Raw genomic sequence first — 72,089 nt, 5'->3', positions numbered from 1 at the left:
AATGTCAAAGTTTTATCCCCTACTGGTTTGTTGTTAGAGGATGTGATGGCTTTGTCTCAAAATTTTGATGAATTACTATACTCTCACACCATGAGAGGCGGTAATCAAGTAGCGCATAGTTTGGTTAGGTATGCATTAGGCATTCCAGATTTTTTAGTGTGGATGGAGGATGTTTCACCACCAATACTTTCTATTTTACAAGCCGATTTGATAGGCTTACATTAATAAAATTTTGAAAAGTATTGAGTTTTTCTTTTCTTTTCTTTTTTTTAAAAAAAAAACATAGTTGTTCTCTTGAAATATATATATATATATATACACACACATATGAATACACATACATATATATATATATATATATCTATGTATGTATATAAGTATACATACATACATACATACATACATATATATATATATATATATAAACGTATGTATATGTTAGTGAACACTCTATTTTCTTTCCTTCAAAACAGAAATAAATGTTTTTTTCTCAACAAAAAAAAAAAAAAAAAAAAAAACACAGCAGCTACAGCTAAAGGTGTCCTTTGCCATGAACAGTACAATATTTACACATGGACAGTCAAGAAGAAAAAGATAACAATGCACATATGTAGGTTTATATACATGCATAGAAGAATGGGAACTATTTGTTTTCTTTCAAAATCAATAAACATTTTTTTTTTCTTTGCCTTTGGCTCAAAAGTGGTTTTTGCACAAAAAAAAAAAAAAAAAAAAAAAAAAAGGAAAATAGTAGTTACGACTGGAGGTGTCTTTTGCCATGAAAAGTACAATATTTACACATGAATGGCTAAAAGAAAAGGGTAATAATGCGTATAAATATGTTCGTATACATGTGTATACATATACGTAGATGAATAAACACTATTTTATCACAAAACATTTTTTTTTCCCTTCCCTTTTGGCTCAAAAAATCATTCTTGCAGAAAAAAAAAAAAAAAAATATGGCACAGCAGCTACGGCTTGAGGTGTCCTCTACTATGAACAGTGCAATATCTTCACATGAACAGTTAGGAAAAACATGTGCACACATAAAAAAGTGACAATAGACAACCCCTTTTATGTAGAAAATTTCTTTTAGGCATGAACCTTTTACAAAACAATGTCCATAGTTAACTAGTCCTTCTTTCACATGTGATATTGGTACCTAAAATTGAATGACCTTTTGCACAAATAACAACGACACTTATAACTGAACAAATCACAACTAAATAAGTTTTTCTATAACTGAATAATTTCACATACATGAATAGTAACAGCACCTATCGCTAGAAGAGCTTTTTTCCTCCTATTACATGCAAAAAAAAAAAGTCTTTATAACTAGAGAGTCTCAAAACATGTAGTAACACGTTAGATACATATTACATCCCAACAAAGTTGCCCACTAGAAAAAATAAACTAAAGCATGAGTAGCCTAATCCAATAAGCCGCCAAGGGTTTCTGCGGAGGAGGAGCCACCGCTGGTGGGTAAGGACAGCATGATGGAATTCTTTTGACTTGTCAAAAGGGATAGTTCTGCTTACTTCGCTGCAATTTCTTTCAATAAATCTAAAATCTTCACCGCAAGCTCAACCAACTTTATCTCACCATCACGAATGATGCGTGAGACAGCAATAGTTTTAAGCCAATTAAGAATGAACCCAACATCAAACTTCATGGATTGTAACTCACTAAGTACATCCTTCCACTCAAGTACTTTATGCAAGTTGAAACTCTTGAGGGGTGTGCGTTCTATGTCAAGCAAAACCGCAACAAAGGATTGGAACATCACCTTCCTCACTGCATTACCATATGTGCACCTAGACATAAAATCTGGATGCTTTGACAATATTTTCTCCAGCAATGGCAGACCCTTAACGGGAACATCAAACCACTGAAATTTCACTGTGGTTCTCGAAAGTGTATAGAAGTCCTTGACAAATTTGTCGTTCTCCCTTTCTTGATTGAACATCTCTATGAAATCTTGAACATTAACCCCCTTAAACGCAGCACTTGATGGCTCTCCTTCTACAACTGTCAAACAAGATTGGCGGAGTTAATCTATTTGTCAAAGAAACAAAAAGGAAGTTTTTCTTTATAAGGCAAGCCAAACATAAATCTTTAGATATTATTGAAGCATGGGCAGTAGAAGCCGTACCTGTGGTTTTTCTGCTCTTGGGAGGATCAAGGTCAAATGTGGGCATGGTAGGTTCACTTATAATGCTTTCTCCAGCCGCACCAGCACAAGCAACTCCTTCAAGTGGCAGCAAGGGATCAGTAACACCCCTTCCAGTTGCGTCACCTTCAGCAACTTCCTCAAGGACCAACGAAGGTACACCGGTCTCTCTTTCAACTACACTAGCATCAACAACACCGCTAGGCGCTGGCAAAGGGTTAACAACAACCCTAATCTCACCAATTTCCACAATTTCCATGTGTACCATTGAGGAATCAGCAACATTACCTGTGATAGAAATGCTATTAGCAGCAGCAGAAACATAGGATGATAAGGAGGCGAGTAGCAGAAGGTTACCAGAACCCATGGTGGTGTCCATAAAGTCACCAACACGATCTTTAGATTAGGTTCTCTCACAGTCACTAGACTAATGTGGCAGCTGACAGCAAAAAAAAATGTCAGTATAAGAATAAAAATATATATAATAGTAACAATAATAATAATAAAAAAGGGGAAGAGAAGAAGAGGAGTTTAAAGGTTAAGAATTTACCTCTTCTTAGGAGCTCTCAACATCAGGTCTAATAGCTTTCACCCTATGAGCAGTGGTTTTTCTCCTATATATCCTTGCCTCAAAATCTGGGCTCAAGAAAGGAACAATCTCGATAGTCGGCACCAATGGAGGCCCGACAGCCTCTACCATTGGAGTTGTAAGGGCAAGACTTGTATCCCTAACCAGAGAATCATGCAGCACAATCACCAGAGACTTGGATTTATCTTTCTTACTGCTACCAACATCATGCTCTATCTTAGACCTTGTCCTCCTAGAAACACTTCCAGCTGGAGGAGTTTCATTTCAAGCCCTTTTACTTGGTGTCCTATGCTCCTCTATTTCGGGTTTAGGGGCTTCCACTATCTTATTCTACTTGCTCCATTCTTCTGGAACATCTTCACCATAGACGACCCAACCATCAAGGTCAGAATGCCATTCAGCGAAACTTATTTTCTGCCTAGCTGCCCACGAACAAACAGCCTGAGTATTCAAAACCAAGCACCGATTTGGAGGAATATCATTCCTTGGAGGGCCAATTGTCTCCCTTTCGTGCTTTCGGCTAGCAACAAAGTCAACAAAGGTGTTCATTACTTTTTGCCAGTAGGTACACATATTTCGGGTAACACGACCTTCCCTTCACCTACATGGGATCAACACATCCACCTCCCTCTCACACCAATATTCCATGGCCGAACCATGAAGTAAAGGCTCTCAAATATCATACTCCATATCATTAATTATAGGCACATCTTGGTCGAGCCCGAATTGGCGTGACACTCTATGAGGATTGTAATTCACGAGGCTAAAACCTGAACTTTTAAGGCAAGGGATTAACAATGGGGAAGTAATGAGCAGAAAATTCAAAATCTTGCTGCCATCCCCTAAGTTAAACATTTGAGAATCAGGCATCTGAGGATGAGGACGATGATGGTGATGATGCTGATGCTGATGCTGATGAGGATGATAATGCTAGCTCTTCCAGTGCTGACAAGATGTCTACTTGATACTCTTACCCTTTGTCACTCGTGACAAAAAAGGGGAGTAGTTTTGATATAAGAGTAGTCATACTCTTAGGGGGAGGGTTAGTATAGGAGATTTTTGTTAGGGGAAGTGTTCATATTTTGAGGGATGTAGTGAGGACTTTCTGTATCTTTTTCTTTTCTTTCTATTTTAGATACATTGTTCATGTACCATAGATCTTGTGATCATGTTGTGATAGCAAACCTTGTACTTGTTGATATATATATATATATATATATATTTGAGGTTGTTATTACAGTCCTTTCACCTATCTTTACATGCGTTGTTTCTTTTCTTTCTTAATACACATGTTTCTTATATATTGTATGCAATCTATTAGTTCTATTTCACACTAAGATGACGTGATAAGTTTTGTTTAAAATGTTTCAGAAATACAGGTTGTCAAAGTCTACTTGCCATAAACTCTCTTCTTGCAAAGTTTTTCAAGAGTTTGTGTTAAGATAGATTTTATTGTATTCAACAAGTGAGTATGAGTTGAGTGATTTATGACTTATCTCATATGTTCATTTTTTTGTTGTGGTTTTGTCACAGATTGCCAAAGGGAGAGATTATTAGGACATATAGGATTCAATGTTAGGAACATATGTTAACATTTTATGTAATTGGCTAATCCTTTGACAAAACGCACTTTACTTGTAATGGATAGATCTAGGATGTGTTTAATGCTTCAAGAAACAAGGTTTCAAGTTCAAGTGTTAAAACCATGCAAGTCTGTCCAAGAATCAAGTGAGAAAGTGCAGGATTTTAAAACTCTACAGCTAGCATCTATCGAGGTTTAAAAGCTGCTGAAGCCCGTGGCTTAGCAGCTAGCTCGATATCGAGGTTTATGAAGTTCAGTTTTTCAAGCTGATTTTCATCCAATCCGTGAATGTATATTAGGGCTTTCTTTTCTCATAACCCTAAAAATATATAAGGATTATTTTTAAGGCCGTAAAAGGTTATGAAAAGTTGCAATAAAGCAGAATTCCACAAGTGTGAAGAAAGGTTTGACCGAAAACCTAGTTTGCCCTAATTCTTCTTTCTCTTGAAAAAGCTGCTGTGTTTGTACACCGTAGGGTTTTGTGACCAAACAACTTCATGATCTTCATCATGTGATGAACAGAAGAACTTTGCACCTAACATCCTTCTCAAGTTGGTGATTAAGTCGCGTACTGGGATTCGTGCAATTGGTTAGTCATGTACTGGGAACCGTGCATTGAAAAAGAGAGATTGTCACAACAGAACAAGTCCAATTAGGTATTAGGGTAAGGGTTCAACTGTAGGTTGGTATAAGGTACTGGGATTCCTTTACTTGTAACCGTTTGTTTTGATAATAGTGGATTCATGGGAGTGGGGTTTTTACCGGGTAGGTTTTCCCCATTGGTAAACAAATCACCGTGTCAATTTAATTTTCACTGCATACTTAGTTATTTGGTGATTTGTTTGTGCTGCCACGTATATTGCATGTTAATTTGATTAATTAAATAACTTGGCTAATTAATCAATTAATTCATCACAATAGGTCAATACATTCTTGGCCTATCAGACATACCTTGGGAAAGCTTTATGGCAAGGCGAAAAGTGAAGGGTTTGATGAACTAAGCGGGGTCGCAACTAAAGATGCATTTACTCAACCACATTGCTAAGAGTGCAACCCTCCCAATTGCACAACTACCAAGCTTCTTAAATGCAAGAATCCACGAAGAAAACCTGGCCCTTTGACCACTGGGCGATGCCGCACGACCCCCAAATGCCTTATAAAGTCTCTCTTCAATTTTAGCCTCTTCTCTATCCAACTCCAAATCCGTTGGATTCAACCTCCCCATGCTTGGCAGTAAGAATAATCTCTCTACATTTTCAAGGGTGGCAGTGGTTTCACCCCAAGAAAAAAAGAAAGTATGGAATTCTGAGCTCCAACGACGAATCAAATACCGCAGTGCGATAATGTCCCTGAATACATGCCACCCTCGAGACATCAGTACCGCTTCAAAAATGTGGGCATCGCGAAGAGCCTGACAAAATCCATCATTCTCAATTTCCTTATCAAGCCAATCAGACCAACCATTGATCAATCTATTGGGACACAAAAATTGCACTGGTGAAGGCAGAAGCTCCTTCCGCTAGAGGCACAAATCCATAACCCCAGATGCTGCAGGTACCCATGCAATTTTGGGATTGGGGGCTTCACCCCTTATATTCCATTAAGAAGGAGCATCAGATGCACCAATGTCAGTCGGAACCATGGGAAACAAGGGAGAAGAGCAATACCATGAGTCTTGCAACGGTAGGAGCGATTTTCTAGCGATTTCGACATCAACGGCAATGGGTGCTTCCTCTTCTTCAGCCATGAACACAACTTGATGATGGAAGCCTCTCAAACACAAATAAAAGGGAGAAGAAAAGGAACAACAGAGGAGGAACAGAATGGTTCCTTCTTTCTTTGCTCATAACAGCCAAATATATATATATATATATATATATGAGGAGAAGTTTTTCCCTCTCCTCTCTGTTGCCGAAAATCAAGAAGGGAATATGTGAAGAAAGAAATTTTATCTCTTTTTCCCTTTTGGTGGTGCTGAAACAAGGAAGAAGAAGGTGAAACCCCTCTCTCTCTCTTTTATTTTTTCTTTTCTCCCTTTCTCTGTTTCTCGGCATTCACAAAAATTAATGGGGAAAGGGCAAAATTAACTCCTTACATTGCACTGAGAAACATGAAACCCAGTCTTGAAAAGACATGCTAAGGGGCTGCAGTTATAACAAGTAACAATAACCACCTTGGTATTTGATATGAGGTTTTACAAGGGTTCACACATAACACCACAAACGATCATTATTTTTCAAAAATATATGTATATATATATAAATAAAAAATAAATAATAAAAGATAAAAAAAAATAATAAAAATAACTAAATGACAAAATAATAACAACAACAATGTATACTCGTATATGTAAATATGAAACATATATGTATATGTATATATATATGTATACACAAATGTATATATATATATATATATATATATAAAAACAAACATATATGTATATAGCAATGATGACAACAACAACAACAACAATAATAATAATAGCAATAATAACAATAATAACAAAAGCACTCGCACGTGTGATCCAAATATTTTTCTTTTCAAAAAATATAGTAAGAATCTGATCGCACGTGACTCAGGGGGCCAAAAAAATGTTGAGGGAGAAATTGATGCCTCTGAATACAATGTCGGGAAGTCAAGCCGAAACTCGGCTATGAGCTCTTGAGATGGTACCCAAAGGCTTTCGGTGTGATGACAAGCCTATCCAAGCAAGAAACAAAGGCTGCACTTGACAAAACAGCAACAAAAGCCCAATGAAAATACTTTACAATACTTAATTAGTACGTTAGTGGTCCTGTTCAGATAGTACAAGGGAAATGAATTCTCCAACGGTAAGGGTGAAATTACACTTAAGTCCAAAAAGATAAATTCTCCAACGGTTAGGGTGAAATTACATAGTCCAGCAGCCAATGATTAAATAAATTTACGAAAGTGTTAACTCCTGGGTGTCCTTGTATGTCTCGGTCAGGGGAATTTACTGTACTTTCGGCCATCATTACATCAATGTGAGGGAAGAGCTCGATTGTTACAAATACATTATATCCTTCAGCAGTAAAACAAAAAGTAAAAATTAAAGGTTCCATGGGAAGAAGAAAAGGATTAATTGGCATGGTGTGAAGGGAGAGAGGGATCCCGGCTCAGTGCAGCAAGTATTAAATTAAGATTTTGGTGAGTGTGTGTTCATAAGGCATGAATGAGGTAATGTGGGCTGTTTTGAGTGAGTGGGATAGGATTAATACTGAGGTTAAGGCTTTAGTGAGTAGTGGGCTATTTCTGACTAATTGGGAGACATTTATGAGCTGTGATTGTGTAAAGGGGGGAAAAGAATATCTGAGGTTAGGTAAGTGTGGTCTAAGGGGAATGAGTGGTGAGCTTAAGGAGAGCTAAACCACAAGCAAAAATGGAAAACAAATCAAGAGTTTCAGAGGGAGTAGCTGTGTGTTTGTGGTCTGAGGTGCTTATGTTTTTATAATGGAGTTTTAGAAAAGTATTAATTAACAAGAATCCAAAAAACATAGGACCGATCAAAGGCAAGGAATCAAGGTTAATCTTCCTAGGATTTGGCCAGAAGTAGGAGATTTACTTTAGGGGTTGCCTTGCTTCTTTGGGTAATATATGACACATGATTGGATTTTGGAGTGTTTTGCATTAAATGCTAGGATTTCTGGGGCTGAGTTTAACCAATGGGATTAAGGCATGTATCAAGAACGAATCCTAATGCTACAACTGAGATTTGGACCCCAAGAAGTAGGATTCAACACCCCAAGCCAGGTGTCAAACACTAAGTCCACTTTAGGGGGTTTCGCTAGAGATCCCTTTATGCCCTCCAAACCACATGTTCCCAATTTTTCCCCTTTAGGATTCATAGGCTTGGCACATGAATCATGTTTTGAACGTTTTTGACATTTATAGCGTCAATTTGTTGAGGTTTGGATAACTTGGTTTCAGCTCTCTTTCCGTTGGAGGTATAATCTTGAGGAAGATGATGGAGTTCCATCACCCTTTAGACTTCAACTGATATCATAACCCTCGGGCACTATTCACGTCAGGTAAAGGGTGACAGAAAGCTAATAGGATAGCCCCTAGTTCATTCTCAAAGACTTGGTTCTCTTGTAAGGGCCTCTAGCTGTACTTTGGTCAGGGATGAACAAGGGCTGGTTGTCCACTTTCAATCCTCTGCCCTTGCTGGGGACTTTTGGATTGGGCTTGCTCACATGGGTTGGTTCCTTTGGGCTGGGTTGTGTGCATCCTACAAAATGGACATCAACAACACATGTTGCCATGGGTTTTCATTCCTCATGGTCTTTTATTAGTAAATATTTTTGGGTTTTTCATAGATACTTGCAATGGGCCTTTGGGCAATTATTTGTAATGTTTGAAATAATAGGATAAGTTTCAAAATACTTTTGTAAATAACATTTACTATGATAAATTCCATATTGTAAATAATGTTCATGGTTTCTAATAATCGCATCATAATTTAAATGATAAACTTGTGGGATTGAATATTTACCATGAGTGTTGAAGGTATATATTATGGATGTTGTGATGCAAATGATGACCATGTATTCCATGGGTTTATAATATGAGAACATAATCTTCAAGACAACTCCCTATGAGCTTTTATAAGACGATTGCCATGGTTTTTGCCATAGTAATATTTAAGCAATAATTATACCATGATATTTTTTCTTTGCCAAGCGTTAATAATCTTGGGCTTTTTGATAAAATAATGCCAACGTAAATTAGGCTTTCGATATTGCTAGCGAGAACTAGGCTTTTAATATTGCCAATGAAAATTGGGATTTTGATATTGCCAGTGGGAACTGGGCTTTTTGACAAATAATTTGCCACGGGTTTGAATCATGGGCTTTTATCATGGGGTTGAATCCCATTGGAAAAATAGTATTGCCATGAATTTGAATTGTGGGTTTTTTCGAATATTTGCTAAGCATAAAATTCTTGGGCTTTAGAAAGGATTAGATTTTATCTCGCTCAATAAATAATTCGGGCTTTATGAGAAAATATTAGGTCCCATAGGGTTTTGCATTTGTAGCCAAATTTTGTGATAGAAATGAGAAAGGTTGTGGGCTAGCATAGTGATAGTCAAAAAAAAATATTTAGGCATGCCCAATAATTTGTTTGTGACATTTGAAAAGAAATAAATAGGTGTTATTTAAATAATATTAGATGTAAAGAAATGCACCCCAACAGTAGGCTAAAAGCTAGACACCTGGCTTGGGGTGATAGCTCCTACTCCTTGAAGCTCAAATCTTAGTTGTAGCACCAAGATTCTACCTTAATACTTGCCTTAATCCTATTGGCTGAACACAACCTTAGAAATCTTAGCATTTAATGCAAGATTACCCAAATATTCACCCACGTGTGATATTGCCTAAAGAAGCAAGGCAGCCCAACAGCAAATCACATCATTTTTGGCCAAATCCTAGGTTAGATACTCTAAATTTCAACTCCATCTAACATTACCCAAAGGAGACAAGCACTCAAAAAGTTCATACCATTTTTGACCAAATCTCATGATGGATATTCTAAAAATTCTCTTGCTAATCAAACCCAACGTTTTTTACTTTTGCTAATTGCTCCCTAAACTTCACTATAAAAGAAAGCATTGATAGGCGAAAAACGTATTAACCCCCTATGATAAATTAATTGATTAATTAGCCAAGTTTATTAATTAATCAAATTAACATGCAATGTATATGGTAGCATAAAAAAATCACCAATTAAACTAAGTATGCAGCGGAAATTAAATTGACATGGTGATTTGTTTACGAATAGGGAAAATCTACACGGTAAAAACCCCACCGGGTGATTTTAAGGTCACCACTCCCGAGAATCCACTATTATCAAAACAAGCGGTTACAAGTAAAGGAATCACAATACCTTATACCAACCTATAGTTGAACCCTTACCCCAATACTCAATTGGACTTGTTCTGTAGTAATAATCTCTCCTTTCAATGCACGGCTAACAGTACGTGCCTAAACAATTGCGCATATTCTAGTACGCAACTTCAATCACTAACTAGAGAAGGTTGCTGGCTGCAAAGTTCTTCAGTTCATCACACTATGAAGATCATGAAGTTGCTTGGTCACAAAACCCTATAGTGTACAAACACAGCAACTTCTTCACAAGAAAGATGAACTAGGGAAAATTTTATCTCCGGTCACACTTCTTCACTCTAGTGAAATTTGCTCTTGTGCAATTGTGCGTAACCTTTTACGGCCCTTAAAGTAATCCTTATATATGTTTAGGGTTGTGAGAAAAGAAAGCTCAAACACATACTCACAGATTGGATGAAAAACAGTCCTGAAAAACTAAGTTTCATAAACCTCGATAGATACCTATCTGTTGAATAGCTGTCGAGCCACGGGATTCAAGCAGCTCTTTAAGCCTCGATTGATGCTAGCTGTCGAGCATTAATGAGGCACTTTCACACTTGATTCTTGGACAGACTTGCATGACTTTAACACTTGAACTTGAAACCTTATTTCTTGAAGCATTAAACACATCATAGATCTACCCAATTACAAGTAAAGTGCGTTTTGTCAAAAGATTAGCCAATTACATAAAATAGTAACATATGTTCCTAACATTGAATCACATATGTCCTAACAAGCATCATCTACTCACCAAGGGGGACGAAATCCTCTCAAAGTCTCCATCAATCTTGTTATTTTCAACCCTTAATTTAGAAATAAGTTCCTTTTTAGTTCATAAATGCCCATACCCATCAACTCACAAATATTCCTTCTCTTTTATAACAAAACCCAATACCATAAAGGTCTCATGATTAGCTACAATCAGTCTCTCTCCACCTTGACCAAAAATAGCCAAGCACATTTACCATTTTATTCCCACATCACCATATATATGCTCACCCACTCATATAAGAGTAGTTTCCATCATTTACCAAACATCCTTCCATATATTCCATCATGTGTATAAGAACCTTGGTTAATATTTGCTACACTAAGCTGGGGTCTTTCTCTTCCTTCATTCCATCCTAATTTTTTCTCTTTTCCTTGTAATTATGAAGCCTTTAATCCTTGTTTATTGTTATTGTAATGAAGGCCATAATGTCTTGGATACTATGAAAGTTTTCCCTCATGTTGACTTAATAATAAGGAGGAAATATATGATTTTTATCATGTAAACACATTTATTAGTTTATCAGACGTTACCACTAGAGGTATATTATATTCACTGTTGGACCATTTTTCCTCTTATGTACTTGTTATAATGGGTCAAATGGGTGGGTTTGAGGTGGGCATAATTGGGTTAGGTATATAAAACTCATTTATCCATTAAAATCCATTTAACTAATTTGCTTCCAACCTAAACCCAACCCAACTCAATTATTATGGGTAAACCCCAACCCACCCAATTACCCAATTATCAAAATTACAAAAATGCCCCTAAAGTAAAAAACTCAAATCTCACTGCTCCACCTAGCCTTATCCTTCTTTGGTTCAAAAAGTGAGGTTGGAAAATTTCATCAAATCTCAAAAGAAAAAAAAAGAAAAAATTCACAGTAATCCTAAACTCTAATTTTCATCAAATCTCAAATTCTAATTTTCTCAGCAACCAAACACTCCCCAAGAAATAGAAGTGAAAGTAGACTCTCAAACTCAACCTCCTACCAAAAACTCTCTACACTCCTCTCCCCATTCTGCACCAAAACCCTTCTCACAGTAATCCATGCGCTGACGCATGTTAGAGATCTCGATGATCTGTTCCTCATCCCTAGGGATCAGCTCATGCACGTTGATCCACACGTCGGTGTGCTGTCAAATCGATTTGATGATGCTCTCAGACTTCTCGATCACTCCTCCGGCCTTCATGTCGTGGCACAGAATCTAGAACGACGTCGTCACGGTCAACGACGAGTCCAACTAGGGCTTCACGGCTCGACCCGACCCGCCTCTGTGGCGGTGGTGAGGTGGGCCTGGCAGAGCTGGAGCCGCCACGTAGTGGTGGTTGTACCGATTTTTTTGCTTTGCTTTGTCCCTTTGTTCTCTATTTGTTTCTTGGGAAAATGAGATTTTTTTTTAAAACTTGGAAACCCTAGAAAATTGAAGAAGAGAAGAGAGGCTGAAAGAAAGGTAGGGCTGAGTTTTTTGTTTTTATTTTGGATGGCAAGGGCTGGGTTGGATTTGGGTTAATTGTTTTTGGGTTAAATGGGGCTCAACGGGTTTTTAGTTAAAACCCAATAATTACTGGGTCTAATTGGGTTGATGCCCATTTAATCCAAATAATAATTTGGTGGGTTTAAGTTCAATTAGAGTGGGTGGGTTTGGGAGGGCAAATGGGTTTGGACTTATTTTACCACCCCTAGCAGTGAGGCTGTGTGTGATTGTGACCAAATGAGAAGGCTGGGCTGTTTATTTTACATAAATAATTATCACATTCTGGGCCTCGGACAATTTTCGTTTAGGCTATTTCTGGCCTTAAAACTGTCCTTTTGGATCTACTTTCAGCCCAACATGGTAATATTAATATAATATCTCATATTCAGTTTTTATTTCCTAGGGTGCATTTGGCTTCAGATTAAAAAACCAGCTTATTTTACTATTTAGCTTAATTTTGCTACTATTTATGAACATCACTGCACTTTTTGGTACTATTTATGGATCCCACTGTACTATTTCAGCTAACTTTTACCTTTATCTACAGTACTTTTTGATAATACTCAGAAAATCAGTAGGCTGGATGGCACGAATTTAGATTATTTTGAGGGCTTGAAAAAGAAGAAACAAAAAATATCAGGGGAGACCGGGGTCGACCGGCCACAAACCCTCCGATGATAAAGTTAGTCTCTTTATTCCGAAATAGGAAATTCCAAACTTATGGGGATTGTGTCTGGAAAAAACTTACCTTTGTTTGTCGAAGATTCTTGTTTTTATAGGTTCAGGAAACGGTTATCTATTTAATAACTTCCCCCACCTTTACAGAGTCCAAAATGTTTAAAGTACACCTCCATAACTGTCATGGAGGTTATATTTTATGCTCCTTTTTTCTATAACCGTTGTTGAGCTCGTCATAAGCAATGGACGGAAGGTCGTCCAAAAGCTGTAGAGTTGGCGTGATGAACTCGTCTAAAAACCTCTATGGATGAGAGTGTCAAGGACAAGTATCTCGTCTTCTGCTATTCCTTCTCTGGACGACCACTATGGATAAGTATGGAGTTGGCTCATTTTTAGACATCACCAGTTGCCCCCTTGTCCATGGGTCGTCTCTAGGATATGTTTAATGTTGTTCTCAATGCGTATTTAATGCCAACAATTAGGTATGCCATGTGTCACAATTTCATTGGTAACTAGCCACGTCGAGTTATTTTATCGAGAAGCATGCCACATGTCACTTTTTGATTGGTTGCGTTGTTTCAGATACCTAAGCTTACAACCTATAAATAGTAGAATTCCTCCGATACCCTTCACATTTCTAAAATTTCCTTCCTTGAGCTTCCTCATCTTAGTGCCTTGTCTAGAAGTGTCCTCTTGTCCTTAGTTCCCTCGTCTAGATTCAGATACTTTTTCATTCTCGTCCTCATATTTTAAGTTTTCTTAAAAATGTCTGAGACCCTTCTTTCCTCGTCTAGCAATAGCATGGATAAGGCCATAGACGAATATCATGATCCTAGTAGTTTTAGTGGCTCTAGTGATAGTAGTAACGGCAATAGTAGTAGTGGAGGAAACACCACGAACGAGTACACGTCTGGTGTTCTTGGGGTTCCTTTAGAGGTTCTTCAGGAAGAACTTAGGACGAGGACCGAGTCCGGATCCAAGGCTGGTATGAATGCGCCCTCATCCATAGTTCAGAATGAGGTTGAGGTAGTGTATAGCTGTGCCATAGGAGTAGCTTCCAAGACGGATGATAGGAGATTGGATTTACTTAAGAAATGGTACCAAATCCCAAACAACCTTAAACCTAGGTTAGCAGTTCGTAGGGAGTGGTGCTGTCAGCCACATTTTGGGATAGGTATCTATGAAGCCAATCTTTTAGGTGGACTTAGGCTACCTTTAAATGCCTTTGCTAGAGAACTACTTACTAAGTTAGGTTTAGGTGTCTGTCAATTCAATCAAAATGCATGGAGGTTAATCGTCTCTATGCAAGTTTTGTGGAGGGAGGTGTTTGAGGGGGACCATCCTCTTACCGTGGACGAGTTCCTCTACTGTTATAAGCCCTCCGAAATTAGTCAATCCCTTGGCTTCCATCAATTTATAGCCAGAGGGAAAGATTATAGATTAATTAAGTCCTTAGTTACCTCAGATAGGAATTGGAAGACGGAGTTCTTCTTCGCCTCAGGTTTCTGGGCTGGACACCCCATTGAGGTTGACCAGGACCCATTTCCTCTCTACACAAGAGAGTTAGGGAACCTTCATCCTAAAGGTATGCTTATAGCTGTAACTTTGTTATTTATTATATTTATTCTTGTAGGTAGTTATCTAATATTTTTCCTTTTCTCTCCCCCTCTTTTTTTATAAGTGCTAGACGAACTCATTTAAGCAGGTTTTACATTGAGTGAATCCAGAAGGCTCGTCTATACACTGACAGGACTTTTCATTCTCTGGTAAGTCCCCAACGTCTTGCCATCTGGGGCTTAGGTCCTAAACCATCTGCTAAAGCCATCGCACACGAGCTCACCGTCCGTAGATGTAAGTTTTCTTGTCGTCCCTTTTTCTCTCTTTTTCGTTTTTTCTCTCTTTTTTTTTTTTTTTTTTTGACGTCTTTCTTTTTAGGAATGGCTACAATGAAGGAGAACAAGGGTAAGGAAGTGATGGACGAGGCAACTAGGCAGGAGGTACCGCCTCAACCTCATCCATTAACAGGTGACAAAAGAAAGAACTTGTCATTAGGGGTTGATTTGGGGAACCTCCCAAGCAGGCACAGGGAGAAAAAGGCTAAGCATAGGTCGTCCAAGTCTAAGAACATCCAGTCCACTCCGTCCATCTCTATCCATGAGCCTGAGGATGTTCAGATCCTTGATGATCTAGAGCTTAAGGATCCTCCTACATAGGTCTCGTCCACAACCAAGGCGCCTTCCTCGTCTCAGCCTTCCCAACAGGTACCTCAAAACCTTATTGGGAATGAGGATCTAGCTTGGGAAAGGTTTGGGACGGTTGTGACAGATGCGGAAGTGACGGCTTGCTATAACATGTCTTTGAAGGACTTTGAGCATTCTAGCGTCCATAACCTTTTCAAGGTATGCAAGCTTTTTATTTTCCCTTTTATTTTTGTTTTTTAAGTCTTGTCTTGTTAGCAAGGTAGACATGTATTTTTGCTCTAACAAAACTTTGACTCAGGCAATGTCCAAGTTCATCGCCGCGTTTAGGCAAGCAACTGATTTGGACAAGACGAGGGTCTTGCTGGAGAGGAGGATGAAGGAGGTGAAAGACAAGAGTAAACGGTGGGCTGAGATAGCTGCTAATGCCAAGGAAAAGGCAAAGGAGCTACGGAATCAAATTGAAAAGCTGAAGACTGATGTCATAGAGAAGGACACTCGTCTTGACCACTTTCAGAAGAGGAATGATGAGCTGAGTGCTCTTCTTAAGAAAGCCAAGGAAGACGCAGTTGCGGAGTTTAAGGTGTCCAAGCAGTTCACGGACTTACTGGATACCAACTATGCAGCTGGGTTTAAGGACTTTAGGATGGACGCCGTGGAGAACTTCCCTGACATTGACTTCAGTTCTATCAAAATCAATCTTAATGGTGCTTCTACAAGCTCCCTCCTCCAGACAAGTTCAGAAGATGTCAATATAGAGGACGACGCTACTACTCAGCCACATCAGGACGACCAAAACACCAACGCCCCTCCTGCTTGAAGACGAGATTTTAATATTTTGGTTATGTATTTTTCTTGAGTTTTGTTTGGTCCTTGGTCTTGGGACCTTTTAATGTAACCCAAGTACACTAAGCTCATCCATAATTTTAGGACGAGCTATCAACAATTGGCTTTACTTTCGTAAAGGTGTTTAGACATTGGTTGTCCACCCTTAAACAATTGCTTGATTTTCTTTTCTATTATTGTATGGACGAGAGTTCTTTTTAATGTTATATTGTTTCAAATTTTTACTCATCCGTAGAAGTAATTCCTTCTTGTTTAAGTATATACATATGCATTTTCTTGTCATACTTTGAATTTCACTAGTATATCTCGTCTTTGTTGGTGATTATCAACATTACTCGTCCTTAAACTTAGCTAGTTTTCGCCTTTAATGAAGATAAGACACAACTTTTCACTCATCCATAGATTGAATTGTTTTAGTAGGCATCTTAATCAATAAGTTAAACACTTGCTTATGCATTTCCTCGCCAATGGGTTGGACATGCATTACGCTTCACCTCATCCGTTATACGGACGAACATCCTCTAAACTTGCTGTGTTTTGCTCAGGGAAGCCAAGGCTTTACCTCATCTTGGGCTTTTCAGCCTTCTTGTGAACTCATTTGAACGAAAAATAGCATAGAAACTAAGATTCACACAACATTATGTACATGTTATAAATATTGTTCACGAACAAGGCATATGCAGGGAATATCGAGGATGATATGAGTAACAGCGGGGATCTACCACTCGCAGCCATCTCAGCACTTCAAAGGAGCCCAGCCTTTCGTGCCCTATTCAACCAGCTTGGATTCAATGAAGAAGCAAGGAAGGTAGCAACTGAAGCACTAGTATTCATTGCCTCTGACTCCATTACATACTGCCTTACTGCTGAAGCTCATGCCAGCAGAGCTTTTGTAGAAACTACTACTGTCATCACCTTTACTGACGAAGACATGGAAATGCAGCACCCTGATCATAGTAGACCCTTATATGTCGCTGCTCAAATCAACAATGTCCACATACAGAAGGCATTAGTTGATACTGGTGCATCCTTGAATCTCATCCCAACCAGTACACTTAAAGCAGCTTAACATTTAATGCAAGATTACCCAAATATTTACCCACGTGTGATATTGCCTAAAGAAGCAAGGCAACCCAAAAGCAAATCACATCATTTTTGGCCAAATCCTAGGTTAGATACTCTAAATTTCAACTCTATCTGACATTACCCAAAGGAGAAAAGCACTCAAAAAGTTCATACCATTTTTGGCCAAATCTCATGATGGATATTCTGAAAATTCTCTTGCTAATCAAACCCAACGTTTTTTACTTTTGCTAATTGCTCCCTAAACTTCACTATAAAAGGAAAGCATTGATAGGCGAAAAACGTATTGACCCTCTGTGATAAATTAATTGATTAATTAGCCAAGTTTATTGATTAATCAAATCAACATGCAATGTATGTGGTGGCACAAACAAATCACCAATTAAACTAAGTATGCAACGGAAATTAAATTGACATGGTGATTTGTTTACGAATGGGGAAAACCTACACGGCAAAAACCCCCCACCGGGTGATTTTAAGGTCACCACTCCTGAAAATTCACTATTATCAAAACAAGCGGTTACAAGTAAAAGAATCCCAATACCTTATACCAACCTACAGTTGAACCCTTACCCCAATACCCAATTGAACTTGTTCTGTAGTGATAATCTCTTCTTTCAATGGACGACTAACAGTACGTGACTAAACAATTGCGCGTATTCTAGTACGCAACTTCAATCACCAACTAGAGAAGGTTGTTGGCTGTAAAGTTCTTCAGTTCATCACACGATGAAGATCATGAAGTTGCTTGGTCACAAAACCCTACGGTGTACAAACACAACAACTTCTTTACAAGAAAGATGAACTAGGGCAAATTCTATCTCAGGTCACACTTCTTCACTCTAGTGAAATTTGCTCTTGTGCAATTATGCGTAACCTTTTACGGCCCTTAAAATAATCCTTATATATGTTTAGGGTTGTGAGAAAAGAAAGCTCAAACACATACTCACGGATAGGATGAAAAACAGTCCTGAAAAACTAAGTTTCATAAACCTCAATAGATACTTATCTGTCGAACAGCTGTCGAGCCACGAGATTCAAACAGCTCTCTAAGCCTCGATTGATGCTAGCTGTCGAGCTTTAATGAGCAGCACTTTCACACTTGATTCTTGGACAGACTTGCATGACTTTAACACTTGAACTTGAAACCTTATTTCTTGAAGCATTAAACACAACATAGATCTACCCAATTACAAATAAAGTGTTTTTGTCAAAAGATTAGCCAATTACATAAAATAGTAACATATGTTCCTAACATTGAATCACATATGTCCTAACAAGCATCATCTACTCACCAAGGGGGACGAAATCCTCTCAAAGTCTCCATCAATCTTGTTATTTTCAACCCTTAATTTAGAAATAAGTTCCTTTTTAGTTCATAAATGCCCATACCCATCAACTCACAAATATTCCTTCTCTTTTATAACAAAACCCAATACCATAAAGGTCTCATGATTAGCTACAATCAGTCTCTCTCCACCTTGACCAAAAATAGCCAAGCACCTTTACCATTTTATTCCCACATCACCATATATATGCTCACCCACTCATATAAGAGTAGTTTCCATCATTTACCAAACATCCTTCCATATATTCCATCATGGGTATAAGAACCTTGGTTAATATTTGCTACACTAAGCTGGGGTCTTTCTCTTCCTTCATTCCATCCTAATTTTTTCTCTTTTACTTGTAATTATGAAGCTTTTAATCCTTGTTTATTGTTATTGTAATGAAGGACATAATGTCTTGGATACTATGAAAGTTTTCCCTCATGTTGACTTAATAATAAGGAGGAAATATATGATTTTTATCATGTAAACACATTTATTAGCTTATCAGACGTTACCACTGAAGGTCTATTATATTCACTGTTGGACCATTTTTCCTCTTATGTACTTGTTATAATGGGTCTACTTTTATATTAACCGACTATGGAGGAATGCATAATTTTTTTATGCAAATACATTTATCAATTTTTCAAGCATCTACCACTAGACGTTTTTCCTATTTACCACTGGACTATTATTTAAGCACTTATTATTGTTTACCGCTAGATTATTATTTAAGCACTTGTTGTGGTGAGCCATCTTTTGTGCTAGCTTTTCTTTACGATGGATATTTTTTGAAACTTTATTATAATCTTTGTTAAATGCAACTTAGACCTTGAGCAAAATGAGCTTTTCACATTCACCAATAACCTTTGGGCTATATTCCAAGCCCAAAGTCAAGTCCCAATCTTGACTTTCCAAATATCATATTGGTGAAGAAAAAAAGGCCCCAACAGTGACTACCCTAAAAAATAAATAAAAATCTTACGGCCGCCTCTGTCATTCGCACTCCACCCACCCCCAAAAAAAAATGAAACTCATGGCGTAGGGACAGAACACACCAAATGGGCCTAAAATCTTGTCTACCCTTTATGCTTCATAACATGGCTCATGTGGGCCATTGGCATGTCGCCTCTATAATCTCTATTGGGTTAGCTTTCTTTTTTTGAGATAAAAGATAGAGGTTTGTTCTTGATTCAATCCCCTCTACTTACATTTGGCTGAGAAAAAAACAACCATGTGTGTATAGCACTAGCAGTACTATCATCCATCAGAATCATCACCCAATTAGAAATGATGTGGCACCGATTTTTTTTTTTTTTCATGAGTGTTGTGCTTTGGAAGGTTATATTGATGTTAATGGCCCCTCGAGTTGTCATAATGATTTAGAAAAAGGTTTTTTGGTTCTGTATTGTGCTTTGAGTTAACATGAGTTTGCTGGTTTTAGCTAAAAAATCAAGCCAAGAATGAAACATATAATGCAAATTTATTTCATTTGACAGGGCTTACACAATCAACAGTACAACACGTATTTATTTGAAGTCTTCTAGCTAGCTAGATCCCTTCAAATATTAGACAAAATTCATGAAGAACTGAACAAGCTTTCTACATAATTTCTGTGTCTCAAAGAGCATAATTAGAAAAATTCTCACATGACCAAACTAAAATGCATTACTTGCAAACATACCCAACACGTAGAACTAAACTGTAAATGAAAATCACCCCTGCTGGACAGCCGACAAGGTTTTGCTACGCCAAAGCTCATGAAAATAAACAAGCATTCTGTCCCTAGGTGGTAAATTGTGTTTGATCAGTCCGTGATTCAGAAAATTCTTCATCCATGCAATGATGGCAGGAAATTTTGCAGGATCCACAATCTGCGTGGACCCAACTTCCTCCCAAATAGGCAGCCAGTAAGCGATCCATCCCAGTGCAATGTCCAAATACCCAATGCTTTCCCCTCCAAAAAACTTTTTCCCTTTTATCACTTCCTCTATCTTTTCCACAGCCTCTATGGCTAATTTTCGTGAATTCTCCTTTTTCTCTCCTAGGGACCACATAGCAGTCCATGCCGCATCCATAAGCTGTCCCAAGAAACAGAAAATTTTGGATGATTAAAATTATGTGATGAAAGGATGAGTGAGTTGTTATGCATCAGCATATGTGTGTGAAGTGTGATATCCATAAAATTTTGCGTTTCCTATGCACTAATTTGGGAACATGATAATCTCTCTTAGTAAAGAAGAATGCTCATAAAAGTGTAGGACCTGTAGGTTATATGAAGAAAAGATGAAATCGATTGAGTATTTTTAGACATACTTTTAATTTCCCATACTCTATCCATGTGTGATGATAATTGGGTTTGTCCAATGTAAGCCATAGAAAAAAAAAAAAAAAAAAAAAGGGGGTTTGTCCATTAATTGTTTGTCATTTTCTGTTCTGGTTGAAACTTAAAAGGTTAAAACACTACTCTCAAATCTCATTCAATTTCCAATTTTGTTTTTGATCTGCAAAACGTCAACAATGAATCAAAGCCACTTTTAAATTAAAACCAAAAAAAAAAAAAAAAAGAGACTGGTATAGTTAAATATCGTAATATTAGAAAGAAAATTAAAGAGCGCACAATTTCTCAAAGAAGCTATATATAAAGCCAACAGGAATTACCTTCTCTTCTGCGAATTTAGCCCAAAATCGTGCTTGGGCTATTTCATAAGGATGTTGAGGCAGCAGTGGATTTTGTTTCCAGGTCTCATCGATGTATTCAAGAATGATGAATGATTCAAGGATGACTTTCCCGTCATGAATCAAGACTGGAACCATTTTATGAACTGGGTTCAGCTTCAAAAGAAGAGAGCTCTTGTTGAAGACATCTTCTTCAATGTACTCATAATCAACACCCTTCAGCTTTAGAGCCCATTCAACCCTCCAGGCAAATGGGCTAGGCCAAAATGACAAAAGTTTCACCTCCTGCTTCGCCATTTAAGATTTAGGTGCGGTTTTGTGCACTTGGTTTTTTTTTCGTTTTGATGAACAGGCTGAGGCTGCCTGTACTTGTACATGTGTGTCTTCCCAGATATTTTGAAAATTCAACATCGGAGCATGAGATAATGAGACGCCAAGTTTGACTAAATTAGAGGTCTGTCTAAATGTTGAATTTTCTTTTCATTGCTTTTTCCTATCATAATTTGTTTTACTCAATATTGTCAATTCCCTTTCGGAATGTGTAATGGAATAAAATATTTTGATATCAATCTTCTCAAAATCGAGGTAACGTGCCTTGTCTTTCAATTACATTTTGGAATACTTTAATGTTATATATATTCAAAAAATGATGATACTTAATATATTTATTTAAATATTAATGATAAGATAAATCCAATTCACTCATTTTTAACTGAATGGATAAGATTTTGATAACTAAAAATAAAATTACCTTACGAAAGTGAAAGATTTTAAACCCTTAAAACATATATACCATACAAATACAAAGCCGAATTATTTCGTGAAGTTTGGAAAGGACCACGCGAGGACAGTACATCAGATGATTGAATTTATTATTTATTTATTGGTAACCAAAACACTCCTTAAAAGGGAGATAAATTGGGAGTGTTTTGCTACTACGGCTTGGTGTATATGAAAGAACAGAAACTCCTTAAAATTTGAAGGGCGGGGCAAAGCAGTGAAGCTTATTGTCAAGGAGGCCGAGATGCTGGTGGATGAATTCAGTTCGGGAAAAATAAAGGAAAAGCTCCCTGTGTTGCCGAGAAATCAGGCTTGGAGTCCGCCTAGGGAGGGGTGGTACAAAGCTAACGTGGATGGGGCGGTGTTCAGGGAGACTAACAGCTGTGGTATTGGAGTTGTAATTAGAAATGACCAAGGCCAAATTATGGGAGCTATGAGTAAAAAGCTGAATCTTCCTTTAGGAGCTGTGGAAGTAGAAGCGAAAGCGTTTGAGGAAGGTTTACTGCTAGCAGGGGACCTTGGACTTAAGCAAATAATCTTGGAAGGTGATGCTCAGATTGTTACCAATGCTCTGTTGGGTAAGTGCTTGCCGCCAACCTCAATTCAAATGATTATTACTGGTGCTAGTCGTTGGAGGCAAACGGTCCAGGAGTGGAAAGCTAGCTATGTCTGTAGAACAGGAAATTGGGCTGCTCATGTAATGGCTCAGAATGCCAAGTTTATACCTGATTGTGTAGTGTGGGTAGAAGATACCCCACCAATTATTCAATGCCAAGTGCATAGAGACGTACTCATGATGAACCAGTGTTCAAATTAATGAAATCTATTTGTGTTTGACTATCAAAAAAAAAAAAAAAAAAAAACACTCTTTCCATCTTTGTTGTCTTTACCTTCCGGCACCAGGACTATTATTTTGTTTCAAATTCGAAGAAAATCTTATGTGAAAGCTTGAAAGAAGTGTCAAAGTGCACTTACGAATTACGTCACTGTCAGTCACAATGTTCAAAGTCCACATACATTCCAGAACATTACTGTTCAAAGCCCATAACCAGTATGCCAATTATCTACTCCTCGTGATAAATAACAGTTTCAAGAAATTCATATCAAAGACAAACGGAAATGTAAAATATTACTACTGAGGACAGGGGCATAGTCAAAAATTTTTACATGAGGGCTGATTCGAAGTATTGATATGAAAAAACATAAATTATAAGTCTATTGAATATGATATTTCAATTTTGATATATCTTTTTTTTTTTTTTTTTGGTAAACAAGGGAAAGACAAAAAACTAAACAGGAAGCAAAGCTTCAGGGCACAGCCTGTTCACAAATAGACCATGGCTATCAGCCTCAAAGAAAGGAATAACGTCCACAGGTGGACTAGAGAACACAGTAAAATCAACACCCATAGAAGTTCCTAATTTAGTTGTTGGGGACATATTTTTATGTAATTGACATATCCTTTGACAAAACGCACTTTACTTATATTCGGGTAAATCTAAGTAGGTTCAAGATGATCATTACAAGTGGTTAAATTGAAGACATGAAGACTACTGAAGAACTGTTCAAGAAAAGTTAAATCTGCAGGTCTCGATACCTGCTCGATAGAAGCTCGATTTGTCAAGATTTATTAAAGCTCGACAGATTCATTAAAGCTCGACAAATTCCTCGATCGATCGAGCTTATGGGTTTTCAGTTTATAGCTAAAAATGTTTTATTCTAAAAGGCTATTTGTTTATGGGTTTGTATAATCCTTATAGGACTAGGAAAGCCCAAAGTTTGTGTAAACCTATTTGGAATAGGAGAGCCCATTAAACTCCTATTTAAAGGAGGTGGAAAAAGAAAAACCTAACCCTAGAGAGCTTCATAAGGTTTTCTTTTTGAAACCCTAGCCTCCTTCTACAGAAGAAAGAGTTCTTGCTGCGTTTCTTGTACGCCTTTGGGTTCTGTAACCAAGCAAAGTCTCTTGCACCAACATTAAAGATCTTATTGGTGTTTCTATGTGAAGCTGCTGCAAATCAACTACAACAATCAAAGGGTTGTTATGGAGTTAGTCACGTATTTAGATTCGTGCAAAGGAGTAAGCCGCGTACTGGAATCCGCGCATCAAATTGGTTAGTCACGTACTTGGGAGCCGTGCATCAAAAGGGGGAACTGTTACTACAGAACAAGTCCAATTGAGTATTGGGGTAAGGCTTCAACTGTAGGTTGGTAAGGTACTTGGGATTCCTTTACTTGTAACCGCTTGTTGTGATAATAGTGGAGTTTCGAAAGTGGTGACCTAAAAATCATCCGGTGGGGTTTTTGCCGTTAGGTTTTCCCTATTCATAAACAAATCACCGTGTTATTTATTTTCTGCTGCATTATTAGTTTATTGGTGATTTGTTTGTGCTACCACGCGTTTGCATGATAAATTGATTAATTAATAACTTGACTAATTAATTAATTAAATTCTATCACAAGAGGTCATTCAGTTTGTGGCCTATCATTAGTCATATAGACTGCGCATCTATTGACTTCTCTATAGACATGTCTAAATCTTGACTGAGGAATCTGAGAAGCCAACTGCCTACAATCATCCATGAGGGAGGAAATAATAGAATTAGAGTTTTTCTGATGAGAGAATGCATCTACAATGGCTTTGGCATCCATTTCAATGATCACAGCTTGGATGTGAGCTTGTAAGCATAAGAAGAGGCCATCCCGAAGAGCCCAAAGCTTAGCAATAAAACTGTTTGCTGACCTAATCCTCCTAGCGTAGCCAATGACCCAATTCCCTTCCTCATCTCTAATTACACCTCTTCCTCCAACCAACCTGAGACTTCCACTTGATGCTCCGTCTGTATTAAGCTTCATCCATCCAGTATCAGGCTTCTCCCACCGGATACTTCTCAAAACCCATTATTTGGTAGCTATAAAGCTACACGCACAGTGCATATATTCCAATGCTTAGGCCTTTATTTCTTTAGCAAGATTAGGACATTGAGATCTTCCTTTGAAGACAAATTGATTTCTACTTTTCTAGATCAACCAAATAGCAAATAGGAACACTTAATGCCATTGGGGCTGCCCTTCATCAGACTTCGAATCAGCCTTACAATTGGAGGTGAGCCAATCTTCTAAGCTCTCTGTAAAAAAGGATGGATCAGCTGGCGATACACCAAGTTGTTGCCAAATATTTCTGACCAAGGGGCAATCACGCAAAGCATGTAAAATCGATTCAGAACCAACCTGACAGGTAGGACAAACAGTGTCCAAATTCAGCCCTCTTGCCAAGAGACATTCCCTCACACCAATGCTTTTGTGCATACACTTCCATACATTAAACATTATATCTTTGATATATCTTAAACATTAATGAACATACAAAAACTATCTAGTTCACTATAGACATATACAAAAATATCCACACAAAAAAAAAAACATTTCACATCAAAATCATGTTTGACGACAATTTTTCATAGAATAGAATTCATCCATAATCATTTCCATGGTGAAATTCCCAGCAATTTCCTTTTCTATATAAATTATCATATTATCTGCCAAAAGTTCATCCTCCATTCTATTGCGAAGTCTTGTTTTTAATAGTTTCATAGCTAAAAAAGCTCATTATGTAGTTACTATAGAAACTGGAAGAGTCAACACAAGACGAATCAGTCTATCAATTAAATGATAGAATTTAGACTTCCTTGAAATTTCTAATCCCCTACATAGCTCAGATATTGTACCCATATTCTGAAAATCTAGATGCTTTGTCACATCAAGCTCATAATATTGCAATTGATGCTTCAAAAGACAAATTTCCTACTCGGTGAAATCTTGAGGATAATAATTTTCAGCCAAATTGCAAATATCACCAATTTTGAATGATCTAAAAGCATCCTTGGGATTTAATGCTGAACTAAGAGTGAGAAGATCTGTTGTTAGATCACAAAATCTACTATTTAATTCTTGCAATTGAAAATCTATTGTAACTGTAAATATTTCAATTCTTAAATGATGTTTTATTGTTGTCAAAGCTTCATCTTGATGACGGTATCTACCTCGAGCTTTAGTGTAATGAGCATTTAAATCAGGAATATCAATTTCAAGTTGTCCACAAAATGATGTAACACTAGCAAGTAAAGGCTCCCATCCATCATCTCTCAACTTTTGAATTAGTGATTTTGTAGTTGAAACTAAATGCATGGCATTTAAAAGATCCTGAGAATGTTGTTGCAAAGTTTGGCAAAGAATATTAGTAATTCCCATAATCTCTTTCATCATATGCAAAATTAAAACAAATTCAAATGATGTTAATACCTGATAAGCTCCCTCGGCATCACCACGTTATTTATAATTAGCCCCTTCCTTAGAGATAGTATTGATAACTTTGCAAGTTGCATCAAACATTTTTATCAAACTACAAATAGATTGAAAATGAGATCCCCAACATGTATCTCCAGCCCGTTGCAAAGTACCAATTTGGTTTGCTCCTCTTCCAGTCTCAATTTCATTAGAAGCAATCATATTCTCAATTTGTTCCCCTTGAGCATATTGAATTTCATCATTACACTTACTAGAACCAACGACAATATTGATAATATTAGTCAAATAATCAAAGAACTGATGAACAACTTTTACTTCTCTAGATGTTGTAACTAAAGCCAATTGCAACCTATGAGCCATGCAATGTACATAATAAGCATATGGACATTCTTTAAGAAATAGAGCTTGTAATCCATTCCATTCACCACGCATATTACTAGCTCCATCATACGCTTGACCTCGAATATTTTCAATGTGAAGGTTATAATGAGAAAGGATAGCACATATCTCCTTCTTTGAGGTCAATGCAATAATATCTCTTACATGCACAACATGAAAGAAACGCTATTTAATGAAATCATTTTTATCAACAAACCTCAAAATAATGGTCATTTTCTCTCTCTTCGACTCATCCCGGGCTTCATCAACAAGAATGCAAAATTTTGCATCCCCATTTCTTCACGAATAGCATTTCGCACATTATTAGCAAGAATATGTAAAATCTCCTTTTAAATTGTGGGTGATGTATATTTGGCATTTCGTGGAGCATTTTCCAAGACAACACTAGCTACTTTGTCATTAAAAGTTTATGTGAATTTTATCAATTCAATAAAATTACCTCTATTTTTTTAATCAAGACTTTCATCATGACCTCAAAAAGCACAAGTTTGGAATGCTAGCTATCAAGCACACTCTATTGAGGTTTTGAGCCGCAACCAATTATTCTTTAATTCTTTTGATGTTTGTTTCTCAATTAGCTTGTCAATATGTTGTGAATAATTCTTTAAATCCTCGCAACATTTCACAGCAATTTTATGTGGGGAGTTTGGATCTTTCCCTACATGATGAATTAAAGGACAATTCATTCCATATTTCACCTTTTTCCAATTATTAAAATCTGTTGAAATGAATGCATCTGATCCGGTACAACCTATTGGTTTCTTATTAAAAAGGTAGCAAGGTAGACAATATATCGAATCCATTGAAGGTGAGTATTCCAACCAATCCCTATGTGATTCAAACCATGAAGGTTGAAATCGACGACAATAAGTATCATCGTTGTATGGATAGTCTATATTTTTAGGTTGATATGGACCTTCCTTGAAATAAGCTCATTGGATTTCATCTTGTTTGTTAATAGGGAATTCATATATTTGTTTACGTGATCCTAAATCACGATCTATCTCTTCAGATTGAATTCTTGAACATTTGGAGGGATGTTCATCAAGCATTGAAGTATCAACATTTGTTTCTACAGTCACAGGTGTCCTAATTTCTGAATTGCTAACATCTTTTGTCCTAAAGAATGCATCAATTGTTTTTTGTTTGCTCATAATTCTTTTTGCTTTAAGAATATGACTCAAAAATTAACCTGAAAAGAACTTTAAAAAATAAAATTTTAATTAGAAATTTTTACTTAGTTATATGGATGTTATTCATACTAAAGAAAAAATAAAATTTCCATTATAATTTAAACAGTCAACCCATTTTTAATATGACTTTAATTAATAATAACCTCTCAAACAAAAATAAAAATTAAACACACAAGTATTGGTACACAACATAAACCAAACAATTTAACAACACCCACAGCTACATGATATCTAACTAATAAAAAATAGGTAATAAATCAAAACAATTTTACCTTAGAAACTTTGTCTTCACAAAGTGCAAAGATGGGTGTGGGCTGTGTGGCAATGCCTACTGCCTTTGCCTCCAACTCTAGATCTTCCCTTCAAGACTCATCACAAACAATCTCCCCATGCCTTCAATCATGTATTTCTCTAAAAATCTATGAAAATATAAAGAGCATATGAATATTTAGGTATAGATAGTTGAGAAAATCAAAAAAAGACGCTAAAAAGAGATGAATGTCTAATGCTTAAGAAAGAGAAGAAAACTCACCAAGTTCCAAAACTAAAGCTGATGAAGAAATAAAAAATTGGTCAGGATTTTTTTTTTTTTTTTTCGAACTATAAGGACAAAGGACTGGAGTTTTGAGGGCTAGTAGGCAGCGATACCAGTGCAAGTGAAAGTGTATCAAAGAAGACAAAACAAAAGAATAAGAAGTAAAGGGAATAAGGGATTCCGTGGGCTAGTGGGTGGGTTTTTTGAGATGGAGAGAGAGTGAAATTTTGTTGTTAGTGTGGCCTTGAGTATTTAAATGAAGTGGGCCAGCTTTTTGTTTTAATTGGAGTGCATAAGGCCTAAAACTAAAGCTGGGGCTTGGGAGAATAGTTGAGATATGGGTATGGGGGGCCCAGCTGTCCAATATTGGGGGGCCCAATTATTTTTTCTACCTACTCTAATGATTTTTTTTTTTTTTTTTTTTTTGCAGGGGTCACAACCCCCCTAAGCCATTACGTGGTATGTTTGAGATCTATTTATTTTACTAAAATTGTAAATATTTTGCTGAAAATACTATAAATAAAGGTAAAAGTTAGCTAAAATAGTATATTGAAACTCATGAATAATACCAAAAAGTGCAATAAAACCCATAAATAATATAAAAAATAAGCTGAATAGTAAAATAAATTGACAAAAATAATCTTTGTCAAACGGACACTTAATACCAGTTATAGAGCACCAAAATGTTTATGTGATAATTTATTTTTCTACATTAACACTTATAGAAATAAATTGTACCTTAATAATAAGAACCCAAATATAATTTAAATTTCTCATTATCAAGCTAATTAATTATTTCTTACTTTATGTTTGAGAATTTATAAAATAACATAATAGAATTTTTTTTTTTTTTTTTTGAGCAAACATAATAGAATGATTTTTTTTTTTTTATAATACTAAGTATTTTTAACACACACACATGGGAAGAGGAGAGAAGGTCTTAAAGAAACTTACAGTGGTGTATATCCAAAATAATAGAATGAAATTGATAGGTCATTAAAGAATGAAAATGAAGTTTCTATCCAAAAAAAATATGAAGTGGAATATGGGTATTATTTTTTATATAAGATAGAAATTCTACTCTAACTTAATCACTACAAGAAAATTTGGCTATTTTTAACAGTTGAAACCGTCGAAAAAAGTATTAGAAACCATTTAAAAGTATTTTTGACAGTTAAAATGACTGTTGAGAACCATCAATAAAAACCATGTCGAGCATATATTTCTACGACTTATGCAACCGTTGAAAAAAGTGTTATACCTTTATCAACGGTTACTAAACTTTGAAGTATTATTGAAATCTGTTGAAACATATACACATAAATGTAGATTAATGTGTGCTTATTACTTTTATCCGCAAGCACTCAACCATCGGTAAAGTGTATCTTGAAATAATTTTCAACATTTTATAACCATTGAATTAAGTATTTTCTTTTAAAAATAAAAGAGAAATTTGGATGTGCTCTTTCACATTGATCAAAATTTAATAATTGATTCAAAATATAATCCACATTGAAAATTTTAAATACATTCTCATCCAGTCACAACGCTCAACACTTTGCTAACAATGTTTGACAATGCTATATACAAACAGAAAATAGAATTCAAAAAGAGGGGCAACAAATATTTATGCCAAGATTATTTATTAGCTTAAACAAATAATATTGTATAAATAGAGAGAGAGAGAGAGAGAGAGAGAGAGAGAGAGAGAGAGAGAGAGTGTGTGTGTGTGTGTGTAACACCCCAAGTTTTTCTCTAAATATATGTGTATATTTTTAGTGAGGGAATTTTTGTAAAATTGTTAACAAGATATTTGTTATGTGTGGTCCATAACCTCCCCCATCTATCACCACACGTGACCCCCCCCCCCCCCCTTCTCTTTTCATTCTCACGGTTGCTCTCTCCTTCCTATCTCTTATTCATTCTTTTCTTCCCCAATGATGATTGAACCTTAAAGCACCCATATCCTGCATCATTTCTTTCCCCTCTCTAGTCTAAATCTCCTTGTTAGGGAGGATTATGTCTCCATTAATTCTCCTAGTATAGCCAAAACTCCATGAGATTTTGAAGTATAAGAGACCCAAGGTAAAAATCTAAGGTTTCTCTCAATTTCTTCTATGAGGATCTAGGCAACAAGTGTTTTTATTAAATCCAAAATTTTCAAACTATTTGGGGGTGTTTGCTTTGATGGGGTGTTTTAGTTGTCTATTTTACTAATGGGTATTTGAGGTTTGGTTTCTTAGAGCAGCTATATGGGTTTTGTTGTTGCATGAGTTGATTCCAAAGTGTTTCGTTTGCATTTGAATGGCTTTGACATATGTGAATGTGGGCATGTGAATGTGGGCATGTGCTTATTGCATGTCAAGTGTTTGGTAAATTGCCTATATGAGTTAGAGGATCGAATTTCTTGACTCATGTTGTGATGACTATTATATGAGGTTATTGGTTGCATTCATAGTTGTTATCATTTACTAAAACATGTAGTTTTGAGGTTAATCAAGTTTGAAAGTTTTTGGCATGGTATTAAGATTATAGTAATTTTATTTTGGAATTGTAAATCTGTCCCTGACAGATTTGAGTAAGCTGCATTACATGATTTTTAATAAATTATAGAAAAATTATTTTGAGCCCAATTTTTAGTGGTACATACTAGACATATAAAGGCTTCTCCCTATTTAAATTTAAGCTTTTTGGATAACGTTAAGTGGACCAATTATAAAAAGGGCTGACTTGTTGGAAGTTATCTGAAGGTGTGATTAGGATGCTAAGACTTTAAGGAATTTACTCCAAGCTTTTATTGTGTGGTTTAGCTTATAAGTTCATATGTGCTTTCTTTGACAAGTGTTTTACTTTGGCTAATTTTATCATGGTTTGGTAGCAACATACTTTGCATCAAGTTGGTAAATGCACATTGTTTGCGGTAGGAAAATTAAATGTTTTGATTATGTTATAGTCCTATGAGTTTCTTGTATGCTTGTTTGGTTCTTATTTGGGTAGGGGTACTTGTATTGAGATGGTCAAGCTAGGCTTTAGGGCCTTAGGTTTGATTTTTGAGGAAATCCTTTCCGACTTATGGAGACAAATTTGATAGCATAATTTTGTAGTAGGTCATGTTATTAATAGGCTTGATACTTGTGTTTCTAGGTTCCAAGGTACTTGATGATGGACCTAGTGATGAGATTGGTTGATTTCATGGTACCCGGTTGAGGTAAAATTGGTTGGCATCCCGAGGTAAGTAGCTTTTTAATGGGATTTTTTTTGGAAAATAATCATGTTGCATAAATGTTGTTTTTGGGTCAAACACATTTTGGGAAATTATATATGGATCTATGTTTTCTTAAAAGTGTTGTATTGTAACCCTATTATATATTATTATATATAAAAATGCATCATATTTAGTATTGCATTTGGGAAAATGCATGATGGAAAATATAAGCATCTTTGACTTAATCCTATGATAAGGAATTCATGGACTCTATGGTATATTGGAAACTTAAAGGTGCTTATTTATCTTGTCTTGTATTATTTAGGAAATATTGATGCAAAACACTTTTGACAAGAAATACTTTTGAGAATTTTGTGGACATTTGGTTGTTTGTAATACCTTATGAAACTACTTGGAAGTAAACTATGTATTTTGAATACATTGAACTTGTGAGCTTTTGATGAGGTTTTGCCCTTGTGCTATGATGTTGGTGATTATCCTGTCTTGGTGACAACAAGCCAAGTTGGAGATTCACACTTTGCATGACATGAGTAAATCCTTGAGTGTGTAGGTGAGGCCACTGCCTAAAGGGCCAAAAGACCACATGCAAAAAGGGTACTGTGCGACATGTCATTCCCTGCTGCCCATGAGGAGAAGAGGTAAATCCTTGAGTGTGTGGGTGAGGCTAGGCAGGGCCAAGAAACCTCATGCAAAAGAGGTGCTACATGACGTGTTATCCCTTACTGCCCATGGAAGGGATAGGTAAATCCGTGAGGGTGTGGGTGAGGCTTGGCAAGGCCAATAGACCACATGCCAAAAGAGGTACATATCATGCTAGTGTATTTGGGCTCTAACTTGTTTGTGGCGGTATGATGTCTGGGTGATATCTCGGTCCTTGTTGCATCTTGGTTAAGGTTTTCTATTGAAATGGTATTGGATATTTTTATGGCTCACAGTGAATGGAATGTAATTTTATAGTTATTTTTGGAAGCTTGGTACTAAACTATTCCTATCGTTCTTGTCATGTGGCTAATGAAATTGTTTTTGCATAAATTAAATGGAAATTCCCAAATTGTAACATGTTTTGTAAAATGTTCATTATCATGAAACTTTCATTTCCCCCACCCCCATTAATTATACTACTTATTGGACTTTAGCTCATTCCACTCTCCAACAGTTTTTCAGATAAATTTGCTATACCTCGAGCATGGAGCTTGTTTTATTGGTGGTGATTGGAGCATTATGTTAATTGAGAGATTTATGCTATGATTGGTTGGTGACTCAACTTTCTAAATTTATTGAGGCCATAGCTAATTCCATTGGAGGTTGGGCTCTTGAGGTTTGTTAGCCTTAGGCATTGTAGGCCTAGATTATGTCGTTGAGGTTGCCTATCCTAGGAAGGATGGTGATTTGATGTTGATCCATGTGGAGTCTTGGAATTTCGTGTATATTTGGAGACATTATTCATAATTTTTATTGTTTGTAAATGTCTCATAGAGCTCTAACTTATATTGTGGAGAGATCAATATGTTTATTTATTTTATCATTTGGAAAGAAAAAAAAAATCCCTTACAATTCCTTTTGAAGGTTTGGTTTCACATGCTTTGAACCCTTTTGGGTTTGGGGAGAGAGAGAGAGAGAGAGAGAGAGAGAGAGAGGTGACAAATTCTAAATGTTGAATTGGTAATAAGTACAAGTGTAGCCACCACACCTTTAGTAAGTACATAGGATAAGGTTTCACAAATTTGCTGACCAAGCTTGCAGCTTACCAGAAACTCTTTCTTTTGGTAGTAACTTTCCCCAAGATACCACCTGATAAATTGTATTAGAATGCCCACAGTTGGTTTAAAGCTTCAAAGAGAATGATTCCTAACCATTGTTTCTTGATAGATCATGACCAATAAAGAGGCAATTACAAATGGAATTTGATAAATAAATTCAGATATAACAATTAGATCAAATCCAAATAAAAGGGATCTTGCATTCTAATGATATGGTCAAAATCATTTATTTCATTTTGGTATAAGGTTGGCACACATTTAGATGAAACTATGATAATTTCATACAAGGGATAATTACAGATTACCCACTTGTGGTTTAACCCGAATTTAACTTACCCACCCATGGTTTCATTTTTTACACTTTACCCACCTGTAGTTCATTCCGTTTATGCTTCGTAATCCACCTCTAATTTTTTTGTTACTCTAATAAGTTTCATCAAAAAATTAAACAAGAAATCAGATCAAACACTCCTCTCCCACGCACTTTCTCACGCTTGCTCACCCACCGGAGATCTTAGATGCTATAATGGCACCCACTTGATTGATTAGTCCGAGAATCATCATTAAAGCTGCGTTTGTTTCGCATGTAAACTAAAATCTGAAAATGTTTTACACTCGAGTGTGTGTTTGGCACCACTTGAAAATATAGTCAAATTGAAAATAGAAATCAGTTTAACTGTAAAATAAGCTTCCTATGCCATAAATGAATTTTCCTTTCCATTTCACCTTCAATAGATTTCCGGATTGGTCACTCCTCACACACCCCGAAACTCATCCTCAAGCTCACCTTAGCTCCACCCCCATGCACCGATGACAGAGAGAAGCAGCTCTACCCCACACTCCATTGAAGGTTCGATGTCCACCCACACTCCGACGCAGCTCCACCCCACACTCCGACGCCAGTCCGGTGAGTTTTCTCCCTTTTCTTCTCTTCTCTCACCTCCGCCCACTTTGAGCTCTACATGTACGCTATCCACCAAGGCAAAAATCTCCCTTATGCCAGCGAAGCCATACCCACCTCCAACATCTCCGATCTGTCGCCAACGAAGCCAATCTATGGGTTTGGGTTTTGACTTGTGAAGGAGGAGCATGACTAATTTGGGTATGGGTTTTGAGGAGCGTGATGTGTAGGTTGCGATTTGGGTTTTAGTGGTGGTCGATCTGAGATTTTGGGTTGTCACGGTGGACATCAGCGTGGGGTCATGATGCTATGGGTGGACCTGGGTTCGTGGGGCCGTGGGTAGCAGCTCGCCGTGGGTCTTGGGATTGAGATCTATGGAGTGGTTGATTTGAGTTTAATTTTTCTGGGTTTGAGAAGTCCTGAAATATATGTCTGGATTTGAAATTGAGGTTTCAAATATATGCATGGTTTGAATTCATTTGTTCTCAAGTTCCATTAAAGTTCTCTAAGTTTTTTTTTTTTTTTTCTTTCTTTTTCTTCCAACAGAGAAGTTGAAACTGTGATTTTTCTCTCTCTGCATGTTAATTTTCAATGTGTTGCTAGCAATTTGTGACTCTTTTTTGTGGGCTTAATTTTGAAGCCAATCTAGTATAAAACATGGGATCAAATGTTGTGCTATATTTTGGGGTTGTATTTTGATATATCTGTGGTTTGTACTTTGATGGTATTGCCTGGTTTGATTTGTATTAGTTTTCTGGGTGTATGTTCTTCATGTTTGTATATGTTCTTAATATTTGTGAATGGTGAGAAACCAATACTATATTTTAATCTTTTTTTTTTCTTGTTTTGGGAGGAAAGAGATATAAAATGGGTGTAAAAAGATTTATTTATCCTTCTTTTTTAACAAAGGTGGGTAACAAAAACTAAACGGAAATAACCTCAGATGAGTAAAGTGTCAAAAATGAAACCACGGGTGAATAAGTTAAATTCGGGTTGAACCACAGGTGGGTAATCTGTAATTATCCCTTCATACAATAACTTATTTGAACCAACGAAATACATTGAGGCTATGTAGCTGGATATAATAACTTAGAGGGATTGATAGACATGGCAAAACGGGTCATAATTTTTTGACCCGACCCGATTGACCCGCAATCCTATTGACTCGCAACCCGATTGACCCGTTTAAAAATGACCTGTTTTGACCCGCAACTTGTTTGCCCCGCAAACCCGATTGACTCAATCCGAACCCGACCCGACCTGCCCGTTTTGCCACGTCTACCAACATTTAGTAGATTGAGATTGAGGTGTAATTCTTATAAAATATTTACTTATTCTTCTTTACTTAATATGTTATGTACTCCATTATAGTTTGTCATTCTTTACTTGCCACCTTCATTTTCTCTTCCTACTTTAAAATGATCGAAGGTTATACCAAGATTAGCTTCTAGAAAGCTGGAACAAGAGTTGCACCAAATTTGGGTATCAAGTGTTTAGTGGTAATTGGTAAGTGATAACAGTATCACCAGTGAGAATTTAATCACAATTAAGGAACTCATAAACAATTGACAGATTGCATCTATTTAAAAAAAATATGGGTCAACTCAACCTGTCCCGCGACCCGACTCAACCCGCGACCCGATTAACCCACAACCCGATTGACCCGTTTAAAAATGACCTGACTGACCCGACCCAACGTACCCGTTTTGCCAAGTCTAGTGCCGGATAGGAAGCTGTTTCCTTGTGAGTATGAGGTTGGTGTGGGGAAGTCAAATTAAAATATAGTTATAGTCTACAAGACTACATCCTCCTAAATTGTAATTATTGTGGACTTTCTCTTCAATAAGAAAATTGGGTATTAATAAAGTAAAGATAGGAAAAGAGGGCTCTTTTGACTAACAGTAACAGTAACTATTGATTTTTTTTTTTTTTTTTAAGTTTGTCCTAATTTGTTGGTTTTTTAAAAAAAATAACTACAAAACTCATACTATATTATAAGTTAGCCACCGTTTCAAACTTATTTCATTTCTAACAATTCGAGTCCAGTGGACTCGATTTACCCAGAAGACAAACTAGAAAATCGAGTTCAATGAACTCGGTTTCCATGTACAGAAATCGAGTTCATTGAACTCGGTTTATATACACAGAAATCGAGTTCAAAGAACTCGGTTTCCATGTATGGAAACCAAGTTCATTGAAGTCGGTTTCTGTACATGGAAACCGAGTTCATTGAACTCGATTTCCATACAAAATTTAAAAAGCTGTGTTAATAACTCGGGGATACACGCCGTACTATCAAACTTCCATACCTCTACAAATGCGAAAATCCAACGCAATATATACAGAATCTGCGTTCTGCCACATAAATTAAAAAAAAAAATTCAAAATGGTAATTCGAAAACTCGATTTCTATCCATGGAAACTGAGTTCATTGAACTTGATTTCCATGTCTCATCCATGTTTCCCCACTCGGTTTTTGTTCAAACTACACCACCCCTGTTTTACTCTCCACAAAACAGAGCATTATGATTTCAAGAAAGACAAAATCAGTTACAAAGCTCTAAGACTAAACATTACTTTGGAAAATATTATAGTACACAAAGCTATCAAAGTACAGTGATGATGTTAGACTTTTGTTTGCTATCTGAACATGACATGAAACTCTACACCAAACTAGAGGGACTTCCTAGCTATTTGAATAGTTTTAACAGTGATTCTGATGCCTTGTGAAGTATGCTCTGTTTTGTGGAGAGTAAAACAGGGTTAAGTTATTTCATGCATGGTGTTCGTGTTTGAACAAAAACCAAGTGGGGAGGAGATGGATCAGACATGGAAATCGAGTTCAATGAACTCGGTTTCCATGTATAGAAACTGAGTTCAATGAACTCGATTTCTATGTAGATAAACCGAGTTCAATGAACTCGGTTTTTGTACATGGAAACCGAGTCTATTGAACTTGATTTCCTAGTTTGTCCGTATCAGTTTCTGGGTAAATCGAGTACACTGGACTCGAATTGTTAGAAATGAAATAAGTCTGAAAGGTTGGTTAACTTATAATATAGTATGGGTTTTGTAGTTATTTTTTAAAAAAATCCTAATTTGTTGGTTTGTAAAAGACAATATTAGTGCTGGGCCTGCTGGCTACCGTACTTGACCAGAGTACATTTATTCAATTGCTGTGCAAGGGATGATCTTGGGTTAAAATGACATTCTACTCATCCATAGTATAAAAAGCCATCCTCCCATTTTGTGCATTTCTACTATCATCGTTAACCTGCAATCATCAAATTCCATGATACAATATCTCTTTCAGGCATTTCATTGAATAGTTACGTGCCTTATGCATAAATGATTCATATAATTCAAACAAATTACAAACAACAAACAAATATTGATGGGCTAAAATTCAATGTGCCAGAAGTTTAATTGTCCAAAAAAATAAACCAGACCTCGACTGCTTAAACATGTATTGGCAAAGCCAAGCCACCACCGAAAAACCAAAATAGACGTGTCCATGTATTTGAAGCTTGCAATTTTAATCACATCAAAGCAACAAAGGATACTTAAAGCTTAAGAATTTAATCCATCACATGTCCATTGGCTCCTTTACCAGAAAAGTTATTGGGGTATTTCACCAAAAATGTCTAAAGCATAGAGGATTCATAAGCTGAGCATTTTCAATCGAGCACTTTTGGGGCCAAACTAAATAAATCAAAGTTCAAGTATTTAACAATCCAAATCCAAATGCATGCCCAAATAATTAACCATGCCTAAGTCCAAAATCATACCATATATGTGCCAAAAATCAAACAAACTAAGCCTAAACTCAGTACATCACACACCTAAAATAAATAAATCAAAGCAAATTTGGAAGATCCACATACTTACTATTGATATCTACAAGTGCTACACTAGCAGATTAATCTAAATGTATATTGAGAAAGTTGGGCGCTCTCAACTTCTCCTAGGCCGTAGAATTTCGGGTTCCTTCTGTCTTGAAGGCTCTTCTGTTCCCTTAGGTAAGTGTGTTTTATCTATAGGGCTTGTGGGTTCTCTTTTCCTTTGGGGTTTGGGAAACACATCTCTCCTTCTCTACCATGGAAGATATAACAAAAGGTTGGAACCAGCTGTCCCTCTCTGACCAAGAGGGTAGTGGCTTCCATCTACGCAAAGAATTGGCTTCTGAAGAATTTATTCTCACGGCAAAGTTTTTTACAAAAAGAGTTTTAAACACTAAATCGTTGGCTAGAACTTTTAATCAATTATGGAGATCGAGAAATAACTTAGTTTTGGGCGATAACATTGTTCTTTTCATTTTAGATAATAAAATAAGAGTGGATTAAGTAATTGCAAATGAGCCTTGGAGTTTTGACAAGCACTTGGTGGTGCTTCAACTATATGATAAGGACACGCATATAGATGACTTAGCTTTTAATCAAGCAGCATTCTGGGTTTTAAGTTCATAACATTCCTATCAGGTTCGTGAGCAGAGAGGTTGCTAAAGGTATCTATTCTAATATTGGAAAGGTATGCGAGTCTGATGGTCTGAAAAGGGATGGGGGAGATTTTATGTGAGTTCAAGTTATCATTGACATATCAAAATCACCGTGTTGTGAAAGGATTATTTCTTTGGAAGATGGAAACAAAAAGTGGGTATCTTTTAAATATGATCGACTGCTGAACCTATGTTATTTATTCACGTATGATAGACTTAGGTTTTGCGTTTCCTAACCACTAATGCTCATGTTTCTATATTGATTCTTCTCAAAGTTTTGTTATCAATACTATTTTCATTTTCCTATTTGCATATGCTTTTTTTTTTTTTGAGAAACACATATGCTTTATTTGGTTATTATATAAATATGACTTTCAGGTATGTGACAAGTAGGCGAAGGGGAAAAATAAAAGATATATGACATGAATTTGAAGTGTAAAGGGTCATAAGTTCTGTGAAGCCAAATAGAAAAAGGATGACCATTGCTTTTTCTCGAGAACAAAGTAACGAATTAGTTTTGTGTATCTTTACAAGTTGGAAAGGCAAGTGTCTTGCCGTCCATACATTGTGGTGTTTTAAGGGCAAAAACAAAAGAAATATTAGGCACCTTCAACGTGGTTTGTAGCTTTTTGTATATGAACGAAAAGTTGATTGGTTTTTATGGTAGTCCCTACTGGAGCTTCATCTCCTCATGAAACTTGGAGATGAACTCCCATGTGTAATTTCTATTATTTAATTTTCTGAAATTAAAGGTAAGAGGACAGGATATACTTTAACTTCCATGGTAGACATGACAACTGCTGCTTCTAGAGGCATCCTCAAAGATCATTTTGGACCAACCTCTGGTTTGGTAAAGGTAAACTCTTAAGAAAAATAATTGGAAAGTGCTTAAGTATTTTCTTTTTCTTGCATTAAACGTGCTGAAGTTGTTCCAAACCAAAAAGTTTAGGGAACTGCATCTTCAAAATTACATAAAACTTACACTTCTGATTGTTTCGATGGAAAACATTGTGTAAAGATAGTTTTCCGTATTTTCCAGTGTTTAGTAGCATTAGAATAAATGAGTCAAATGAAAACTATTTTTAGTCAACATAAAAAGTGTGGCTTATTTTAACAGATCATTTTCCACTAATTGTTTTTGGAAAACAACTCTATCTCACAGCAAGTTAAATACGGAAAGTTATGAAATTGTTTTTCAACTCATTAAAAGTTGCTACCAAACATAGAAAAATGTGATAGTTTTATAGAAAATGTTTTTTGAAAAATGATTCATTTTCTAGAAAACATCATTGTTAAAACAAATTGAGAACTGACAAAATCTCATATTATCGAATAAGAAATTTGGGGTTCAAATACCGCCTACTCTAAAAACCAACTAATATTTTAGCCTATAAATAAAGAGCAAAAATACCATAAGCTAAAATTCAATCTTATTTATTAAAAAAAAAATTGAAGGCAGTGAGTTTTTAACCTATCTTATACACATTTATTATACTTCTAAAATATATTCTATAACTGCCCACTTCTACGAGAAATTATACAATCCTCATGGTGGACCACGTCACTTGTCCACCATTCCACTAAAAAACTCTCACTTGTTTAAAATTACTAAGTCAGTAATCAGTTTCTGTTTTAAAAAAATATTTGACTCAATAATTTTAAATAGGTTGGAGTCTTTTAATAGAATGGTAAACCACATCACTTGTCCACCATGAAAACCTTATTATTTCTCTACTTTTACACCCAGCTCTCAAAATTTTTGTTTTTGCTTTTGTTTTTTTTTTTGGGAGGGGATTATAAAAGCCACATTCATTCCATAATAATGGCCTTGGAGCCCACAATTAGGACTCAAAGTGAGATTGCACTATACAAAACCAATAAAAACTAATAACAAGTGCGCTTTACAGGATTGCGCTTTCGTCACTCACTAAACTTAGGACCCAAGATTGCTCTCTTAATACGCCTGGCCCCCAAGACAGCCGAAAGTGAAAACTGCTCGTCTAAGAAAACACTTCATTTCTCAACAGCTCCAATGCCACCATTGCCCCTTACAAAAACACCTTTTGCTTCTTTTTTCAAATCCATAGTGTACCATTTTGGTAAATTTCTAAGAAAGAAAAAGAAAAATCAATAGGGTATCAGGCTCCTTCCATAAAAACCATCCAAGTTCAGTCTATGTGATGCAAAATCTTCAAATAATTTATAACATCCCACCCTGCCTCCTGCTTCTTAGGCCTCTCCCTTCAAAGAACAGTTCATCATCACATTATACTAATACTAAGCAACATTTTAATGCCCCGCTCGAGCTTGGCAAAGAAGCTACAACACGCTAATAAAGCGTGGAAGAGCTTCACCATCACACTCCAATCCAAATTACACAAGCTCAAGATCTCCAAAGCCATAAAAACCACCACTCACCGCCTCCTTGCCATGCGTTGCTTCCGCTTCCTTTTCAAACGATACCCTCTCACTAAACCCTCCTATCAATACAGCCAACATTACTACCACCACAACCAGCCTCAAAAGAACTTTTCTGCTATACACATAGACGAGCTCTTTGATGAACCTGTGTCAGTGTATACCAAGAATATGCATGCTCACGCTGAAACAAGCAAAGGTAAAAAAGTGTTCAACGAGAAGGTTTTACCAACAAATACCAATAACATTAATAGTGTTGAGGATGCCTGGAAGGTGGTGGTTGCTTCATCACCGCATCTCCAAGTGGATGAAAGGGCAGAGGAATTCATCTCCAAGTTTCATGAAGAGATGAAGCTCCAGAAGGAAAGGTCAAATCTTGAGTTTCAGGAGATGTTAGCCCGCAGTGCCTAAAAATTAAATTTTTCATTCTTTTTTTTTTTACTTTCATATTTTCTTCTATCTTTCAATACAGAATATGAAAGTTATAACAGGTACTTGATGGTTTGAGATTTTCTCCTTTTTTTTTCTCACCTTGTGGGGTGGAGTGAAAACAATGATTTTGCAATGAGTATGATTATGAAAGTGTATAGCAACCCTGGGTTGTCTAGGGCTTCTTGTGTATTCTCGTCAATGATTCTTTTCATGTGGCTTTTTGAATTTGGTGATTTGATACATACATATGGGGAGTGCTTTGTTTAATTAGTGTGGAAAATAAAACAAAGTTGTTTGTATTTGAAGAACTTGCAATGCAATCATGAAAGTTTGTAATGATTACCTGGCAAAGGCTTAAGAGTTCAGTGTATTTTATATTTGCAACTGCCTCTTTTTCAAACCAATGTCTGTAACCCTGAAAGGCTGAAATTAAGAAATACAGGATTCAAACAAAGTGACCACTTCAATTAAGGTCCCTAAACACTGAATTTCATAATTAATCAGTTCTATTAAGAGAGAAAAATAATTACTCCATGTTAATGATGATAAACACAAAGAATCTTAAAAAATTACTAAGAATCATACAGAAAAATGAAGTAAATCTTGGAACTCAAGAGTAGAAAATAATCTTACAAATTGCGTTATTATTTACTCATAGGTTGATTTAGTGAGTGGATATATCTGTAGTTTCAAGTATAAGAACTACTGCCAACGGACTGGTAGCCTGATTGGCATCTACCCCCATCCTGGCATCTACCCCCATCCTATAAGGGATAGCCATGCCAGAACACCAACTAATTGTCATGCTGGAAGCTCCCATAAAGATTTTGCAGAAGACATTTTCCTAAGAACATTTAAGCCACAGCATGTAACCCCCTATTAAACGGGTTGTTTCTCCAAAACCAACTACTCCCTAACCCCCACAAAGAAAAGCTGCTGCTTTACAACATTTCTTTCACTTATTCTATTTTTTGGTTTAGTATTTCATTAACAAACGTAGACTGTTGTAACTTCTTTTCCCACAAATTACACAAAGTTTTATTAACATTAATGAGTCCATGAAAATACAGAATGTGCTCCCTATGATTTCCTCCTACATATATGCACATTAAACAAAAATCATAACAAATAGTTCATAGAGCCCCAACAACAGCAGATTTAGGAAATGATATCAAGTCTGCTTTGACAATATCCTAAATTAAGTGTTCCCAGCTCACAGAATCCAGCTAAAAGGCAAGTCTGGGACAACATTAGTGCAGAAAATCCTTCATGGGATCATCATGATGTATTCTTTTCATCCGATATGCCTCCATCTCCTCAGCAGTAACCTACAAAAGGCATTACATGATGTAAAAGACACAATGGAAAAGAAATTAACCAGATCCAAGACTTCACAAGTAATGGCTTAACAACAGTTGAATGATAATAAAGATACCTCATCATTCCATCTCACATTATACTTGCGCTTTCTTTCATCCTTCTCTTCCTTCTTCCTTTCGTCCTCCTGGCCAAACATAACATGCATAAGCAATAGCAATACATATAAAACCAATCATATCTCTGGTAAAAATTATGCAAACAATAATTTATATCTTCAATAATATTAAAAAAATTAGAAGCAGAAGTAGAAAAGATCAAATGATCCCAAATTCACCTTTTTAAGGGCCTCAGTGAGTTGGTTTTTGTCAAGGAGCAAGTCATCAGGTACATCATTTCCCCAAGTAGCAAGCCTTTTCTCCTCTGCTGGAACAGGTGTCTCTGCATGCAAGTTGAAGATCAAATCAGAATGCGAATGTACGCATTCATATCAAAACAAAAAGGAATTTACAAAACTCATTAAGAAGTGTCCATGTACGGGTACGGGTAAGACATGGTGACATAAGCAATTTTTGAGAAATTTAACATGATATAGCGGCTACGACACCAAAACGACACGGGTATGGCACCCCAAATGAAGTGTTTGTGCTTCCTAGAATATAAACAAGTAAATCACTAAAGCACAGAGATTAAAATAAAGGACTGAAACTTGTGTTGAAATTTGGATTCCAATGAGAAACCAGTAGAATCATGTGGACTTTGATCAAATATAGGAAATGTCCGAAATCAGCAAATAAAAAAAATGTGAACTTTGTCAAGATAAATTTTGCACATAGAAAAAGTGAACATATATTCTAAAATTACAAATTAAAGGTTCTAACCTTCAGATGCTCCTTTACGATCAATGTTAGCCTTCATTAGGTCCGCTGCAGCTTCAGCAGCCTCAATTCCAGCAGCACCAGTGCAATAACTGTTCCGTATTGTTTGCTTACAGCACTTGTAACCCCATTGATGATCCTTCCACCATGAACCCCAAACACTTGTGTGGTTATTAATATACACATCCTCCTCATACTTACTTTTGGGAAGAGAAGTCTCCTTCAAAAATAAACCAAGAAATAAATAAGTTAAAATCCTCCTTTTGCATGCATCCAATATTAAAAACTGAAAAAAAAGTAGGTAAAAAAACAACATAGAAAATGCTTCACCATTCTGTCCATTCAAAGTTCGAATGAGCTAGAACTGAATGGTCAGGTAAAAATTGATAATTAGTAGAAAGTGTGATTCAAAGCGAAATATTATTATATCTCTTTGCATATCTATTCGGGGCAAGAATACTGATAAATATATAAATTTTGAAGGTCAGAATCGTCAGATGCCATGTGATAAAGGTTACAATTATTAATGTTCTTCGAAAGGAAGATACACCCCATTATCATTATAGAAAAAAAGCTATTGTACATATTTCCCACATTCCCCAGCAATTTCAAAAACCTGTTTATAAGTCTTTCCACTCATTGTAAGTACTAAAAACAGCAATTAAAAGCTCAGAAAGTTTCAAACCCAATCCAATTTCCTCAACCTCATCCTGACTCAATAAGGACAAATCAATTCCATGTTTCGTGAAAGTTCATTTCCCACATCTTCAGCAATCCTCTTTTTTTTTTCCCTTCTTACTCGAAAAAGTGATTTCATAGAAATTATCAACCAGTCCCAAAACTTAAAATTGTTACAAATGACAGGACAAATTTAAAGACGATAAAATTGTTAGTATGAGTCACCTTTTATAAAAAATAAATAAAATAAAAAATGAAAAAGGGAAACAAATTATTGAATGTCTAATGCTATTTCACCCTAGATAGTGCTATATGATCAACAATTTCCACAAGCCAATCCTATGGGGATGGATTAAAGTTTTGCTGAATTAAATTATAAAAAGAAGATTTCAAAATATAATGCAGCTTGCCAGCATTATCATATTCAACTCTGCCATATTTTTCAAAACAAGACAAATTTTTTAAGAATGTGTTTAACAGAATGTAATACCAGGCCTTTTATAACTCTCCCAGCACGATCATATTCAACTTGTCTCTCAGTTTGTCCCATAAGAAGTTCCCTTGGGAGTTTAGCATCAGTTGCAGCATTGCCATACTTCTCCATAATGGCATCTTTCATTTGTAATTTTAATTTCTCCTTAATGATCTTATAATTTTTGTAGAGCAATTCAGCTTGCGATGGAGCTGCTTGCATGTGAATATCTTGACCTTTCTCAAATGCCTCCCAGGCATGTATATTGAGTTGCTTGAACTCCATAGCTTGCCCGCTAACTCTGTATTGGTTATCTCCCTGTAATATAACCGTCAACAAATCAAAATCATGTGACATTTAACACATAGGCAACTACAAAATATTTCAAAATAACGTCCACAATATCCCTAGTCACTCACTCCATAAAACTTCTCATTCGGGTCAGCATCGGGAAGAGGATCTTCACGCATGGACCGAGTTTTGGGATCATAATACGCAGAGTTGACATCAAGGTTCAGAAGATATTTTGCTGTGTCCTCCCGAATACGCAAATTTCTGAAATAAAAGGACAGAATAAAAACAATGATGCAAAATTATTATTGTAAAGGAATGCTATACCAGTGGACAGAATATGCTTCCAGTTTAACATCAAACAAATATCTAAGACAGTAAACTGAAGAAAACACACCTGACAGTTCCAGTGCTTCCACCACCTGTAGTACGAACACGCTTCTCAACCTTTGCAAAGTCCATCTGTTTACTTTCATCAACCTTGGCCTCATCAACTTTCAGAGCATCTTCATCTTCATCACTGACATTACCTTCCCCATTCTCCTTATTGTTTTTCTCCTCTAATTTCTTCAGCTGCTGTTCTTTCAGGTACTTCCTTCGGGCCTCATCCCTTGCCTCATATCTCTCAATGACGCGAGCATAAGTTGCTGCATCATAACCATTCCATCGGTCCCGTTTGCCATCATAATCCAATTCAAAAGTCTCTATCTTTTCATCAGGTGCAATGTGAATGTTAGTCCATTTTGCTCCTTTCTTGCGTGGCCTCTCCATGCACAACTTCACATTATGTGTCATTGCCCCACAGCTGTAGCGAGAAAACGAAAAATCCACATCCTTCATGAATCACAGCTTTACCGCATTACATGATACAGAATACCAGTGAAACAGATCATAAATAGAGGAAAATTTTCCTTCTGTTGTCAAATTTAGTATCATAAAATCATACACCATATATAATTTAAACTTTCTTCCTTAATATAGTAAATGACAACAGGAATAAAAGAAAAGCTACAAAATTACAACATCTCATTTCCAGATATGTATTCAAAGCTCTAGATATCAAGTACATATTAGGACATAGAGACTACCATGTAGGCTTTTCAAAGTTTAACGATGCAAAAGCAAGAAAGCCCTGAGCAGTACTTGCTTGTGTGTTCCTATATTTCAGAGGCCTTATTTTAACTGATATGGGGCTAAAGTACATTTAACTGAAGCTATAAGCGAATCAAAATGGAGAAAAAAAATCATTGAAGTCATGTTGTTCAATAACCAAGGTGACTTATTACTTGTTCAAACAAATTACTATTACATGTCAGATGACTCATATTTTAGTTCAAAGTAGATAAATGTACTCTAAATGCCCTCAAAATAATGAATTTGTTCTCTGGCTTTGTATGTCTGAGTTTGTGTTTGGCATAACAATGAATATGTTCTCTAGTTCTGTACATCTGATACTCGGGGGAGTATAGAACAGGGGACCACAAAGTAGAGATAAGATGATCACAAGATTGTACTCAATTATAATATTGCCTTTAGGAGTTCGAGTTCAAGAGAAAACAGTAGTTTAGCACCTCTTGGGGTGCCAGTGCACTGAGGTTTGAATCCCACTAGCCCATCCCCCTATTTTACCTATCAAAACATATATTTCCTTTAAAAGAAAAACCGAGGAAAGGTAATACTTAGGATGATAAGATGATTATGACTCTGCTTAGTACTAGTTACCAAAGGCTACTAAATGCCCAAGGGCAGTAAGTGCTGTGGCAACACCTCAAAAAATACAACCTCAATTTGCATTTTCATCTAATGCCCATGAGAGTCATGAGCAATGGAGACCTATAGTGCTACAGACAGGTTCCCCCAGTCATTATCACTATTACACTACCAATAAACTTTTCATGCCCAATATTGAAAGCATTTTTCCATATCTCAGTCAAGAATGTAAAATTCCTTAGTGCAACCAACATGAACTTGGAAACAGTACGAGCAAGGTCCACTTACTTTTCACATGCTCCCTTCCTGTACTTATCTGCCTGAAATATTTTTGCACCTCTATCATACCAGGATTTTGTATAATTTGGATCCGATTTCCATTTCCTTTGATGTTTTAAACTCTAACAAAGAAAAAGGTAGAAAATCCTTGATGAGAATAGTGCCTTTATATGTGTGAGAAGGGTTGTATTGAACTAAATATGTGTGAAGCTTACTGGTCTCTCAGCATTAAGATACCAAGGTGCAGACGACATATACTGAGGAATGTGAGGGTTAATCTCTTTCCCATCTTCATCAACCTCTGCTGGCGCAAGCCCAGCTTTACGCGCTTCCTCCAATTCAAGCTGCTTCCGATGATCCTCTCTAGATTTGAAAGCCACTGAAACACCCAGGAAGTAAAACAGATTAACCAAAAATAGATATTCATGATAGAAACAGTCACCAAAAGGTCAAAATAACAAGGGTAGCCACTGCAGTTTACCATAAATGACCTGTACTCCTCATGTTCCATGTTTCTAACTTCAAACTTAAGACACTGCTACAACTACAGTACATAAACATCCCTTCATATGAAAATCTACCACTTCAGTGAATTATCATATTATTAAATTATTTTGACAACTTCAGCATAAAATTTTCAGACATACTTTACTTGGGTTACATGAAGATGGAAAAAAAGCTTCAAGTGTAGTCCAAATATTCATAGCAAGTACAACTATTAGCTTCAGCCACTCAATAAACAACAGTTAATACAAATCTATGTGCTATTTTTTTTTTTAACCCTTCAGAAATGAGAGCAAATTATACTTTTTATCTAATTAACTAAAGAAAAATTTCAATACCCACTTGATAAAAAAAAAAAAAAAAAAAATTAAGTCATATTGAATTTGAATTACACAGACAGAGAAACAATAAATCAAGCAGATACCCACATGACAAAAACTCAGTACTGGGCAAAATTTAAATTATTCTTAACACAATGATACTGTGCAATAAGGGAAGATTGGAGAAAATGAATTACCTGATGCAGTAGCCATGTTTGAATGTAGGATAAGAAGAACAATGTATGTTCGATTCAGAGCCCTAACCTGCTGGTAGAAACGGATATATTAAGTATTAACATTAGAATTTCGTAAGTGGTCTGGTTTTATAGTGGGAAATGGTGGCATGTGTACCTCTAAAGACGTACAGAATTTTCTGGAAAGGCCATTGGGTAGTGAGGATCACATGCGGGCGCGTTCATAATGAATTGTGGACTCATGAATTATTTTAACGACAATGAACCGTCGTCGTTTCCAATTATTCATTTAATTGGAAATGAGCCTAGCTGAGTTGAGCCGCCGAGTATTAAAAGTTTTAAATTGACCATTTTAATTTTATTTTGAATATAAGCTAAGTTTAAGTTTATTACTAAACTAAAACATATGCTCAAGTCTACTTCATTTTCTTTCTCAAAAAAAAAAAAAAAAAAAAATTTACTTAATTTTCTTTTTTCTTTTTTCATATAAGATAGAAATTCTACTCTAACCTAATTTAGATGTATATGTGTGTGAAATTCCCTCCTAGAGACTTGAATTTCGGCTTTTACCCTCACACCCCACAAGCATTTATACTAGTGGAGTGACCATCGCACTAAGAGTATTACGGTGGTTACTTCATTTTCTTGTTAAACAAACTCAAACTTGTTCACAATTAATTATTCTTTTTCCATATATATAGTAAATACTGCAATAAATGTTTTCTCCTCTTGACAAAGATGTGCTAATAATTTTTAACTAAATTACAATTGAAATTATATTATTTAAGTTGATTAAACAAAATGATTTTTGTTTATCTATCTATATACTATATATATAAGAGGATTTCCCTCTTTCGACTACACTTTTATGTGATTCAAAAATACCCTCATTAATGAAAGGACTTCATTTAGAATTATGATCATAAATGTCAAATAACAAATTTCATTTTGAATTAAAAAATAAAACTCCTAAAATTTAAGATTTTTTTTTTCTTTCACGTTCAAAAAAGAGATTATAGTTATAACTTTTCTAAAAAAACTTATCATTTTTATTTGTTGAAAATTTAAAAAAAAAAAAATCTATTCCTAAATTATAATAGATGTAAATTATTAACTTTTAATTAAAAAAAAATAAAAGAGCACACGCCTAAGCACGTGCTCAGAGACTAATACTATGTATAAGAGGATTCCTCTCTTTCAATTGGACTTTTATATAGTTAAAAAATACCCTCATTAATGAAAAGTATCTTCATTTAGAAATAGGGTCATAAATGTCAAATAACAAATTTTATTTTGAATTCAAAAAGGGAATTCCTAAAATTTAGGATTTTTTTTTCCTTCACGTTCAAAAAAGAAATTACATTTACAGCTTATCTCTAAAATTTATCATTTTTATTTGTTTGAAAAAAAAATATATATTTCTAAATTATAATATATGCAAATTATTAACTTTTACCCAAAAAAATAGATGAGCCTCGTGCTTAAAGGCTAGTAATCTTATAAAGATTAGATTCACAAAATTTTCTATTGTTAAAAATATACACAATTTTTTACTATAAATGGATTATTTATACTATCAATAAATTACAAATAATAATTTGATATAAAAAAGTTTATTTATAAATTTAGACAATTCAATCTCAACTCTATATAATTATATTTTAAATATTTATCTATATTGTTATTTAAGGAGCTTTCCTGATTTGAGAGCCTCATTTTTTTTGTTCAAAAATACCCATACATCTCTATATTTAAGTAGAAACAAAACTAAAGAACAATCTGGTAAAAATACAACTCTAACTCCCACTAAAACATTGCCTAAAAAATAAAGTCACTCTCCTGTTGATTTTTAAATTACTTTATCCACTTATAAATTAGATTCTCAAAAAAAAAAAAATATATATATATATATATAATAAAAACACAGGTTTTTTTTTTTTTTACAAAATAAACATATAATATTTGTTCATTTTTTGAAACTAACCTTATGATACTCCTGGTTGTATTAGTAGTTCTAAATGCATAATATTCATGAGAAAATGTGTGAAACTCAAATTGGAACAAATGAAAATTTATGACACTAAAAAAAAATAAAAAAGCCTCATTACATGCACGAAGCGCGTGTGATAAGGCTAGTATACATACAAACATGTAATATTATATTATATTATATTATATATATTGTAGGGATAAGGGCCTAAAACTATATATTGGGCTTTGGGCCTTGGCCGAGGACATTGATTGGTCCAAGGACGAATAAATAGCAATGAAAGTGTTAAGCTTAGAGTCTCATAGGTATGTGGCAAATGGAAGGGTTGGGGGAGGTGGTCCGAGGAGTAATATCTCCTCGAATAAACGAAGTGCAAACCAGAGGTATATCCTATCGCTCAATGTGACCTTCTAGAAAATTCCACCAATAGGAACGTGAATTATGAACATACAAGATGAATGGAAGCTCAGAAATATCTATAAAAAAAATGCTACCACCGCATTGAATACTCTGTAGCTAACTCTCTAACCGCATTAATGAAGAAGTGATCTCTGAATAGTGTTTTTCAACCTTACAGCTACCCCCAAAGACTTCAGGAAGGTGCTGATGGGACAAATATCAACACCAACCATCTGGCCTGCACGTGGAGGGTAGAGATGAAAGGAGAAGATAGTATAAAAGAAGAATGCAATGAGAATAGGGGTGGAGGAAAAAGGAAAGAAATACTGTAACAATCAGGAATCAAATTTGTGATCAAACTTGTAAAAAATATATAAGAACTGATCTCTTTGGACTAAGCAAAGGACGATTTTCTTTAGACTAAATCAATCTATCTTCTTGTTCTTGTCATTGGAGCCCAATTTATTTGTTGTCTAACTCATTTTAACCTAGTCTTCCAATCCACTCTCTACAAATTTATTGTTTTGGACTTTTTGGTTCTAAGTCCATTCACCTTTTAGGCTGAAAACCCAAATCTGGTCCTTACACACACACACACACACACACACACACACACACACACACATATATATATATATATATAATTTAACATCATAGTTAAGAGCTTGTTCGCAAGCATGTTAATATGCTTGGGTTCAACTTTTTTAATAATTAGGCTTAAACTTAGACTTCAGATTTGCTCATCTACTAAATAAATAAACATAAACAAGTTTTCCATAGTTGGCATAACTATTTATAAACAAGTTGGTTCATTTGTAATCCTACCCAAAATCAAACTTTTATGGAATAAACCTTAAGGGTCCATTTGGTTGGAGATATAATATGAATGATAGAAAAGAAAGGAAAGAAATGTTGAGAGAAAATATTTTTAGTGGGTGTTTGGTTGGAATGAGGAAAAAAAATTTTGTGGGGTCCAAGTGTTTTCTCCTCTGACCCATTAAAATGTTTCTTTTCAAATTGGAGAAAATACGATTGGACTAAACCACCTATGTGAAACATACTAAGTATTCTTGGTTTGCCTTTTTTTTCTTTGTGCTTCCTTTTTTTTTTTCCTCCGATGTTCTTTTTATTTTTATCCTTTGCTTTATTTTTTCGTTTTGTCCATTTTTGTTACTTAGGGCCCGTTTGGGAACAATTTATTTCACTAAAATTAAAACCGAAACCTAATTTACTAAAAGTAGTGTTTGTTTGGGATTCGCTTATTTTACTGAAATTGAAATTTTTTTGCTGAAAGTATTGTAGATAAAGGTAAAATTTAACTGAAATAGTACAGTGGGACCCATAAATAGTACCAAAAAGTACAATAAGACTCATAAATAGTAGCAAAAATAAGTTGAATAGTAAAATAAGTTGACAAAAATATTTTTTGTCAAACACACACATAATGTAGAAAAAAGCTAAAAGCTAGCTAAATAGTACAGTTAGACCTATAAATAGTACCAAAAAATGTAATGAGAGCAATGAATAGTAGCAAAAATAAACTAAATACTTTAAATAAGTTTAAGCTTTCATCACTTCCCAAACGCACTCTTGGTGTCTGTGGGGCCAGAGAATTTGTGTCCCGGCCCACTTTCCATTAGGACTCATGGCCCGCGCCGAGGAGAGTAGTTGTCGAGGACAAGTAGTGAAAGACCAAATAGCCTAGAGATGCAACCGAGGATGACCCTGTCCTTGGCATCCCAAGGCTTAAAAGGAAAAAACGACATGTCATCAAAGGCAACCTTCAAAGCGCTCCCAGAAGAAAAGACAAGTAGAATGGGACTCGCACGGGGGTACGATGTGGGAGTGGTTCAAGGAGAAGACGTCACCTCCGCATTGAATGCGCCAACAAACGTCCTGACCACATTGATAGGAAAAGACTCCTGAACAGTGTGGTTTCGGTTATTGCAACTAACAGAAAGTAGGGGGAGGCGGCTGATGGGACAGGTACTCGAGTAGTTACCTGTCTGATCAACAGATGGAAAGTCAAGATCAACTGAGAAGGGATATATAATGTAAGGGTTTATGCGTCAAAAAGGGGGCTGGAACCATGGTAACCAAAAAGAAAAAGGGGTAATAAGAACATGAAGCTCAATGGATAAGATCTATGGACAAACTTAGTTCACCTCTGGGCGTCCACCTTGACTAACCACTGTTCAGTGATCAAGGCCTAGCCTTTCAGCCCATACTCTACAAATTTTATTGTTTGGGCCTTTAACGTACGAACCCAACACTAGTTTGGGGACGTTACAAATCGAGTCCTTACAGTGTCCGTTTGGCAAATACTATTTTTGCCAACTTATTTTACTGTTAAGCTTATTTTTGCTACTTTTACTTTTATCTACAGTACTTTCAGCAAAAGTTTTTAGTTTCAGCAAAATAAGCGGATCTCAAACTGACCCTTAGTATTCCTTTTTTAGTTTTTTGTCACTTTCTATACTTTTCATTCGGTTGGTTTTTTCTTTATTAGCAGTTGGTTTTTTTATTTATTATTTTTTTGGTTGTGTTTCATCTTTTTTTTCCTTTTTTTTTTTTTTTTTGTTTTGTTTGATCTTTTATCTAGCAAGGGCATGAAAGTAAATTTATACAAACTATATTTTTCTATCCTTCTACTTTTCCATTCCCTAAACAAAACACCATGAGGGAAAATTAAAATTTTCTATCCTCCTCCTTTTTCATTCTTCCAACCCAATGGACCCTAGGAGAATAAAAAATTGTGGGAGAATGGAAAAGTGGGAGGATAGAAAAAATTTAATATCCTCTCATTTGTGTTTGGTTTGGAGGGGTAGAAAAGTGAAAGGATGAAAAACTTTTTTATTTGGTTGAGATGAAAATGAGAGGATGGAAAATGAAATTGGTATAAGTTTACCATTATGTCCTTACTAAATATATAAACAAAAAATAACACATTTTTTAATTAAAATTTTGTAGTATGGACACTTCAATTTTTTATTTATTTATTTATAAAATAAGTAGCCAAAAGGATTTTTTTTTTTTTAATAAAAAAAAGACCCAAACCAAAACCAATGTATTGTGTGTAAGATATGGAAGACCTTTATCCCCCCCTTCCCCCTCCCCCCAAAAAAAACAAAAACAAAAAAGCAAAAAGGAAAAAAAGTTGGTTGGTGGCAATTTTGTCATTCATCAACAACAGGCACAATCAGGTCTGTTTTCTCTCCATTTGAGAGAGACAAGTTTTGTGTGGGTTCAGGTGGAAAATACCTGAGCCCCACCCAAAAATTTTCTCTCTCCCCCTCTTTACCAAACAACACACAAACTCAATTTTTCTCATTTATTTTCTATTCACTCTATTCCATCTCCAAAGAGAGAATCTATCAATCATGCACTATTTAGAGTAGTTTGAATGTACAAGTGAATTACCTTGAAAGGAAAAATGTACCTCATGAGACCACCCTCTCACAGTATAGGACCCATATAATGTGATAAAGGGGTCTCATGAGATTATCTCCTAATATACTTTTTCCTTTAAAGGAGTATAAAAAAGATTTAAAAAGGTGAGGTCATAGATTTATGATTTAAACAAACTTTGTAAGTAGGGAAAAACCAAGATTTGAACCTAAGGGAACTAAAGATGAATAAAAAAAATCATGCAAATTTAAACTAGCATATGTCGAATATTAACAAAATATTAATGAAAGAGAAGACACAAAATAATTCTCTTGATACATTTCAAATAAATCATAAATCCAAACTAAATTTGATTTCTTTTAAATCTTGAAAATCATTTATGAGGGACTTTGTTTTAAATTTATCAACAATCCCTCTTTCAACATACAAAATTAAAGAGTACATTAGAAAATCATCATTCATAATCAAAGATATCTTTTAAAAATTTCGTTGGACAATTTTCATAAATTGAGATATTAACATTATAGGTTGGCAATGCTATATTACTACCATTAGCTTCTGAAATATTTGCATTTTTATTTTTGAATAATTCACATATTGTAATTAACTTCTCATAATCCAAAAATCAAATAAACGACATTTATTAGTTCACTATATGTCCAATATTTTTCTAACTAAAATATTAATTAGTTTAAAAAAAAAAAATTGTTTAAGTGTAGCCATATAACAAAAATCAAAGTGCCACACAAATTATTATTATTTTTTAATATATACAAAATAGAAATTCCACTCTAACTTAATCTAAGTGTATATCTGTGTGAAGCATTGAAACTCCCTACTGGAGATTTAAACTTCGGCCCTTACCTCCCACACCTTACAAACATTTATACTTGTGGAGTGACCATTGCACCAATAATGCGTGATGACCATTGCACCAATAGTCTCACAACTAATGATATACAAAAACAACTTACAACCATTACTAGGCAACAAAAATTAATTCGATAAATAGACTAAAATAAACTCAATAACTAGTAACTATAAGTCATACTTGGGGAAAAAAAAGTTATTAATGCATTAAACTATTAACTAATTGTGTAAATAATAAGAATGATAAAGTTTGGTTACAAACTTGGTTGCTACAACTCCCACTAAAAATATTAATATGACTACATATTTTGAAAAATCTAACCATTAAATTACATATTCTTTATGTTCATCAACACATATGTCAAATTTGATGTTAATTGGATGTTATTTACTATTTGACCCATAACTTATTTTTCATTCATAATTTTAGACTATAAAAATTTGAAATTTAAACATTTAATTAATAACATAGTTATTGATTTTCGGTCTTTCATAAATTTTGCAAGCATTGAGGATATAAAAAGAAAATATAAATCTAATAATGGATTTGTCAAAATTTATATCCAATAAAAAGATATTGAGTGAAGTTATAACCTTAAGTTATAACAAAGTTTGTTACCAAATTTTATCCTAATAAAAATAAGTTAAAAAAATATATTAAACATCCCTTGGTAGGTAAGTGGTAATCTGAAAAGTTATTAAATTTGTAGGTTATCCATCACCTTATGACTCTCAAAAGTCATCTCAAATATTGATCGTGCCTATAATGAAAGTGAGAACCCTTCGTCTATTTATAAGGAAGGAGCCTTAGTTAACGAGTTCAAAAGAATTAAAAAAAAAAACATTCTCAAGGATGATTATCAGACGTTTATCTAAAACAAGTCCTTCCCTAATTTTTTTTTTTTTTTTATTAAATTGGATTACAAATAATTTTTTTTTTTTTTAAATTAGGCTAAAATTTTGTGCTAGGTCAGTCAAGTGTTGAATTGAAGTTTCTTAGTGCTAATCAGCAGTTGATGGTATAGGTATAAGTGCCAATCGGCACAGTGAAACTCCAACTTAAATTTGCTAATCTTATAATTTTTTCCACAAATTTTGATAAGTTTATTGTGGGGACCGACCCAAAATAACAGGCTGGCTGGGTCCTAGGCCCGTCTGAGGACTCAGCCCGTTCGAGGAGTCAGCGTGGCCCAAGCAATCCTTATTCAGGCCCACTGGGGCAAAGAGAACATGTCCGAGGAGTAATTTCTCCTCGGATACTGTAAAATCCGGAGTAAAGGTACATCCAAGCCACTATAGTCCATCTTTCAAATACGTAAAAAGGAAAGAAGCTCGAAATATCTCAGCAAAGGCTGCCACCACATTAAATGTCTTACAACTACTCTCCTAGTCGCATTAATGAGGAGAAGACCCCTGAATAGTGTTACCTTGGCTACCGCAACTCACAGAGAATTGAGGGGGGTGTCTGATGGGACAGGTGCTCAAGTGGAGGTTTGGATGATCAACAAGTGTAAAACCCAGATGATTGGAAAGAGCCTATATAATATGTAAAGGTCCCCCAAGAGAGGGGACGGAGAAAAAGGAGGAGAGAATACTGTAGAGAAGTCTTACTGCATTAATCTGTATCCATTAATCAAGTTTCGAGCCTTATTATTTGTGAGGGACCTCTCTTCACAATAGCATTTTTTCATTCTTGTTTCTGTATTCCCTTATCCCATGCGACAAACCGTTTAAACTAACTGATACAGAGTTCTTTAGCCCATACTCTACAAAAAATTCATTGTGTGAGACTTTTTGGGCCAAGACTTGACCGACAAGGATTGGGCCACTAAAATTGTGCCCCTACATTTATATATATATATATATATATATATATTTGGGATAAATCTAACTTGAGACCTAATTTCTAGCCTTTTAGGCTCAGATAATTTTAATGGATATTTAAAAGTCTTATTTAGGTTCCAATTTCATCTCCTCCATTATAATTAATCAATTATATAAAAACTCCTATTAGCTATCTATTTTTTAATTATATTTTATCTTGAAGGTTCTTACTTCTTACAAAAATTTGGCATAATTGTGATGACTGATGAGAGGTCAATGAGTCTGAGCTTCAAGAAAGAACTAAACTATTGCAAGTAAAAAGAGGAGAGGTCATAAATGGAGGTGAAAATGGCCAAATACCATGTTTTGGCAAAATTTATGATAAACTAACACTGTTTCGAAAATATTTAGCAATCTATCACTTTTTTAGTACTCGAGTTTCACAAAATCGAGTTCTAAATAGTACTCGAGTTCCTAAGTAAGTCGCTAGCGTGGCATTGTTGATTTGGAATTTGAGAGATTAAAAAACAATGTGGTACTTGATATTGCGGAAATCGAGTATTTTTATAGTACTTGAGCTTAACAAAGTCGAGTACTTTTTTTTTTTTTTTTTTTCGTACAAAACTTTTGCTTATTTCATCTTCAACTGTTTGTGATCATTGTGTCCACCATGTTAGGTGCATCATAACATGGCATTGCTGATCTGGAATTTGAGAGATTAAAAAACAATGTGGTACTTGATATTGCGGAAATCAAGTATTTCTTTATAATACTCGAGTTTAACAAAGTCGAGTACCTTTTTTTTTTTTTTTTTTTCGTATAAAACTTTTACTTATTTCATCTTCAACTATTTGTGATCATTGTGTCCACCATGTTAGGTGCATCATAACACCGTGGGTCTAACCCACACTTGATAAAAACACCTCATTAAAGAGGTGGTTGGACAAGCCACAAAAGTTAGCCTATTTTCTTCTTGAGCAGTGACTTAGGTGTGTTGAACATGCTAAGGACAAAAAAAAGAAAAGAAATGGGCTAATACATTAAGGCTATTCGGCCTAAGGGAGAGCTGAAGGAAAAAGAAAGTGGCTAAAGCAAAGTCAAGGCAAGTGAGTTGCATTTATTGTGATTTGATGTCAAGGGTGTGAAAGGAAGAAAAGAAGGAAATAATGAAGAAATAAATGGAGAGGCCATTCGGCCAGTGAGCAAGAAGTGAAATCCCAGAGAAAGTGAGGACTAAGTGCAGTCTTGAAGAATTGTATGAGTGAGCGAGCAAGCAACTCCAGTTACTTTGTGCTTAGCTAATTGCAACTCCAGTTACTTGCACATGAACTTTTTCAAGTCCAGATACTGTACTTAGTTTGGTGGACACAATGATCACAAGTAGTTGAAGATGAAATAAGTAAAAGTTTTGTATGGAAAAAAAAAAAAAAAAACCAAAGTACTCGACTTTGATAAGCTCGAGTACTATAAAGAAGTACTCGATTTTTGTAATATCAAGTATCATATTACTTTTTTAATTACACAAATTCCAGTTCAGTAGTGTCACGCTTGCAACTACTCACCTAGGAATTCGAGTTCACTGAACTCGAATATTATTTAGAACTTGATTTTGTGAAACTCGAGTACTAAAAATGTGGTACATTACTAAATATTTTCAAAACAGTACTAATTTGCCATAAATTTTGCCAAAACGTGGTATTTGACTATTTTCACCCATAAATGGACGTGTAAAGCTGTATTGCCCAAGTATAATTTAATTATATTTTAGTTATTTTATTTTATCTCGAAGGTTCTTACTTTTTACAAAAATTTGGCATAACTGTGATGAGAAGCCAATGAGCCTGAGCTCCATGAAAGAACTAAACTATTGCTAGTAAAAAGAGGAGAGGTCATAAATGGATGTGTAAAGCTGTAATGCCCAAGTATGACCCGTTATTTCTTGGGTAAGTAATGCAAGTAAACTTTTTGACTAACTCATCATTTGACTTCTTGGTTGAGCACCCAACGGTTGTTCAAGCTTGAAATGCGTGGGACAACCTGTGTGATCAGTTGCTGACTAATTCATATTTATATCATATATCATATGACGCCCGTGGAAAGTTAATACTCACCATTCATAGTGCGCATCTAAATAGCATATTCCTCCTACACATCACGCTACACGCGCACTTTACCCAACCCCTTTATTAAAATCTGCTTCCCAAAACTAAAAAACGACGTCGTCCTTCCACCTCATTCTGCGTTTTTCGTTGAGCCCTGTTTGTTAACCCTTCACCAATCATTAAAAAATAAAAATTATTATTATGAAATTCATTTATTATGCTTTTTAAATTCATTAATAATTTTTTTTTAATTTACAAGTCATTAATCATAAAATCATCACATCAATTTATAAGTTTAAAAAAAAAAAAAATTTGACATGTAAACTTTTTTTTTTCCCTATATGTTGGCTTAATTTTAATTTAGTTATTAAGTTTTCACAAATTTCATTTAAAACCTTATATTTTTAAAGTTATTGTTATTTTAGTTCTTACTATCTAATAATCATGTAAGTATTTTTTATTAGTAAAAATATAATAAGCACCAAAATGAAAAAGAATTTTAAAAATTTAAGAACCATAAAAATTTGAAAACCAAAACCAAAACCAAAATATAAGGGCCAAACATACAATTTTGTCAAAATTTGTACTAATTTTAGAATATTATCTTTATCAATAACCCTTTGCACATTTCCCTAGGCAACTTGACAACTACGTTTCCGGCCCAATAAATATTCGAGCCTCATCTCTTCTTTTCTTTCAATAGCTACTACTTCACTGCTTCACTCTCCAATTTTTCAAACCGATTCAATTTTTTGCAGTTCCTTTGATCTCGATCGAAAATGGGGAAAGAACCAGTTCGCGTTCTCGTTACTGGAGCTGCAGGTACCGTATCAAATCCATAATCAGATCCATCACTCTCAATTTTCTTCACTAAAATTTTTCGATTCGATCTGAGACTTGTTAGACTAGTATTTAAATTTCTTTTTCACTTTCTATTGCTTTTAGTCTGTTTGGAGATTGGTGTAGATCTGGTACGTGACGATCTACGATAAGCCTAATTAGTTCGAAGAAAATTGCGTAAAATTTTAATTTTTGGTTATAATAGAAAAAGAATTAAACAGATCTGGTGCTTGCGATTGATTTTTTTGTATCTGCGTTATTGTTATTTACCGATTGTAAAAGACAGAGTTAGAAGTTGGTGTAATTTTATTGATACAGTTGCGTTCTTTGTGATCTGAATTCTAAGATCTATGTTTTAGTTTATTGCCCGAAAAGTTTAGAAGATAAATGAAATGGATCTAAGCTTGTGGTAATAATTTAGAAGACAAATTGTGTTATGAGAATACTCTATGCTTTGCTGGCTGACTGACATGAGTCAACTCTCCTATGTTCACACGGAGTGTTTGAATTTGGCCATAGCATACAAAGCTGAAATCTGTGTTATGTAATCAGTGCCCCCTTTAATGTTTAGGTAAAGAAAATAGTGTTCATTATAATTATCCACTCTAAACTATGGAAATTTTGCAATGTGAGACCTAAACTACACTCTAATGTGAGATTGATTTGTAACATAATCGATTAGTGGGTTAATTAATCTTGAATTAGGTTGTTGATTGTAAAATTTTCATAGTTTATGGTGCACTTGGTAAGTGTTCTTATAGTTCAGAATGGAAGCTGATTGTTAGTGAGCGTTTGGATTGCGTCTTAAGCTGGGTTTGGATACGGATGAAAAGGAACGCTTCTGCCCGTTTCCCTTTTTTTGTTTTTTTTTTTTTTTGAGCATTTTGTGGCTGTGGTGTCACACTAGTGGGTCCGTGCACTTTTCACGGAAGTCACAAAACTCTCTTTTTTCAGCCATTTTTTCATTAAAAATGGGTTCCATAACATTATTTACACATTTAAAAATTATTTTACTACAATATTTTTAGTTTTTAGTAAAATAGGTGATATCCAAACGGACCCTAATAGCCCTGCGTTTTGCGTTTCAGTTTTTTTTTGTTTTGGGGGACCAGCTCCTGGTGCACTGTTCATATTCCATGATCAGTGATCAAGCATATGAACAGTGTTTTTTAGTGTGAACAGTAACCAGAATTTATTTTTCAATTGTTTTCAACTTTCAGCAAAATAAGTGGTATCTAAACGCACCCTTAATCTATTAATTTAGACGTTGATTTGGATGGTAGGACAGATGTCGAAAGTTCATCTCAAATTGGGGAGTTTATGGTAGAATTTTGTAGTTTAGGATGTTTAGCATGCACATTGAAAATGCTCGATAGTTTAGGGTGGATAGCTATAGTTAAGCAAATGGGTCCTGACCACCCTGTGATTCTGCTCATTCCTGATCTAATATGGTTAACATTTTCTTATCTACTGTGCAATATTTTGTCTCTAGTTTAGTTTTTGAGTGATGTATTGAGGATTTATTGTTGGATTTGTTTGCAGGACAAATCGGATATGCTCTTGTGCCCATGATTGCTAGGGGAGTGATGTTGGGTCCTGACCAGCCCGTGATTCTGCACATGCTCGATATCCCACCTGCTGCAGAGGCATTGAATGGGGTGAAAATGGAGTTGGTGGATGCCGCATTCCCCCTTCTTAAAGGTATGTGTAGGCTTTTTAATATGTCAAATATGAATGACTTGTGTTAAAGCATCAATACAGACTCAGCCTTTTTAATTTGTTAAATTATGAGGTCTGATGGGATGAATTTTGACAGGTGTTGTTGCTACAACTGATGTTGTTGAGGGTTGTACTGGGGTCAACATTGCAATCATGGTTGGTGGGTTCCCAAGGAAAGAAGGCATGGAAAGGAAAGACGTGATGTCTAAAAATGTTTCGATTTATAAGTCTCAGGCTTCTGCCCTTGAACAGCATGCAGCTGCAAACTGCAAGGTGAATTAAGTTATTTAGGATTTTTTTTGGGGGGGTTATTTTGATGCCCCATAGAGTCGAGTCCACCTTATCCTGAAATCAAATATCCTCTTGCAGCATGTATGATAGCTAAAAGTTGGAACCATATCATGTGTTAGTTTTCTTTGCCACTTTTTCTTGAATGGTATTCTTGAATCAATCCAGTACTTGTAACATATTTGACATCTAAAGTGCTTTGAAAAACTAGGGTAGCCCCTTATGGATTTTGTGTTTACCAAACAAATTAATTTGAAGTTATGAGTAAAATCATCCAGATGAATTCATGTCCATGTGATGTCCATACATGAAAAAGAAAAGGCATGTTCTCCTGTAAAGTCAGACTGGATGTGCTTCCTGAACGTATGCTTAGATTTCATCTGCTACCTTTGCAGGTTTTGGTTGTTGCCAACCCCGCAAACACCAATGCATTGATCTTGAAGGAGTTCGCACCATCTATCCCTGAGAAAAACATTACTTGTTTGACAAGACTGGATCATAACAGAGCTTTGGGCCAGATTTCTGAGAGACTGAATGTCCAGGTTTCTGACGTCAAGAATGCTATTATCTGGGGAAATCATTCATCGACCCAGTACCCTGATGTTAACCATGCAACTGTGAAAACACCATCAGGAGAGAAGCCTGTCCGTGAGCTTGTTGCTGATGATGCTTGGTATGAAAATGGACTACTACTTATTTCAATAATTCTGTTTGGTTTGAGTACATTGAAGTATTCACATAAGTTTCTTTACTTAAAGGTTGCATGGAGAATTCATAGCCACTGTCCAACAACGTGGTGCTGCAATCATCAAAGCTAGAAAGCTATCTAGTGCATTGTCTGCTGCCAGCTCTGCTTGTGACCACATACGTGATTGGGTCCTTGGAACCCCAGAGGTTGGTATCTTTCTGTCTATTCTTGGATTCATATACTGTGCAGAAGTTTCTTTCATGCTGATTGATCACTTTATTTGCAAATTCAGGGCACTTGGGTTTCCACGGGGGTATACTCTGATGGTTCATACAATGTACCAGCTGGACTCATTTATTCATTCCCTGTCACTTGTCGCAATGGAGAGTGGAAGATAGTTCAAGGTAATTTCCAGCAAACACTTGTAATATTAATCAATGCTTGGTTTTTGTCTTTCTCCCCACTTACACTTTGCCGTTCTTTTTATTGGTTGTCACTCATATCTTACATGTAAAAAATAAAACGGATTGCCACTCTTTTCTCTGGATAACTTAAATCTGATTCCCTTTCCAGTTCAAATCTTCTTGCCTTGCTTAGCCTTTGGCATAGGCATGGGCCTAGGCTCTAAATCAGCGGAATCCCAACTGTGCATTTAGGCTTTAAGCTTTGACCTTAATGGTTGGAGGGATGAAATAGCTGGGTTAAATCAATTTCATATGTGTGTGTCTAGAGAGAGATTGAGGGAGAGCCTGCTGGGGGTGGGTGGGCTCTTTTTATCTTGAATTTCATGTGACACTGTGCTGAGAGCTTTATTGGCTTTGCACATATGCTCATCAAGGCTACTGCCTTCTAAAAGAAAGACTATTCACTAACACTCTTGGATCTTACTTTTATGTTGCTTTTTTATACCTTTGAATTCTTCCCGCTTCATTGTTGTTGTGTTTGAATGACAGACAGAAAAATCTGATTGATGTTTGAGTTTTTTTGTTTTTTTTTTGTTTATGATTTATGGCTTTGATATTCAAGTTTTTTAAAGTTCAGATTCTTTACATTGTTTGTCTTCAGTTTATGATTCTCTTGGTGATTCTCATTTATTTATTATTATTAATTATTTACTATTGCTCAGGACTTTCAATTGATGAGCTCTCAAGGAAGAAGTTGGACTTGACAGCAGAGGAGCTCACCGAAGAAAAAGCCTTGGCTTATTCATGCCTCTCTTGAATGCTCTTGTTCTTTATCTAATGTGATAGTATGTCTGGCTCTTTCTGGTGTGTCAATAGAAGTAGCTACAGTTTTGAATAATGCCATTGTTAAAGATTTAGGGGAACTGTTAATGATGGAGAAGCTGCTTCTATGGATTTATATTTTGCAGCTTTCATTTTTACAAGAATGTTTGAATTCATAATGGTTATCTTGGTTATAAATATGAATACTATCACCTGCATAATTGGATGAAGTTGAAGAGATTGTTGATGTAGAACATGTAGGGCTTTTGTATGTTTTGCCCCCCTCCCCCTTCTCTTGCCTCAATTGTGATTTCATGGTGACTGTTTAAATACCAGGTTCCATTATCCTTGATTAACAAATGAATTTCATCTTTTACCTTTCTAGTGTTTTGTACGTTTTTAGTTTTGGCAGATGTTGGTACAATACTAGGGGCATCTTTAATGGTAGTTTTTTTTTTTTTTTTACAAACTTTGTACATATAATTACGAAAGAAAAACTTAATCCAGATGCTCAGAAGCTAAAGCCAGTTATCTTTTAGCGGACTTTTTTGATCGTGTGCAAGATTTCGTTGGTAGAAAGTTAATCTTTGATGCTTCAAGCCTTCAACACTAAAACCATTTCCCTCCTTACTTGTTTGGGTTGAAACTGCATTTTTTTATTATTTATTATTATTTTAAAACGCTTCCATTTTATTTGTTGAACTTTAATAATCTAACTTCTCTAGGAACATTATTTAGTTCATTCTCTTCAAAGTAAATTATTATTTTCTAAAGTATCATTCTTAATTTAGGCTTAAATTATGCAAACGGATTCAAATAAATGATAAGTTATAAGGTTTCTCAAAAAAAAAAAAAAAAAAAAAAATTGATAAGTTACAAGGGTTATGTCTCGACTTTCTAAGAGAACCTTAAATGATATAGTGGACAAAGAAAACAATACGGGGAGAGGAGAGTCAATAGACTGAATACTTATTTCAGTTTGCAAACCCATCACTAATTTAGAGAATTAGTGTTGGAAGTTCGGATTCGATTGACGACTCGCTTGCCCAAGCTTAGAGCGACCCCTCGGCTATTCGAATTGGCTGCCATACAATGATGCACTGACAAAGGCAAAAGCAGTACTGAGATTCTGAGAGAGAGAGAGAGAGAGAGAGAGAACCACAAAGGGCGTGCCGAGCAAGTAAGTACAGAGGAAATGATTTTATTATATAAAACTAAAGCAACATGACAGCTATCTCAGAAGGCAGACTTGCCGCGAAAGTAAAGAAAGAGGAAATGATTTTATATGATTTTATTATATAAAACTAAAGCCACATGACAGCTATCTCAGAAGGCAGGCTTGCCGTGCAAGTAAGGAAAGAGGAAATGATTTTATTGATGAAATGATTTTATTACATAAAACTAAAGCCACATGACAACTGTCTCAGAAGGCAGGCTTGCCGCGCAAGTTCTCTTAGAGGAAAGAATTTTATTATATAAAACTAAACCAACGTACAAATTGATGACAACTATCTCAGAAGGCAGGCTTGCCGCGCAAGTTCTCTTAGAGGAAAGAATTTTATTATATAAAACTAAACCAACGTACAAATTAATGACAACTATCTTACTGATGTTACAACTACAGCAGTGGCGATTCTAAAAAAAAATTTTAAGTTGTTCCTTCACAAACATAAATTACATAATTTAATAAAAAAAATTTTATATATTGACAACAACAGTAATAAAAAAATACGCAAATACATAAAAATATTGAGGGAAATTTCACATTTACTTATTATGCTATAATGACAAATCCGTTTCAAGTAGGTTGTTGATCACAAGCATTAATCTTTTCATTCTAGGTTTCACTTCCAAATGCTGGGTGGAAATAGATAATAGAGACAATTCAATCATATAAAGATTGTCAAATGTATTTATTCTTATACGTATTACATTAGTTTTAAAATTCTAATCTCCAGGTAACTGATTAAAAGCCAGAACATCTTCATTCTAGGTGCAATGTTCAAAAAATGGTAGCATCCACATAAGTATTTCAAATACAAATTTGAATGAATTTATTACCTTATAAAGTCAATAAACCCACTTGAAAAAAATTATTACAGTGCATTTCTTTGTTGTGGAACGTATTCTATTTCCCCCACCCCCACAAAAACCACCTTAGGGTAAGCAAAAGTTAAAAGTAAAATGCCCATTAAGCAAGTTCATCTAAGCTATCAATATTCAACACCCAGACGAAAATAAAGGGTGGAATGAAGACCGTTCAAACAAGAGAAACCCATGCATCGCATAGGTTTATGACTATTACACATTAAACCCTAAATTAAATCAGTAGACTAAATTTAAGGATGAGGATTTAGCAAATATACACACAATAAATATTAAGTTTTACTCTTTGACCACTTGATTTGTTATATTATTAACATGTATTTTATTGCTTGATAACGAATTAGATAATAAGACATATACATTATTAGGTAGCTTAGGTTACATTGGTAAACTGGGAACTTAAAAATCATTCCAATATCTGAATCACATCTCATATAAGACTATCCATGAGAAACAATAGCAAACTTTAGAAAGGTAGCAAACTATTTTTCTTATAGAAGAAGAGGGAGGCTGTTTCTACAAAATGCTTCTAGCAGGCTGTTTCTATAAAATGCTTCTGCAACGAGGCCCAACAAATAAGCCCACGCCATCATTATTTTCTATGATGGAAACTATAATGCAATTTATGCACTCAGTTAAGGCACTTCTTTGTCCTTTACTAAGTATGGTAAGTAAAAAAAAAAGTATGGTAAGTATCAGTCTGACAGTTATGACAAAACCTGACCCCAAGAAAGGAGAGAAGCTGCAGTAAAGGCACTCTTTCAAATTCATTCAGACTTTGAGCAGAAAAACTCTTAACAAGTTTCTGACCATGAACATAGATAAACTCATTAAGTGAAAACCCATTTGTCATTTATTTATATATTTTAAATTGAGATCTTTAAACAAAGCTATCATTTAAGCTCTGGAATCACAATTTGATGACCTACCCACACCCAAATAGAAATATTCGCAGGACGTACAATTACCGAAAATATTACCCATCAACCCATGACAGCATGACTAACTAAAATCAGAGTTACTTCAAACACCCATTTTATGAATTCAAAATGTAAGAACGTCAAGTAAATGATGATAAACACTGTAAACATTTTAATAATATCCAGAACAACTTAGAGAATTAACCTCTGGAACAACTTAAACACCACCGGAACTTGTACTGTTTAGAGTAAGATTGCAAATAAAAAGAGAGATCAAAAAGAAAGGTAAGGGAAAAAGGACATGTTCAGAACACAGAACTTCACTGCTTTTGTTGGCATCAGATTATCAGATTGTCTGGTTCCTAGGTTAAGCCAACCAGCAATAGCAAACAAACGATAACAAGTCAATAGCAAACAAAACACATAAATATAGTATAACTCTACATGCAAAAGATTGACAGGTATATGAAATCTAGAGCTTTTTTAAAATTTATTACAAATAAAAGAGAAATCTTTGATGGTTTAGGTGAACCTCAAAAGGCAAATTAAACTATTATAGAATGCAGAAGATAAAGCTCAGGAGTTTCTCATTGAGTATTCCGCTTTAATTGTTGAGTTGCAGGACACGCATCTTGTGAAACATGAACAGCCATTTCATTCAAAGCTCTCATTGCCGGCTCCACCTTTGCCATCTCACGCTCTATCTGGCAGCTCTAAAATATTTTATTTTATTTAGCCAAAAATAAAATATTTTCAGTCAACCAAATCAACTAAACAAATGTATGTAAAATATTTTACAAATTTTGGTAAAACATTTTTCATTTTCTTTCAAGCTCTCACACCGATGCTCCATCGGACCTCACTCCTCAGTCCCTCTCACGCTCTCTCCCTTCTCACTCTCAAGTCCAATTAGAGTAATTATCTAAAAATAACACATGCATAATTGGTCCCAAGCCCAAGAAAAAGATGAGAATTGCAATAGTTATCAGCAATCATAAAATTTAGTCACTCTATTATAAATGAATTCAATAAAGATACTCCTTGGACATCCCCTATACATGTAGGTGACCCTAATTAATATATTGAGAATTCATAACTAATCTCAAAATTTTGGCACTAAAACTTTGTTTTTGTTGTTTTAATTATCTCATGGAGACAATGATTTTCCCTCAATTACCTTTGAGGGATTTGTGCACATATTCTAATAATCCTTAACAAGCATTTGCAGGTTTCGTAGGTTGTATTGTACTACATTAATTATAGTTTGTAAGAGCATTCATATCCATTTAGACAAAATGCTATTTTAGTTAAAATATGCTAAGCCCAAAAAATGGCCCATATTAGAATATCAAGTTAAAATATGCTAAGCCCATTTAGAGTAATTATCTAAAAATGACTACTTCATAATTAGTCCAAAGTTCAAGAAAATGATGAGGATTGCGGTAACATAACAGCAATCATATAATTTAGTCACTCTATTATGAATGGATCCAATACAGATATTTGTTTGGGTGTTCCATATACATGCAGGTGACCCTAATCAATATGTTGAGAATTCATAGCTAATCTCAAAATTTGTTATTGTTGTGGTTGTAATTATCTAAAAATAGAAACATTGCAATTGGGAAAATAAAATATTTTAATGCTTGTTTTCCCTTAGTCCTTGAGCTCTCTCTCTCAATTGGCAATGCCATCAATGGCTTGGCCAACCAACTTGAGCAATGTACGCACTGGCGTCAAGTGAGCTTGGACGTCCCTGATGGCTCGCAACGTTGCTTCTTATATTACCGTTATCTCTTTCTTCAACCCGAACTTGAAATACTTGAGGTTGCGCTGGTAAGTCTAGATCACTGTCTTAATTAACCTACCAAAACTCCAAGAGCAGTTAGAGTTTGAGTTCAGGTTCTATTTTGGAGTTTCGTCCTTTTGGGTTTGGTGTGGGTGGCGGCGAAAGCAAAAGGTTGGCTGTGTGAAGTGCGGCAAAGGTATAAAAAACTGGACGGGTTGCGGTATGTGAAGAGAGAAACTGATATAGATTTAAATTAAGAATAATAATATTTTAATAAAATGGAAAAAAGAAATAAAGAGTTGAGTGTGTGGTATATTTAAAAATTAGCAGACTAGTGAGGGGTGTTTAGTATTTCAATATAAGAATATAACGTTACATTGTTTAGGAAGATGATGTGATTAAGGTGATGTGATATATTTTGTAATTTTAGATTATGGTTATGTTAGAAAAAATAAAATAAAATAAAAAATTTAATGTCATATCATCGTAATGTGTATTACATTAAGAATACATCACAACGAACTAAACACCTCCTGAGTCCTGAGAGCTTTGCAACTATTCCGTGTTGTTTTTAACGAAGATGTCTTCGGTTTAAGTTTTCTTTTTAAGTTCTCTTTTTAACGAAAATTGTAACTATCAAATTATTATTATTTTATAAAAGGTGTGTTGGAAAAAAGAAATATTTTAATAAAATGGATTTAAATTAAGAATAATAATATTTTAATAAAATGGAAAAAAGAAATAAAGAGTTGAGTGTGTGGTATATTTAAAAATTAGCAGACATTGAGGGGTGTTTGGTATTTCAGTATAAGAATATAACGTTATATTATTTTGGAAGATGATGTGATTAAGGTGATGTAATATATTTTGTAATTTCAGATTATGGTTATGTTAAAAAAAATAAAAAATAAATAAAAATTTTAATGTCATATCATCGTAATGTGTATTACATTAAGAATACATCACAACAAACTAAACACCTCCTGAGTCCTGAGAGCTTTGCAACTATTCCGTATTGTTTTTAACGAAGATGTCTTCAGTTTAAGTTCTCTTTTTAACGAAAATTGTAACTATCAAATTATTATTATTATTATTATTATTATTATTATTTTATAAAAGGTGTGTTGGAAAAAAAAAAAAAAAAAGTTAACTTCTTTATGTTAAAATTTGTCTAGAATTTTGACTAAGCGGACATGGATACTCTTACTAGCTACGAGTTTGCAACACAAATCAACTTGGCCCTAGCAAAATGTAAAGAGGAGTTGCCGAGTTGGTGAAACCATCAGAACCCAAGCTTTTAGGTATCATGGCATAATAAGGACGCATTACGCAACAAACCATCCAGATTCCTGATCAAGCTAGCTCAATCAATTTCACCCCAAAAGATTAATATACGTAATAGATCGTGGTGAATTAATTAGGTGAATTTAATGATTGGGTTTGAGGAGGAGAAAAATGAATTTTCACAAATTTCTATGTGAAGTTTAATGGTCCGTTTGGGTTGAGAGAGAGGGAAAAATGGAGTAGAGTAAAGTAAAGTAAATTTGGTAAAAAATTAGCTTATTTTGAGCTAACTCTACTTTACTTCCTTCCGCTCTCTCTCCTTCTTCCCTCAATCCAAACGGGCCCTAAGGAGCAGGCATTGAATATGAAGCACAATGGAATGTAATGGCCAATTGCGGTGAGTCGGTGTGACTTCTAAACACACCCGAGTCAGGTCAAGAAGAAAAAAAGACTTAGGTCGATAGTGAGGGGAAAGATTAGTGTACAACATAATGGCCTACAACGAAATACTTTTTAAAAACACTTTAACAACCATGATGATTCCATTTAAGGAAAATTACATTTTAATAAAAAAAATCCTTATTTTAAATTAGGCCTCAAATTTTTAATTTTATTAGTTAAAGTACCAAACTTATGAAACCATTTCATTTGAAGCTTCTAGCATTTCCATTAGTATTATTATTATTTTTCCTTATTTTGGCCAGTAACAAAATAGATAAAAGTGAAAAATCATTGATTGAACTTTGTGTTTCACTTTGAGGATTTTACAAATCAACTTGACACATCCATTGAATAGCGAAGGTAGGTACAGAGAAGGTTTCGTTTAAAGAGAAAATATTTCGCTTACAGTAAGAAAAATAACTGTTAAAAAATCAAAATTGGTTACTTAGGTGAAACACAAAGTTCCATCAACGGTTTCAATGTAAATGAATAATGAAGATGAACAAGGGCTTCAAATTGATACAGTTTCATAAGTTTGAGACTTTAATTTTCAAAATTGAAAACCTAAAACATGCTGAAAAACTCGTTTGTATCACATACAAAACATATACAATAGAAGACAAAAAAGATCTACTTCTATCATACGAGAAAACATGTAATCTTTGAATCTTAGAATATTGTTTATAGAATACATACATTGATCCAATGAAACACAAGAACAAAACAAAAAAGAATGTTTGATCTTGAGAACACTCTGATCTTCACCTCAATTCCCCAAGAACTCGAGATTGTGGACTATCTTCCTTGTCAATAACCCTTGAAGGAGTACTTTTCTTCTTCTTTGTTTTAGAATGTATGGTTGTCTCCAAAACTAGAGATAACTTTTCTCTATTGAAAACTTACTTAAAAACTAAAGTAGCATTTTTTTTCTTCTTTTTAACAAGGAAGATAAATAAAATTCTAACTTTAATGGGCTTTGGGTTTCTTGTCAACTCTTAACAAGTTTAAAATTACCATTAATTCTATTAATTCCACTGTAATAATATAATTACACTTTAGGTTTTATTAATTAAATTAAATCCTAAGACTTTATTATATATATTAGCATTTGACCCCACGAAAACAACCATAAATACTATTAATTTGTGTTTGGGGGCCGTTTTTCAGTGCCCAGCCATGTGTTGTCCACTGAAGGGGTAACCTTGCCAAACTCGGATTTGTATGGGGAGTTGCGTCTAGAACTTGACATTGGGCCAAGTAGTCCAATGGCTTCTAGCGTATTTTTAGGCCTACAATATGGGTAAAGCCCGAAGTCGAAGAATCATGATAATTGTTGAATAAATAAATAATATGTGTTTGATATAATAGTTGTAGTAGTAGTTGAAATAAAGTAATATGTATTTAAAGATGAAGTAATCATGTATTCCATAATGTAGATTTAGAAATATGGAAACGTAGTGACTTATCTTTGTATGATTTGTAGCTCCAGCTGTAAAGCGTCAGTTAGTTGATAGTATTCTAGCAGAATGACTCTAGCAGTGGAGAGACAATTTGCCATGATAATTTCAAGATTAAAGGGGAAAAATTGGTGAAACTGGAGGGAAAGAGAATATGTCTAGCTGTGTGTGGAGGCTGGTTAAGTTTGTCCCCTTTATCATGCACTTAAATGAATTTTCCCTTGATAATGCTCTTTTAGTTATTGTGAAGCTAAGAATAGTATTGCCTTCCATGGGAAGGGCTTTTGTAAAAAAGGTTTTTGCCTTTTACGAGAAGGGTTTTAGTATTAGAAGTTT

The 72,089-nt window shown here is 35.1% G+C and overlaps 4 protein-coding genes and 1 long non-coding RNA gene across 8 annotated transcripts; 3 read left to right on the top strand and 2 right to left on the bottom strand.

Moving 5' to 3' along the window:
• Positions 1-20,100: 20,100 nt before the first annotated feature.
• On the bottom strand, positions 20,101-21,681 carry LOC115951031 (glutathione transferase GST 23-like). Its single transcript, XM_031068349.1, has 2 exons — positions 21,295-21,681; positions 20,101-20,714 (listed from the first exon to the last, which is right to left on the bottom strand). Exons 1-2 carry the CDS (start codon positions 21,607-21,609, stop codon positions 20,349-20,351), a joined length of 681 nt encoding a protein of 226 aa, XP_030924209.1. The 5' UTR covers positions 21,610-21,681; the 3' UTR covers positions 20,101-20,348.
• Positions 21,682-30,403: 8,722 nt separating this feature from the next.
• Positions 30,404-33,318, top strand: LOC115951030. Of its 2 annotated transcripts, none has more exons than XR_004083171.1 (3): positions 30,404-30,612; positions 31,672-31,758; positions 32,910-33,318. It is a non-coding gene; the product is annotated as an uncharacterized LOC115951030 (long non-coding RNA). The 2 variants fall into 2 exon arrangements; XR_004083172.1 differs by lacking the exon at positions 32,910-33,318 and adding an exon at positions 32,304-32,903.
• Positions 33,319-40,873: 7,555 nt separating this feature from the next.
• On the top strand, positions 40,874-42,095 carry LOC115951029. Its single transcript, XM_031068348.1, has one exon. It carries the CDS (start codon positions 41,202-41,204, stop codon positions 41,736-41,738), a length of 537 nt encoding a protein of 178 aa, XP_030924208.1. The 5' UTR covers positions 40,874-41,201; the 3' UTR covers positions 41,739-42,095.
• A 678-nt stretch (positions 42,096-42,773) lies between these two features.
• Positions 42,774-48,515, bottom strand: LOC115951028 (pre-mRNA-splicing factor SLU7-like). 3 transcript variants are annotated; one of them, XM_031068344.1, is made up of 10 exons: positions 48,406-48,515; positions 47,600-47,763; positions 47,394-47,506; positions 45,793-46,200; positions 45,524-45,659; positions 45,123-45,422; positions 43,958-44,174; positions 43,414-43,517; positions 43,195-43,263; positions 42,774-43,087 (listed from the first exon to the last, which is right to left on the bottom strand). In XM_031068344.1, the coding sequence occupies exons 1-10, from the start codon at positions 48,419-48,421 to the stop codon at positions 43,010-43,012; spliced, it is 1,605 nt and encodes a 534-aa protein (XP_030924204.1). In that variant the 5' UTR covers positions 48,422-48,515; the 3' UTR covers positions 42,774-43,009. The 3 variants fall into 3 exon arrangements, with proteins under 3 accessions (XP_030924204.1, XP_030924205.1, XP_030924207.1); XM_031068345.1 differs by lacking the exons at positions 47,600-47,763; positions 48,406-48,515 and having other exon boundaries at positions 45,793-46,244; positions 47,394-47,481; XM_031068347.1 differs by lacking the exons at positions 47,600-47,763; positions 48,406-48,515 and having other exon boundaries at positions 45,793-46,249; positions 47,394-47,478.
• An 11,070-nt stretch (positions 48,516-59,585) lies between these two features.
• On the top strand, positions 59,586-64,010 carry LOC115994633 (malate dehydrogenase, cytoplasmic). The gene is made up of 7 exons (XM_031118843.1): positions 59,586-59,817; positions 61,378-61,536; positions 61,652-61,827; positions 62,238-62,515; positions 62,601-62,736; positions 62,823-62,934; positions 63,657-64,010. The coding sequence occupies exons 1-7, from the start codon at positions 59,775-59,777 to the stop codon at positions 63,749-63,751; spliced, it is 999 nt and encodes a 332-aa protein (XP_030974703.1). The 5' UTR covers positions 59,586-59,774; the 3' UTR covers positions 63,752-64,010.
• Positions 64,011-72,089: the final 8,079 nt, after the last annotated feature.

The sequence above is a fragment of the Quercus lobata genome, chromosome 6 (genome assembly GCF_001633185.2).
Source record: "Quercus lobata isolate SW786 chromosome 6, ValleyOak3.0 Primary Assembly, whole genome shotgun sequence".
Lineage (NCBI taxonomy): Eukaryota > Viridiplantae > Streptophyta > Magnoliopsida > Fagales > Fagaceae > Quercus > Quercus lobata.
This window is presented reverse-complemented; position numbering and strand designations above follow the sequence as displayed.

What these genes read in the sequence shown, in the direction of transcription:
- LOC115951031 (XM_031068349.1), bottom strand. Translation starts at nt 21,609, where the DNA reads ATGGCGAAGCAGGAGGTGAAACTTTTGTCATTTTGGCCTAGCCCATTT. An exon ending in CTAAATTCGCAGAAGAGAAG is followed by an intron (nt 20,715 to 21,294) that starts GTAATTCCTGTT and finishes TTCTTGGGACAG; the next exon opens with CTTATGGATGCGGCATGGAC.
- LOC115951029 (XM_031068348.1), top strand. Translation starts at nt 41,202, where the DNA reads ATGCCCCGCTCGAGCTTGGCAAAGAAGCTACAACACGCTAATAAAGCG.
- LOC115951028 (XM_031068344.1), bottom strand. An exon ending in GGAGAGTTATAAAAGGCCTG is followed by an intron (nt 44,175 to 45,122) that starts GTATTACATTCT and finishes TTATTTTTGAAG; the next exon opens with GAGACTTCTCTTCCCAAAAG. An exon ending in TCGTAAAGGAGCATCTGAAG is followed by an intron (nt 43,518 to 43,957) that starts GTTAGAACCTTT and finishes ACTTGCATGCAG; the next exon opens with AGACACCTGTTCCAGCAGAG.
- LOC115994633 (XM_031118843.1), top strand. Translation starts at nt 59,775, where the DNA reads ATGGGGAAAGAACCAGTTCGCGTTCTCGTTACTGGAGCTGCAG. An exon ending in CGCATTCCCCCTTCTTAAAG is followed by an intron (nt 61,537 to 61,651) that starts GTATGTGTAGGC and finishes GAATTTTGACAG; the next exon opens with GTGTTGTTGCTACAACTGAT. An exon ending in CTTGTTGCTGATGATGCTTG is followed by an intron (nt 62,516 to 62,600) that starts GTATGAAAATGG and finishes CTTTACTTAAAG; the next exon opens with GTTGCATGGAGAATTCATAG.